The sequence below is a fragment of the Trachemys scripta genome, chromosome 5, assembly GCF_013100865.1.
Source record: "Trachemys scripta elegans isolate TJP31775 chromosome 5, CAS_Tse_1.0, whole genome shotgun sequence".
Lineage (NCBI taxonomy): Eukaryota > Metazoa > Chordata > Testudines > Emydidae > Trachemys > Trachemys scripta.
In genome coordinates this window covers 80431876-80503964 of record NC_048302.1, presented here as the reverse complement: position 1 = coordinate 80503964, position 72089 = coordinate 80431876, and positions in this window count along the sequence as shown.

Below are 72089 nucleotides of genomic sequence, written 5' to 3'. Positions count from 1 at the left end.
TTTTGGAAATTTAACATTAGTGCTTTTCTTCCTTAAAGTTAATTTAATTCAACCAATGTAAAAGTGTGTTTCAGCAGATAATGGAAAACAAAAAGCATTATGTGGTGCTCAGACTGTGTAGATGGATGCTGACTTGAAACCCTTAAAATAAAAAATGAAACATTTAAAAACTAACAAGTACAACTTTTTTCAAGTAGAATGGACCAAATCCTGGGCAACACCGAGCATGCAGAACTCCCATTAAAGCCAATGGAGAACGTCATGTACTTGTTTGGTGCACTTATGCTCTGTTTTTAAAATAAAAGTTGATTTGCTCCTCTTTCAAATATACATATAGAGGCCAACCCACAATGATGTCAATGGAAAGCCTGTCACTGGACTTCAACCAGAATTGGATCAGGCCCACTGACAGCACATTCCCATTAGATAAAGAAAGACAAAGCTGAAAAAAAAAATACCCACACAAATAGTTTAACTCACTTTGTAACATCTCTCCAGTCATAATTAAGAGACAAACTTTATCCGCACTTTCCCAACGCACATTATATGCAGGATTCCAATAGAGTGTACAGCTTTACAATGTGCAGGGAAGTGGACTGTTTGTATTGCCTCTCAGAATCTTGCCACTCTGAGCAACAGAACTGCATTGGTTCAATTATGTCCAGAGACAGCCATGGGAGAGTTGTGGACACAGTCTGACCTTATTTGAATGAGGGAATGACTTTACATAGGAAGGGATAGAGAAAAACAATTTTTCCTTTACTCATGAGGAAAATACAGTAACTCCTCACTTAAAGTCGTCCCAGTTATAGTTGTTTTGTTGTTACGTTGCTGATCAATTAGGAGAACATGCTCATTTAAAGTTGCGCAATGCTCAATTATAACGTTGTTTGGCAGCTGCCTGCTTAGTCCACTGTTTGCAGGAAGAGCAACCCGTTGGAGCTAGCTGGTGGGGGCTTTGAACCAGGGTGGACCGGCAGCCCCCATATCAGCTCCCCTAAGTTCCCTGTGCGGCAGCCACCCAGCAGGCTGTCAATTGCCGGGCAGTTCAGCTGTCCCTCTCCCCACTACCATGTGCTGCTCCTGCCTTCTGCCTCGGAGCTGCTCCCAGGAGCCTCCTTCTTGCTGTGCAAGGAGGGGCAAGAAGTGGGGTACTAATGTCAGGGTGTCCCCCTCCCCCTGCCCCTTTACCCCATCTCCACAGAGCAGGGAGGGGATACAACAGGCCTCAGGATGGAGGGAGCTTGCTGGCAGCAACTGCTGTCTCAACTTGCTGATCTACTTAAAAAGGCAGTACAGTTAGAGTATGGTCAGCATACTTAAAGGGGCAATGAATGTCTCTCTCTCTCACACACAGACACACACAGTTATGTTCCTGTCTCTCTCTGCCATGCTGTCTCCCCTCCCTCCATTTGTACTGCCTTGTAGAGTGTGAGGCTACATTAACAACGTGCTAACCCTAGAGGGCTCAGCCAAGTGCTTGTTCATCGTTTAGCAGTAAGGCATTCCCTAGGAAATATCCCATCCTCTTCCACCCTCTGACTTCACTGCCTCAACCAAGCTTCACGATCATTATTGCTGTGTACAGTAGTAAATTGTTTGTCTAAAACCTAGTGTGTGTGTGTGTGTGTGTGTGTGTGTGTGTGGTCTTTTGTCTGGTGAAAAAATTTCCCTGGAAACTAACCCCCCATATTTACATTAATTTTATGGGGAAATTGGATTCGCTTAACATTGTTTCACTCAAAGTAGCATTTTTCAGGAACATAACTACAATGTTAAGTGAGGAGTTATGGTATGGATCTATGCCAGGGGTTCTCAAAGGGGGGTCAGGACCCCTCAGGAGGCCGCGAGGTTATTACATGGGGGGTTGTGAGCTGTCAGCTTCCACCCCAAACCCCACTTTGCCTCCAGCATTTATAATGGTGTTAAATATATAAAAAAGTGTTTTTAATTTATAAGTGAGGCTGCACTCAGAGGCTTGCTATGTGAAAGGGGTCACCAGTACAAAAGTTTGAGAACCACTGCTCTATGCCATCCCAGACTTATAATGTTCACATACATTCTTTGCACCTAGCCAGTAAAACAGAGAAATCTATGTAGTACAGAACATTCTAATTAATATGGTGTCATCGCAGCTCAATCATATCCAGCTGAACCAGTTGTTTTATGAGATCTTAAGGAAGAACTTAAAACATCAACAAAATATATTTTATACCTTTAGATTTTACTTAGTTTTGCAGATTAAATCATAAACACCTCTGATTCTATTGTGAGGCTGCTCTAATCTATGTTGCAATCAAACTGATCCCAGCTGAACTCAATCTGGAAGCATGCAAAGGGGGTATAAATCGCAGCCACAGCCCAAGTGTGCCAAGCACAATTATTGTGCATTCAAGAACTAAGTTATGTAATGTGGTGGTTCAGATTAATCCCTGGTGTAACACCACTGAATGTCTGGATATATGTTAAAATGTGGAATTAACTGTGTTGTGTTCCCAACATAGTCTGAATGTGTTTGCTGATGAACTTCAAAATGCAACTTCCTGACAGAGCTGGTCTAGAGAACTTCTATTGCCCTCTGCACTTTTAATATCCATGTTATTCAGTGCATTGACTTGGCTTTGGGTATTTGAATATTGGGTGTGATACAATGTTGTCTCTGCAATATGCATTAATAAGTTATAAGGTCAAGTAGAATCATGCTACTTTACAACATAAAAATATTACAGAAGTTCTTTGGATTTTGTTCCACAAAAGAGTGAGATTTTTGGTCAAATCCTGATATCCTTATTCAGTCAAGAAAGAATCCCATTAACTTCCAAGGGAGCTTTGCTTAAGGTAATTATTGTAGAATTTTATCCTCTGTGGCTTGTATGGCTCTTAGTGATTGATTGATTTGGTGATCCCTCGATTTGAGGATGATCTCTACTACGGATTTACATATGGATCCTGAGATGACTTAGGAGTCCGATCCTGGAACCACAAATCTGCCCACAGTAGGTACAGACATTTTGTGGCAGGCCAGCTACCTGCTGGTAGAAAGTTCTTTTTCCTTCCTTCTCTCTTTTCAGCTTCTCCTCAAAGTGGGCCACTGCCTGATGGAGGATATGGTGCCATTGGGGTCCGTTGGTGGCTTGCTCCTCCCAGCTTGTGACATCCACATCAGTTTTCTTAAGATATGCTTTCAGTGTGTGTCTTTGTAGCGTTTCCTCTCACCCCCACAGGATCTCTGACCATGGGTGAGCTGAGAGTAGAGGACTTGTTTTGCGAGGCAAGAGTCTGGCATCCGCACACAATGTCCAGCCCAGTGAAGTTGGTGCATGAGGATCATTGCTTCAATGCTGGTGCTGGTTCTCACTGTTGATTTTTGAGAAAGTTGGCTACCGAGGTAGCCAAAGTGCTCGACTGTCTCCAAAGTCTGATCCTCGATGGTGATTTGTGGTGGGTCACGTGCAAAGCCTGAAGCAGGTTGACAGAGCACTTTAGTCTTCTCAATATTGAGTGAATCTACTAGGCTTCGGTAAGCTTGTACAAGAAAATCCAGTATGGACTGAAGGTCATTCTCTGTGCATGAGGATGACACAGTCATCAGGTTACTGAAGGTCAATAATGGATGCCCTGAAGACTTTAGACTTCGAGCGGAGATGATTAAAGAGCCACCTGTCCATTCTGTATTGAATGTCAACTCCATTGGGGAGGTGATCTTTAACAAGGAACAAAATGACTGCTAAATAGATGGGGAACAGGCTTGGGGCAATAACGCATCCTTGCTTAACCCCAGTTTTGATGACAAATGGTTCCATCTCAAGGCCATTACAGAGAACCATGACAGTCATCTGATCATGCAGAACTTAGGACCTTAATAAATTTTGGAGGGCAGCCAAATCTGGACAGCACCTTCCACAGGACTTCATGCCTGACAGAGTCAAGGGCCTTTGTCAAATCGATGAAGGCCATGTACAGGTCCCGATTTTGCTCCCAAGACTTTTTCCTTGATTTGGTGAGCAATGAAGATAATGTCAGTTGTCCCACGGGATTGTCTAAAACATGGCTTTTCATATTGGTCTTTATATTTTCATCAGTATTTTATTTGTAAAATCCAATTGGCTACTGTAGCTATTGTTCAGTATAGAAACCAGTAACAAGATTCTCAAACCTGATTATTGCTTTTTTACTCCGCCTGAATAGTGCAAAGAGGTTGTAATCCAGCCCAAATTTACCAGTGGAGAATTCTCTTCAGGTCCCGCATCTCTCCTTCTACCTACCTTCCAGAATAGGGAGCATGTTGGGGTGTAAACCTGATTTTTATAGGGCTGATTTATTATAGACTCGCCAATGATCTTACCAGAAGATACTTGGGTTCTTGTCCCAAAAATCAAGCTACAGAATTAGAAAGTGTGGAGAGTTCAATACGGACCCTTGGGGTGTGTGGCAAGGACATTCACACCAAGGACAAAGCCAGGTTCAGAGCCAAAAAGAAGTAGTACAGTTCTATAGGCACTTGTGGTACCATCCCTTACAAAAGCTACTTAAACTAGCATACTCACACCCTTCCTTGGGGAACTGCTAGTGAGAGACAAAGGACCAGCCTCGTCTTGGCATGCCAAATTAGATCGATGGTCCAGGTTCCTCAGTCCTGAGATGGTAGAGATCAGGGTTGAATGCTAAGTAGCTAAGCTATATTGCAAACGCTGAGCTAATAGCTAAACAAAAGAGAACTTGAAGTTAAAAGGATCGCTCCACATGGTGGTTTACCCTCTTATTGTGTTTTGGCACTATCCTGAATAGTTCCATTCCCAAATTTTATTTCCTTACCCAGATAAATCTTAGGGTGCATTTACTCTATAAGCTAGCATATTCTTATATATTAATAACATATCCTCAAATATTAATGCTGATTATCTCATTCCTCGAAACTGTTACCTTTAGCCTTAACCATTCCTTCCATGTTCTTGTTGTGTACTTTGTGATTTACTGGTATGCCCCAGAATTTTGGTAAACACATTCAGTTGCCCAAAGTCAAAAAGGGTAACCAGTAGGCCATTTATCTATGCCAAAGGTCACAAAACACTTATGCTAACTTGCTCTAGCTAATCCTACAGGATACAGGCTTGTAGGTTCCTTGCATTACAGCCAAATACAATGAAATAACATCTACTGAAATTATTCAAAACAAAAATATAATCAAGCAAATAGAGAAAAACAGATTATATAATCAAGACCGGCTCTAGGAACCAGCAAAGCAAGCTTGTGCTTGGGATGGCACAATTCCAGGGGTGGCATTCCGGGCAGTTCCGCTCTCAGAGCTTTTTTTTTTTTTTGGTTTGGACAGTTGCACTCTCGGAGCTTGGGGCAGCAAAAAACCTAGAGCTGGCCCTGTATATAAAATAGCAAGCTAGCTCCATGGACAACAGGGGGGGTGAAGGGCATGGTGGGATGGTAAGAGGGATTCAGAAGTCAACTACACCAAATCTCCACTGGTTTAGGGTCAGACCCTAAATCAGTGGCATAAATTAAAAGTCCCTGACAGCAGTTCTAAATGGCATCAAGGCCAGGGCTGGCTCTCAGAATCCCTCCTTCTCCTGCACCATGCAGAGCTCTGCTATGTGCCAGCTTCTGATTAACTTTCTTACATAGAGGTAATACCTTGTCTTGAATAATATAATTGTTTTCAACGGGATTACTCATGGAAATCAGCACTACACAACATAAGGATGGCAGATTCTAGCCTTAAGAAATTTAAAAACGCCTCTACAAGAGCAACAGTGCCTTTTGAAATGAAGCATTTCATTAATTGAAATACAGAGAATGTAGTTTCTCAATATCTCCATGTGCCTTATGTTGTGCTGGTCAAACTGAAAATGCTCCTAAAGAAAAATTTTCAATTTGTAATGGACACAATGCTTACCTTATAGACAAGCATTTCAAACTTTGTCCTCATTATAGCAAAAGTAGCTTGAGGAATATGGGTATCAAAATGTTATACTGGACTGAGAGGAAACAAACATACAGGGTGCTTAACTATACAAGACACAGGACTGATGGAAAAACAGAACTGTTGTGCTGACAGCTCCTTTGCAGACACATCACTTTCCTCCCTTGTGCTCAGTGGATATGGGTAGAGCTGAGAATCTTAAGCCAATACGTTTAGAAGAGTCTGTTGATTTCCTTCAGTTCCTTAGAAATGCTCTGTTTTATTATTTTTTTCTTTAACAGTGGCAGTTCAGCACTTCTACTTTGCATGTCAATGGGTTTGCTACACTGCAAGTTTTATATGTAGGTTTCTTTAGGGCAGATGACCCTGATAATAGATTTCCAGCTAACACACATGCTGGCTAAAATCTAATGGCACCTTGTACCACAGGATGCACTTTATGATGTAATATGAAAAATGCAGATTAAATATGCTTTGTAGCGTGAGCTGACAGTAGTGGGTGCCATCTGGTTGCCTTGTCTGTTTCCTCTCATATTTCTCACCAGGATTGCTAATTACCTTATAATAATATTTCCATATCAATCAATTCAAATGGAATGTGTATTACACTGGGTAATATTGTCATACACTTGAAGCCTAGGAGAACAGTACTGTGTTTTTGTTTCCAAACAGAAGAGCTTTTGGCTTGATGTAGGATGTGTGGCTTAATGTGGCAGGCTTTAGTTTGCTGGCTTTATCCTCTGAAAACTGCGTAAATGATAACTGATTTACAGCACTTTACTTGACATAGCAGCTATCGTATGCCAGCAGACTTCAGGCTGTTTAAGATAAAGTATATGGAGGAAGCTTGTTTAAAAAAATAAATAAGGTTTGCCTCAAGCTTGCTTAAGGAATTCCTCAGCAGCTTTAAAAAGAACAAAATGAAATGCTATATTTATTTTCAAAACATTTTAGAGATTTAAGGTATTTGGGGCAAGAATCTGATCTCACACTGGTGTAAACTTGGAGTAACTCCACTGAAGTGAATGGAGTTACACCAGGTAAAACTTGAGAGGTGAATCCAGCCATTCAACTTGTACAAAAAAAAAAAAAAAAAAAAATCTTTAATTTCCTCAAAGGAATATAAGGGAACATATGGCATGGGGCCAAAAGCAGAAGCTTGTGTTCTGAAGGCTCAAGGGATTTAAAACATTAAGAAAACATGCAGTTCAGAAATGTAGGTGCACAGGATGTTATTTATTCCTTATTTAATGTTATATGGTGCACAACACTATGCAAAACTGTAAACTGCACCTCCCTTCATTTGACTAAGGAATAAAATGGGACTAGTCATTTGCTTTCAAGTTACACAGGCGTAGAAAGGATGGTTGAGGGGCTGGGGCACTAGACAGTCCTCAGGAGACCTGGTTCAGTGTTTGGTTTGGCCACAGGCTTAATATGTGCCAAATCACTTAGTCTCTCTTTATCTCCGTTCTCCATCTGTAAAATGGGAATACAGAATGTCTCTGTTGCCGATTGTTATGTTAAAATCCATTAACAGTTGTGATATGTCATACTACAGTGGTGAAGGCTATATAAGTACCTAAATAGACAGAAGTGCTTTGCTGGATCAAGGCCCAAATGAGGAGCGTATAATGGCTTGGCAGCAGGGCGGATGTTACATACCTAAGGGGAAGCATAAAAAAGGTGCAGAGATAGGAGTGAATTCTTATTTGTCTGTTGTAAAACTCCTTTAAGAATTGAATGTTACTGGCAACACATTGTGACCTATCATGCAAGACACTAGGACCTCCTAAGAGGCATGGAGTGAATACTCTCAATTCCCATGGGAGTCAATGGAAGGTAATGTTCAGTCCCTCACAAGACATAGGGCTCCAAAGACTTGTTCAATGATATTACCATTCAGTATCAGTGCTCAGGGTCCCATTTATCAGAGCAGCATCCAGTTCTATTTGTAAAATATGTGGTTATAGAATTCCCCACTGGAAGAACTTGAGTGTTGTCTCTTTTCCTCTATGGCTGTTCCCCTAAAACCTCTTTTAAATTAAAAGCTTGATAAAATGATGCCCAAATTAGCCATTGTGTGTGACTTAAGCACAGGGGAAAAAAAACTTGATAAAAAAAACTATGTAAATATTTCAATACAGAAAAACTACAAAATTCAAACCCTTTAACATCTTCTTCCTTTCTAACCCAAAACACAATATTTTCAGTTTTTCTTGACATTCGGTTTCTTATCTACACCTCCCAGTATCAAAAGATTGAAGGTGAAATCCTCACCCTACTGAAATCAATGGCAAAACTCCCATTTACTTCAGGGGGTGGAATTTTACACTCATTTACTTTAAAGACTAAAACAAGTCCTTTAACCTCCAGCTCCTCCTTCTCAACTCCTAAAAAGGCACTCTGCTTCCTGTATGGTCAAGATCCATGTTTTGTTTGTTTCTATTTAAGACTGCGGATCAGTTACGTCTCCCCCCGACCCCGCATTTTAGTCCTTATGTATTTGTTGCCCATCCCAAATCTTTTTCTGTATTCTGTCCAAGTAAGAGCCTTACACTGCAACTTCTTTTGATTGTGTTGACACTTCATGGATGGTTTAATGAAAATGATGTACAATCTTATAGGTCCCAGAACTACAGTGGACTTTGATTGAGGAAGAAATGAATCTAGAGAAACTAGGGGCTGATTTTGCTCTAATTTACACCAATGTAAATTAGAAGTAGTAAACTGTAAAGTAAATTAAGTTATATTGGAGTAAAATTGGAGTTAAAAGAAGAATCATGTCCAATGTCTTGATTGCTATTAGATCACTGATTTTTCTTACTAGCCCAAATTACTGGTATATTATTTGTATTTCTCTGTATGGTTTGAAATATGCTAGCTTAGTTTTAGCCTACTATTGCATTGATAAGCTTAATTTAAAATTCTTAGTACATGTTTTATCACTTATACTTTTCTCATTAGTTTCATTTAATAGGTTCTCGGTTTTTTAACATGTTGGCTCATTTAAAATTTATGTTTTAAAAAAGTAAAAGTGACTACTTAGTTGACCATAAAAACAAATAATGGTACAGAATCAGTTTCATTTCCCAGGCCACAACATGTGCAGACATTTACCCTTGTCACACTGCTGCAGTGTGACATGATACTTTAGATGAACTGGCAATATGAATTGACATCGGTTTTCCCAGCTGAAAATAGAACTATACTGCTTTAAACTTTTAACAGGAAGACAACACTGTCTATTTAGGAGCCTCTAGCACTGGATTAAGAAAACCTAGGACAAACTGACTATAAGCTATTTCTCTCCAAAAGATTAGATTCTTATAAGTAGTAATATAGCTTCACTTTCCATAAATTGTATACACATTGTTTTGGACTGTGGCTAGCCCTCAACAGAAATGCAGTTGTAGGCATAAAGAGCTTTCTATATTATGTGTCACATATTATGGCCAGGAACACCTGTAGTTAAACTCACGGAGCAGGGAGGAGACAGGCTCTGTCCCCCTACCTGAGAAAGTAAGCAACAACCCACAAGGCACATAGCAGTGTGTGTGCTCTTTATACATGTGCAGAAACTCTTGGAAACATTCCGCTTCCTTGAGACAAAATGCCTTCTGGTTTTTAGCTATAAATCTCCACACTCATACCCACTTGCTCCACTTCCTAATATAGGACCGTGCCTTGCTGCACAAAAGATTCAGTTACGTGTTTTAAATGAAGTCTTATCTAATCTGTCTAATGTGATTAGATGAGCAACTGGAGAAGATATTCTTCCCATCTCTTCTAATATATTGTTGTGTAGCAGTGTTGGCACAAAAAGGCCACTCCAGGGGTGGCGGCATTTTAGTGGTGAGTGACCCTCTCCCTTCTGTGCAGTCTTAAATGTAATTACCACAGCAGTAAAAGCAACTTTGTTTTGTCTGGTTGTTTCTCTTACTGCATTCAAAACTGAATAAACAAATACATCAATTGATATGAAAATCCCCACTTGTCATAGAAAAGCAGGCAGGATATTTGTCCTGCGATATTACATTGTTATAATTGTATTAGGAAAAATTGTAGATTTAGTTCAAGGCACTGGGCTCTGAAGAAATCTCTTCAAATTCCTTTTTGGGATGCTAATAGCTCCTCAGCCTTCTCCACACAACCTCCTTTTCCCTCACCCCCATTCTTGTGGGATCTTATTCCATCCTCAAAGTTACTTGGCACTCTGGTGGCTACCTGGAGATGCAGCATGCCCAAGGAGATGGGCCTTGTGGCAGCTACTCCCCTGATCTATAGATGTTCCCAGGAAAAGACAATGGAGAGGGCAGGCAGCTGGCTATACTAGCAGGAATAGGAGCGGAAGAATAGGGGTGAGGGAGGGGCAGCGACTGGGAAGGCTTATGTGAAGGAACAACCTCCTGGATCCTCCAGTTTCTGGGCAGCAGTTACACCGTTTAATGAGGTTATGAAGATTTGGCAACTTTCTTTGCCCCTCTCTTCCTCTGTGCTCCCACCTTGTCCCATCATGGTGGATTCCACCTCTGTCTGTTCCTGTCCCTACCCACAGGCAAAAAAAAAAAAAAAAAAAGCTCTTCCCACTGGTTTTCCCCATTGGCCATTTGGAATAAATGGGAGGAGAAGACTGCTTCAGTCTGTCTACCTATCAAAAGGTATTCTTAGAGCACTCATCACCAAATGTAACCTGGCCCTCTTCCCACAGCACAGGATCTCTATATGTCCCTTCAGGCTTGCGAACTCCAAGTGCAAGGACAATAATTGTGCTCCTGAGGAAGGTACACCAATAGCCTTATATTCTGGCTCTGAAAATGGCTGATGCCAGATGCTTCTAAAGAAGACCATCAAATCTCCCTCCTTCTCAAACAATACCCTTTCTTGGTTGCACAATGCTATCCCCGTTGAGGGAAGTTTCTGCCTGAATATAGCTAGATATCAGTTTTGTGAAATCAATGATTCAGGTACTGTAAAAGAATAAAGACATATTTTGAGTCTTAGGCCCATATTCCCAGCTGGTGTAAACTATCAGAGCTCTATTAAAGTCAATGGAGCTACAGCAATATACAACAACTGAGGAGGTAGTATTTAGTGCAGAGTATAGGGACATTCATAGCAAAGTGCCAAGTTTAAATCAAGGATAAATTTATTTTTTCTAAAGGGACAGTTAAAATGGAAGGCATAATTCCAAACTAGATCATTGCGGATGGCCAGGCATGGTGGCTCCCCTATGGCAGACCCATAATGCACTCTACGAAGTACGAGCAAGGATGGGACACACAACCTAACTGAGAGGAAAAAAGAACGAGTGAGATACAGGACATTGTGTAAGTATGGAGAGATGAGTTGGCCTTTCAATGGACTGGGGAACTTTTCCCCTTAAATGAATTAACTATGGGGCTGTCACAAGCCCAGTGAAACAGAGTTCAGTGCAAATGAAGATTCAGAAGAGCTCTGTAAAGGAAGGAGCACCAAGCCTGGGAAAGTTAAGTAGATACTAAGAGAAGCTACTACTGTAAGTTTCAGTTCATTACAATAAAGGTCTATTCAGCTTCTCACGTGATTGCTTATCCTATATTTAGGACTATGCTATAGATACAAATTTCAAACAGAAAGATTGCACTTTTCTATTAAACAAACATCATAATGGTATATATTCTGATTACGGTCATCCTTTAAACTGATATGTAATAGCCCGAGTTCTAGTAATTCAATTTCTAGGAGAGTTCCCATGAAGTTTGATTACCTAAGCTGTTCTACAGATAAACTGACCAAAAATGAAATAGAAAACAGAAGAAAAAGATATGATTAGTCAAATGATGCTTGAAGTTCAGTGGATTCTCTTGAAGGGGAGAAGAGAGTGAAATCTCACCACCAGAACATTGAATTCAGCTTCTATTTTCTTACTTCACTGAGCTTTGCTTCACACGTGTCCTGCCATTTATGTAGGCAGTTTGCTCTTCATGATGAGCCAGAATACATCCATTCAGCTTATTCATAAAGACGTGTACCGATTCTTAGCAACAAACACTGATAGACACTACACTTGTCAGCTAATCATGCGTACAGCACAAAACCAGAACTCATGACTTTCAACATCTAATATACAAGCACTTTCAGGGGATTGAATGGAAACCACCTTAAGCAGGACTGACCAGTAGAAAGTAGAGTGATATGCATACTGTAAGTCACCCATCACAAATGAACCTAAAGAAAGGTGTTAAAACCAAGCAGAGAAAATTTGATATTCAAGTGGGATCCAGCAGAGTAATGGAATTGAAACATAATATGGAAATAACACATCTGTACTTTATTCTAAACTGTGTGTGGTTTGAGGAAAAGAAGCTGGTAATGGATTAACCCCAAGACAGACGGTGATTCCGAGGAGGCAAGTTGAAAGGAAAGATGGGGAGCACATTTATTAAAACAAAGCCATAGTCTTGTTTTTGTCAAAAAGCATTCAAGAAACAGAAATTGAGGTGGGAAAATGGAAGCCCTTAACACAGGAGTGCTAGAACAATTTGTACAGTGCGGGTGCTGAGAGCCATTGAACCAAATTGTAAATGATAGATGAAAAACTCTCCAAGCCTGGGGGTCTAGCAGCACCTCCACCACCCCTAGTTCTAGCACCTATGCCATAACAGCACTTTTCAGAGCATTTTATCCAAAAAGGTATGAAAATAGACAGAGAGGAGAGTGAGAAGCTAACTATTAGAGCAAATGATGGAAGACAGGACCTTTATGTTCTATTCCCAGCTCTACCATTAACGTGTTTTACCAACCCAATTAGGTTCTCAGTGTCTCTGTATACCCATCAGTAAAATAGGGACAGTTCTACCTCAGAAAAGGAGTTGATTCATATTTGTAAAGTAATTTGAACTCCTCAGCAAAAATCTTTATGGCTGAGATTTTTCAAATGAGCCCAAGGGATTTAGGCACCCAACTCCCATTGCAAAACCCAACCCACATAAATGGAAAGCATTAAGAGACGAGAACCCCATAAAAGGTTTAATAACTGTTACTTTATATGTTTAGGGTTATGGTAGATTTTATCTTAATTGATTCCTCTTCAGTATAACTACAGGATGTTTTTTTTCCTTTTAATTTATAAAGCATTCAAGACAGCGTGGTTGGTTTTTTTTGTTTGGTCTATGTGTTTAGATTAGGTTTCTTTGCTTGAGGCATGAGAGGAGAGAGATTCAGAGGTTCATTATTTTATTTTGGTATGTTGTGAAATGATCTGCATTTCTGGCAAGTTAAGAAGACTGATTTTAAATCTGGAAGACAGCATAATAGCCATTGTTCAAGACTGAAATAACAAACCAGAGAAAATCTTTACAGAGATAAAGTTATTCCAGCCTCTGAAAAGACCTACACCCACACACACTGCCTGAGTTACGTATCAAGCAGTTCTGAGATATGGTAGAAGAGCTGTTACTACCACTAATGCGGTGACTCTAGGGAACTTGAAGAACATTTTAGCAAGCACTGGTGAATGCTAACTCCAGTCACACAAGATTTTTAAAATATTTTTAATGATGGTAAATCCTAATATTTTGTATTAAACGGTGCTTTCTTTTCCAGGCTCTTGTAGTCCAGGAGGAGCTTTGCCACAGCAACTATTAGTAAGTCTCTTTCCCATGTAGTCTGTTAGAGTAAGCCACTCTCTTTCACTTGCAAATTTTTCACTGGTGTAACAGCAGCCCAGCTAAATAGCATGACATATTTGGCTAGTTCTTTGTTAGATTTTATGCACTCGAATTCTCATTCTACAGGACATTTCAGAGGCCTGCTCATTTTCCAAAGATCAGCTTGCAAAATCAGAAACAGAAATGTGGCATACACAGAGGCTGGGCTGGAAGGCTGTTTAGGGAGGATTAAAATGGTGAACATAATGCTTATGCGTAGCATATGGGTTTGCCAAGCACTGGCTTATAACTGTATTAGAGGCCAGTAAACTTGATGACTAGGGTTGTGTAAAATCTGTTTTTTAGTTCATGTGAGATTTGTGAAAATTTAACTTATCTGGATTTACACCACTTCATTTTAACTTGAAACTTCAGTGAAGAAAATTGAAAACACCATGTAAATCTCAAGAAAATTCCAGCAAAGCTAGCCTTGGGATTCTGGACCTCAAGAAGCCTTTTAAAGGTGGAGAGGAGTGGGACACAAGCCTGTAGCCCACTAACTCCCAAGCCAAGATGTGATGTCTTCTGGTAACACATATCTGATCCCCACTTAATCCCAGGCTTTTCATGAGGCTGACAGCAGATCTGCTCCCCCATTTTGTAAGAAGAAGGGCGACAGAGGTAATGCTACTACCCCTACACCTATCCCTGTGGGGTAAGTGACCTGCCCACATTCTCACTCCCAACCGGTAGGAATCCCTACTTCAAAGTCTTCTTACTTCAGTCCTAAGGCTCCGCAAACTACATTGTGTCATTAAGGACTTCTACAGAGTATCTCAGACCTCAGGCTAAATAAAATGTAAGAGACCATTGGAACTGCAACAGTGGTACTAGCTGGAGCCCATTAGAATCATCTGCTTCTGTAAGGGGGTGGGAGATAGGCAGGGGCAGGTCACCCAAGAAGATCTTTCCTGAACATGGAGGCAAAAGGTCTGCCATTGGCAGTATTGGCAAGTATCCAAATAAGCGGGTGGGGGGCGGGGAAGAGACCAACAGCCTTCCGGAATCTGGCCAAAGGATTCGGGAGAAAGGAGAGGCCCAACAATCAAACTGCTGAAAGCATCTATCAGATGCAGGGACAGCAGACAACCAGACTGCTCCCCCACTTCAGGGCTCATTATAGCAACCTGGGGTAAGGGCATGTGATCCAGTAAAACTCAGTCAGATTTAATTCAGATTTGTAAAAGTCTCAAACCTGAGACAAGCATCAGCTTTGTAATGAAACTAATTGGACAATTTTGACCCCTAGTTTTGGGTTAGGTTGTGCCAGTCAGCTTATTGATGGACTCCAATCCAAAGTCAAGCACCAGCAGCTTGCTAAAGCTATTGTATAAATGTCATTATTTATAGTCTTTCTTGCCTTCAAATAAAGCTGTGGCCTTTTCCCACAAACATATCTTGTCATCATTTCAGCATGTCTCCGGGCGATGTCACACAGGCCAACTATCATCTTTAGCCTTCACTGAATGAAGTATCTTTGGAAGACAAAAAGTGATCCAAAACCAACTAAACTACAAATCGGAGAGATCTTACCACCCCTATCCATTATATTCCATCTAAAACAATCTCCTCCCAGAGATTCCTGTAATGAAAGATAGACTTTAAGGTCAGAAGGGACCATTATGATCATCTGGTCTGACCCCCTGCATGCTGCAGGCCACAAGACCCTTCCCTGGACTCTGCCGTTGAAGTCCCCAATCCTGTGTTTTAGTGACTTCAATCGGCAGAGACCCTCCTGCTAGTGATCCCTGCCCCATGCTGCGGAGGAAGGCGAAAAACCTCCAGAGGTTCAGCCAATCTACCCTGGAGGAAAATTCCTTCCCGACCCCAAATATGGCGATCAGTAATACCCCGAGCATGTAGGCAAGAGTCTCTAGCCTGACCCTTGTTGGCCATTATGCTATTTACGTACCATTGCTTGGTTTTCCTTGGCTACTATGTTTTACCATTAAACCATTCCCTCCATAAACTTATCTAACTTAATCTTAAAACCAGACAGGTTTTTCCAGAGTAATCAATGATTCAAAGGGCTGTATTTACACTGTGTAATGGGGGGAGTGAAACAAGGCAAGGCATCTCCCCAGCTTACTAAGGACTCACTATCACATCCACAGTCTCCTTTAGACAGGTTAGTTGTTCCAAAGAAACAAAAACAAAACAGTTAATCACATCATCCTGGGCTATGGTACCCAAGGGCTTTGCGCCTTTACCTCTCAGGTTCTTACTGCCTCCCCTCCCAGAGGACGGACAGATAGACAGACACTTCTGCTTCCTAGCTCTGACTCACCAGGTCTCTGACTGGATCGCCTACCACTTCTGCAAATCCAGTTGCCCTCTTTTAAAGCATATTCTGGGTCAGCTGATGTGGCATGTCTTAAAGGACCAGTATCATCCTGTGATATGGAGTTGTACAAAAATTCCTTGTGACGGATTCCCCACCAGTATGCCACTTGGAACAGGGGTACCGCTGAGCCTGCCTAACTCACCAGCCTGGGCTCCCTTTCACACTGTGGTGCCGTGATAAGTTGCCAAGCTCTCCAAGCTTACTCGTTCACCAGCATACACCCAAATAGGGACACACCCAGCTGCAGCTTCACACAGATGCTGAGGTCAGCTCTGCATGGGAAGGCTCAGCTAAGGAACGCACTCCCCTCTGGAGAGTAAAATTATACCATCTTGTGCTGCACAGGGAACCGTACAGTATAAGATCATAAAATTCACCCCCTCCCTCAATGTGGAGAGAAATATGCAACAGCTTTCTACCCCAAGTTATAATTTCCACACACTGGTTTTAGACACAACAAAAACAACAAGTTTATTAATTACAAAAGATAGATTTTAAGTGATTATATGTGATAGCAAACAGATCAAAGCAGATTACCTAGTAAATAAACAAAACCACAAACTGAGCTTAATACACTCGATAGGTAGGATATGAATTAGCAAATTCTCATCCTGAGTGATAAACAGAATGGCAGATTCTTAAGTACAAGCTGCCTTAGCTTTCCCAGGTTTTCCTACACAGGCTAGCAATCCCTTAGCTTAGGACATCACTTGCCCCCCAGTTCAGTCTTTATTCCTCAGGTGGTTCCAGGTGTGTTGTTGTAAGGAGATGAGGTACCAGCATGATATCATTATCCCCCTTATATATTATCATCTTCCCACTTGCTGGAAAGCTCTTTTGCTGTAACCTGGGTCAAACAGTACCTGTTGTGTAGTACTGTCTCTGAGAGCCCTAAGCCTTGATAATAATTAGGCACCCTCATTGGCCATCCCAAAAGAGAACCCATCTATTGAAGGGGAATGGAGACTGCTAGTTGTTAGCACACACTACAGGGTGAGTAAGGATGCACTACCATTTTGCATACAATGTTTACTATAGATAGATAGTGGCTTTCTTTCTCCAGTAATGGCTGACATTCAGTATCTTACACAAGTAATAAAAATCTCACACACACACCCAAAAACCGCTGGTTATATTATTTTTGGTAGGAGAATTAGGTGATTATCATAGGGGTCGGCAACCTTTCAGAAGTGGTGTGCCAAGTCTTCATTTATTCACTCTGATTTAAGGTTTCATGTGCCAGTAATACATTTTAACATTTTTAGAAGGTCTCTTTCTACAAGTCTATAATATATAACTGAATTATTATTGTATGTAAAGTAAATAAGATTTTTAAAATGTTTAAGAAGCTTCATTTAAAATTAAATTAAAATGCAGAGCCCCCCTGACCAGTGGCCAGGACCCGGGCAGTGTGAGTGCCACTTAAAATCAGCTCACATGCCACCTTTGGCACACGTGCCATATGTTGCCTACCAGTGGTTTAGCATCTTCATGTTATTTCCATGCTAATCCATAGTCTAAAGTGATATCTGCAGGATCTCTGCTTCACAGAGTGCTATCCGATGCAACATCTCTCATAGCAAGTTCCCTTTAAAAATGTATTGTATTCCCTACATAGTTTAGAATACAAAACATGAAAGCACAGCTAGCCAGAGGCACTGGAAAGAGACTGTTACCACAAATATGTCAATTATAATATTCCATGAAACCTCATTTATATGAGTTTATATTTTTTCCCCGAGCACAAAAAATGCCTGATATTCTCTCTCTATTCTGAAATACATTAGCAACTGAAGCCTGAAATATTTTATAAAAAACATGAACAATAGTAACCAAATGTGTTTTCAAGTTATTTTACAACATGTTGACATTCACAGAAATATTTTTTCTTTTAATTAGCATTCTTGGATAGACAAATATTACAAAGGACTGGGCAGCACAAGTTCAACAAAGATATACTAGAACATGAAACATCTGTCAGAGCTCAGGAATTTACAGTATGGCTGAGCATATGAATGGATGACAAAAAATCAGTAATCAAAATAATCTACTTGACATTTGAGATAAATGAGTTGCAATATTTATCAGTACACAGCAAAAGAAAATGTTTTTGCTTCACGCTGCACTCTTTATAGAAATAAACTTGAGAGTTTTTTAAAGAAGGAATAAATAACCACTGCTGAACCTAATCTCAAACAATCCCAGTTTCTTTGGCATCTGTAATCTAGCATACATCTTGTTCTTGCCTACTGGACTTTGTTTTATTGACTACATTTCCCACTCCTTCCAGTAATCTACAAGCAACTCCTGTATGTCCCCCCTGATACCCTCCACTGCTGTGACAAGAGTCCTCTCCTCTACAACTCCAGCTCACTGAAACAGCCTCTCTTACTTCAAGTCACCATCTGTTTTTTAGTCTCCTCAGAAGATACAGCTTTTCTCCCTTTGCTAGTCTAGTCTGTGCAGTTTGTTATACCTCATTCATTACAGTAGTGCCAACACCTCTTTAATTAACTCGCTGTTCAGTTTTTATAATTTAATCATGTCATGTTAAGAGAAAATACAAATCAGTGGTAGAATCATACTGCAAGCAAAATTCAAGAATATGAAAAGAGTCTGCTTGATGAAACAAAAGCAAGAGCCTTTATCCCCAATGAGATCTTGTGATGGAATGAGACCATTTGAGAGGCTGGGATGGAAAACAAACAAACAAAAAAGTGTTTTAAACTTTGGGAAGGATTTTCAGGAGTATAAAAAAAAAATCCAGAAAGATAGTAAAGAGGTAGCAGCTGGTAAGACTAAAGCTATGGCAGACTTGTATCCCCTTTTTGAAACAAAGGAGGATACAAAAGAAATATATAGACTGGCAAAGATGCACAATAAAAGAGCTAAAGATATTGGTGAGATCAAAGTCATTAAAGATGAAAGTAGAAATACATTACTCAAGAAGAACCAGATTAAGGAACTATGGAGAAATTACTTTGAAAGGCTTATGAATGAAGAGAATCCAAGAGAACCATGCTGTATGACAAAATGAAACCAGGTTCTGGTGGCACCAGTCCTAGAAGAAGAAACTACAGAAGCATTGAGCAACATGAAAAATAAGAAAGCTCTTGGACCAGGCGGCATACCAGCAGAAGTATCAAAATGCCTGGGCAAGTAAACAGTTGTCAGTATAATCATGTATAACTATATCAAGAGGACTGAAGATATCTCGATAAAGAGCACATTAGATCCCATTTTTAAAGACTGTGATAACTACCACAAGATTAAATTCATGAAGAGCTGGGAGAAAGTTATTGATAAGAGACTATGAAGAGAAGTAAGGTCTGTGACATTGAGTTTAAATTTGTGACTGGCAAATTGACAATGGATACAATCTTTGCATTAAGATTTCTTGTAGAAAAATATAGAATCAATCTTGAGGCAGCTCATGACCACGTTCTGAGAGAAGTCATACACTGGTGTATGAGAATAAAGCTAAAGGCTAGTTTCAGACTCATCCTGGACACATACAAGGATGCTGTTACCACTTCAAAGGCCATGTGGAAAAATGAAATAGTTTCTAGTAAGAGTCAGAGTCGATCAAGGCTCAGCACTAAGCCCCTTTGTGTTCACATTGATGCTTAATGCATTTACAGAAAACATCACATGCCTTTTGCAGATGACGTAGTGCTCGAAGGGGAGAGTAAAAAAGGAAGTAGAAGAAGATTTAGAGAGAGATGGAGATCATACTTGAAAGAAATGGTATGAAAATCAGCAGAAATAAAACAGAAAATATGGTCTGTATATTTGATGATACCTTACAAGATGACAATGAAATTAAACTTGGGGGGAGGAGGAAAAAAATATTGGCCACTACCAAAGGTACAGATGTTCAAGTGCCTAGGTTCAATAGGACAAGGTTATGGTGAATTCAATGATAAACTTATAAGCAGAACAGGAAAGGCACTTCTCTAAATGGAGAGAAGTGAGCAGTGTGATCTGTGAGGGAAGAATGCCTATTAAATTGAAAAGTAAGATCTACAAGATAATTAGGCCTGCACTTTTGTATGGCTCTGAATGCTGGGTACTGAAAAAAGAGACAGGAGCGGAACTTGAATAGAGGGGAAATGAAAATGTTAAGATAGATAATTAGAGTTTCAAGGATAAACCATGTTCAGAATGAATGAATTAGGGGAAGCATGAAGGCGATAATTATAGAAAAACTGAGGGAATCCAGACTTAGATGGTTTGGCCCACTGCTTAATTTGTAATGAAAGAGGTGCCAGGGCTCAAGCAATTTTTTTAACCTTTCATAACTCATGCAGCAAGCCCAGAGGTGCTGAACCTATGAACTGCCAAGCCTAGAGGTACTGGGGCTCAGCCCTGGTAAGCCCTGGCACAAATTAAGCACTGGTATGGCCAAGTGAAAAAAAGAGTAGAAGAATATATAGGAAACAAGAAGTTTTGAGGGTAGGAGAAAGGTTTGAAGGCACAAAACTAGATGGATGGATGGCATACAGAAGGATTTGATTAGCTGTGGAGTTTGAGGAACTGCTTCAAGGCAGACTGGAATGGAGGAGGAGGAGGACTTTCTTATTCCCCCTTAGTCATCTCTTTGTCCAGTTGAACAGTCCCAGTCTTTTTAATCCATCCTCATACGGAAGCTGTTCCATACCCCAATCAGTTTTATTTCCCTTCTTGGTATCTTTTCCAATTCTAGCATATTGTTTTGAGATGGGGTGGGGAAGGACCAGAACGGCATGCAAGGTGTGGGCATACCATGGATTTATATAGTGGCATTATGATATTTTCTGCCTTATTATCTCTATTTTCTCTCATGGTTCCTAACATTGTTAGCATTTTTAAGTGCTGCTGCACACTGAGCCTCTGTTTTCATTAATGAGATCATTAATGATCTGGAGGATGGTGTGGACTGCACTCTCAGCAAGTTTGCAGATGACACTAAACTGGGAGGAGTGGTAGATACGCTGGAGGGCAGAGATAGGATACAGAGGAACCTAGACAAATTAGAGGATTGGGCCAAAAGAAACCTGATGAGGCTCAACAAGGACAAGTGCAGAGTCCTGCACTTAGGACGGAAGAATCCCATGCACTGTTACAGACTAGGGACCGAATGGCTAGGAAGCAGTTCTGCAGAAAAGGACCTAGAGGTTACAGTGGACAAGAAGCTGGATATGAGTCGACAGTCTGCCCTTGTTGCCAAGAAGGCTAATGGCATTTTGGGCTGTCTAAGTAGGGGCATTGCCAGCAGATCGAGGGACGTGATCATACCCCTCTATTCGACATTGGTGAGGCCTCATCTGGAATACTGTGTCCAGTTTTGGGCCCCACACTACAAGAAGGATGTGGAAAAATTGGAAAGAGTCCAGCGGAGGGCAACAAAAATGATTTGCGGGCTGGAGCATATTACTTATGAGGAGAGAACTGGGATTGTTTAGTCTGCAGAAGAGAAGAATGAGGGGGGATTTGATAGCTGCTTTCAACTACTTGAAAGGGGGTTCCAAAGAGGATGGATCTAGACTGCTCTCAGTGGTACCTGATAACAGAACAAGGAGTAATGGTCTCAAGAGGCAGTGGGGGAGGTTTAGGTTGGATATTAGGAAAAACTTTTTCACTAGGAGGGTGGTGAAGCACTGGAATGGGTTACCTAGGGAGGTGGTGGAATCTCCTTCCTTAGAGGTTTTTAAGGTCAGGCTTGACAAAGCCCTGGCTGGGATGATTTAGTTGGGAATTGGTCCTGCTTTGAGCAGGGGGTTGGACTAGATGACCTCCTGAGGTCCCTTCCAACCCTGATATTCTATGAACAATCATTGTGAGAACTCACACCCAATTTGTTTTTATACTATTGGAACATTTAATGTAGTGGCTGTTTGACTTCTTTTAAAAACTTTTAAATAAGAAATCTCCAGTTTTAGTGTCTGGCTTAAATTTGTCCTAGGCAGTGCTAGGGTTGAGTAGCAACTCTTCAGAATACTATCTACGTACCCAGATTTAGTAGAGAGGTAGATCCTCACTAGGTCTGGTCTAAGGGCTAGTTTTGTTTTGTTTTTCAAATAGTTTTAAATTAAATTATTGGGTTTAGTCATTATTCACAATGACTCCAAGATCTCTTTCAAGAGTGGTAAAGGCTAATTTAGACCCCATAATTTTGTATGTATAGTTGGGATTATGTTTTCCAATACACATTACTTTGCCTTTATCAAATTGTATTTCATCTGCCATTTTGTTGCCCAGTCACGCAATTTTGTGAGATTCCTTTGTAACTCTTCACAGTCTGCTTTGGATTTAAGTATTATTTTTATCATCTGTAAACTTTGCCACTATGAGTTTGGCCTATTATCTGGGGGAGGGAGGTTCCAATTCTCTACTGCTATAATGCCATTTGAAATCAAGTGCAGTTTGAAATCAATGCAGTTACACTAGCAGAGAATTTGACACAGAATTTCTAAATCTAGACTACTGTTGGAACTGATCAAGTGATCATCTTTCCCAGTACCTAAACTATTTTTTTTATGAATACTAGTATTATTTATTACTAGTATTACAATCACCATTAAAGGCCTCAAATTGAATTAGCATCACCTTGTGCTAGTCATATATGTGTAGGTTAAAAGACAGTGTCCATTCAGAGTGTATAATTATCTATAAGATGCAAAAAATTGGTTTTTTGTTTGTAAAAAAAAAAAAACCACAGGAGGGAGAATGGAAAGAAAGGACAAAAGATATCACTAATAAGAATGGGATCATAGGCTAAGTAGTGCACAAAATGAGTTCAGATTCAAAATCTTTGGTTTGTTTGGGTTTAGCCTTCTACCTATTTCATTTTAAAAAGTTAAAATAAATTTACTTTTTATTTTTAAAAATTGGGAGTTACTGAAATTTGAATGAGTGGGAGTACATTTTATGTCATGAATAATGATAAATAAGTTTATTATTTGGGTCTTTAAAAAGGAGCTCAAAGGGCAAAATTACCCCTACAGTTTCCACAGCAAAAACATCATTTAATTAAAAAAAAACAAAGCTGAAGAAATCTTTCCTGTCTCTGGGATTTTGAACTTCCACACCAGAGTGGCAAGAAGATGGACACCTGAAGGCAAGCAAAAATGAGGCTGTCCGAAAACAACATGGCGAAGAGCTGTGGAAGCTGAGCTGAAAAACCTGGGGCACAGCTGGGAACCATTGAAAGACTTGCCAGAAACTGACAGGAATGGAAGAGCTTCATTGCTGCCCTAAAGTCAGACATAATGGGAACATAATGATGATGATCCCTTAATAATTAAATGTATAGTTTTAATGATGTGTGTCTGTCTGAATGACTATTGCAAGCAGCACTGCAACAAGACTTCTAGAGCCTTTGGCTGACTCGAACATTTCCTTTCATGTTTCAGAGTATTAAAAAAAACAAAAGCTAACATATTGGATCACTTATCAATCAGTTCACCCATCGCACTATATACATCCAGGGCTTTATTTTTATTTATTTATTTTTTTCTGAGCCATGTAAGCATGAGTCTGACCTAATGTCTATTTATTCATTACAATGGTAAGGATAAACCACCCCATAAAAATAAAAAAAAAGATTTATCTGAAGGCATATGTTGCTATAAGTTTCATATATGGCCATAAAAAACTATTCTTTTACTGTACTTGGATATAGCTCATGTATCACAGAACACTACACAAAGACATTTTAAAACTGAACCTGGAATTAAGCTTCTAAAACTTTAAGTAGGACTATTGGGGAGGGGTGTCTTGAACTTCTGAAAGTTGTTCATATACTGGTTTCTACCAATATATTGGTGATCACAAAAGAATCACTCCTGATTCTGAGATGAATAGAATCCATCCCCTTTTTGTAGAGTCCTGTGCAGACTGCAGAGACAATAACCCCATAGGATCTACTGCAGATGTTCCATAAAGTTAGTAGTAGATGTAAAGAGGCAGACATTAACAATGCTTCCATTTAAAATAGACATCTTCAAGGTTAGCATTAGAAGCTTTTATCTAAAAATGTTACTTTTCTGTCAGTTTTAGAACAGTATGTAGGGAAATCAGAGGACTTTGCTATCTCCAGTGTCAGAATGAATACACCACACAAATTGGGATTCCACCCCTGTCATAACTATAAAGGGAAGGGTAACAGCCCTCCTGTGTACAATACTATAAAATCCCTCCTGGCCAGAGACTCCAAAATCCTTCTACCTGTAAAGGGTTAAGAAGCTCAGGTAACCTGGCTGACACCTGACCCAAAGGACCAATAAGGAGACAAGATGCTTTCAAATCTTGGTGGGGCGGGGGGAGGCTTTTGTTTGTGCTCTTTGTTTTGGGAGAGTTCACTCTGGGGACTAAGAGGGACCAGACATCAGGTTCTCCAAATCTTTCTGAACAAGTCTCTCATATTTCAAACTTGTAAGTACAGCCGGGCAAGGCGTGGTAGTTTTATCTTTGTTTTCTCAACTTGTAAATGTACCTTTTACTAGGATGTTTACCTCTGTTCACTGTAACTTTGAACCTAAGGCTACAGGGGATTCTTCTGGGCTATTTAAGTTTGATTACCCTGTAAAGTTATTTTCCATCCTGATTTTACAGAGATGATTTTTACCTTTTTCTTTCATTAAAAGCCTTCTTTTTAAGAACCTGATTGATTTTCCCTGTTTTTTAGATCCCAGGGGGTTGGATCTTGATCCACCAGGAGTTGGTGGGAGAAAAAAGGGGGATGGTTAATTTCTCCTTGTTTTAAGATCCAAGGGGTTTGGATCTGTATTCAACAGGGAATTGGTGAAGAGTCTCTCAAGGCTACCCAGGGAAGGGAATTAGCACATTGGGAGTGGTGGCAGTGGACCAGATCTAAGCTGGTAGTTAAGCTTAGAAGTTTTCATGCAGGCTCCCACATCTATACCTTAAAGTTCAGAGTGGGGAAGGAGCCTTGACAACCCCAGATGGCCACATTTTGAGGAAGGTGATGTTATTTAATAAGAACTTCAGTTAAAAGTTACTTCCTGAGCATAAATAAATGCAGTTGCTTCCAAGACTTTGGGGGGAGGGGAGGAAATCACATATACACACACACTGCATTGCTCACTCAGTTATTCTGAAGTCCAGATGAAGCTTTACACAAAGATTCTGTAATTTGTCAGATTTGGTCATTTCTGTCTTGCAAGTTATATTAATAAAGCTTCATGTTCTTCACGTATAATAGGTGGAGCGGAGAGCAGCACCTACTGTTAGGGTTGCCCAACACTTCCAGATACAAGACCCTGTTTTCAGTTGCTTATAACTTTGCCAGACTTTAACCATTCAGGCTGAAGTTTCCCATGTTGGGTTTCTGGCTCAAACTGAATTGTTTTGGAAAGCCTCAGCAAAAGTCATTCATATATAGGAGCAGAGAGGAAGGAATGTGAGGGGTGGGTGGGGAGATGGGAGGAGATGGGTTTGGCGTCAGGATCTGGCAGAGCCAGCTGGGTCTAACAACAACTAAAACACGTTCTTCTACAGCAATGGTTCTCAACTTTTCCCCAGTTCTGTATCCCTAGCAAAAGTGTGATTCATCTTGCATACTCCAAGTTTCACCACACTTAAAAACTACTTGCTTACAAAATCAGACAAAAATACAAAAGTGTCAGCCACAGTATTACTAAAACATTGCTTATGTTCTCATGTTTACCATATAATTATACATTCAAATGTATTTATTTTAAATATTGTACTTACATTTCAGTACATAGTTTATAGAGTAGTATAAATAAGTCATTGTACAAAATTTTAGTTTGTACTGACTTCGCTAGTTCTTTTTATGTAGCTGGTTGTAAAACTAGGCATCTATCTAGATGAGTTGATGTGCCCCCTGGGAAGACCTCTAAGTACCCCCAGGCATATACATACCCCTGGTTGAGAACCACTGTTCTACAGAACCTGGAAGTGAATCCAGGAGTCCCATATGTCTATATTCCACTACTGTCAGCAAAAAGCAGTGAAATCCACTAGCAATATGCATGTCTATTTCCCTTCTAAAAGAACCGGAATACTTGTGCACCTTAGAGATTAACAAATTTATTTGAGCATAAGCTTTCGTGGGCTTAGCCCACAAAAGCTTATGCTCAAATAATTTGTTAGTCTCTAAGGTGCCACAAGTACTCCGGTTCTTTTTGAGGATACAGACTAACACAGCTGCTACTCTGAAACCTGCCATTTCCCTTCTAGAACCAGGTCCATCTAAAGCAGATGTTCTCAAACTGTAGGTGGGGGCGGGGAGGAAGGGGATGGGTGCAGAATGTATTCCAGTGGGAAGGGAGAGGGGAACGTGAGAAGCTGTAAGGAAAAAAAAAGAAAAAAAAATTGGTTACTGGGCACATTTTATCCACAGCAATGAATAACTGAAGGGGAAAGCCGATTCCTCCAGATATATCAGGTCCTCAGATGGGACTGTGCATTTTGATGGATTTCTGTTAAGCTTGAATGGCGTTATACAAAGTTGTTGCGATCTGTATATTAATCTGTTTGCTATGACACAGTGTGCATATTTAATTATAAGCATGGACCACAATCACAGTTTTGCTTTAGTTGTATTTCAATGGATCGTTAGCTCATTCGTGCAACAGAAAAAAAAACTCAAGTGAAAAACAAAGAAGCCAAAACTGATTCAAGTGAAGCACAGCTGCCTCATATCGGCATATGTACTTGTGTGGTGGGGGGGAGGGGAAGGCGTAAATTACTACAGATACAAAGAAGTAGGGCACGATCAACTAAGTTTGAGAACCACTGACCTAGAGGACCAGGCCCTACTACTGCTACCAATTTCTCCCTGTGCTCATGTGGTAGAGGTCTGTGCTGTGAATCCTGCAGATGACCCAAATTTTGGGTCAATATGATTCCACAGAACCGTTTGTTTTTCAGTTTGGGGTTTTATTAAATACACACAAAAATAGAAGTTACATAAAATACGTTAAAAGAATATTAAGATTGCAAAGTCAAGCACTCTAAAGTTAGGCTACATAGTGCTCTTGAACTGAATCAGGCTTATCTAGAAAAGGAGGCTATTATTTGTAGGATTCCTGCCTCACTTGTTGCAGAAGTTGGAAGGTATGTAATGAAGGAGACAGGGGTCTACAGGAAAAGAAAGGACATTCTCATGGCTAAGGCAGTTGAATGCTGTCTAGGAGAGTAGGACTCTATCCTTGTCTCTGCCACAGAGTTCCTACAAGATGCCAAGCACATCACTTAAAAGGAAAAAATAATGCAGAGGCAGGCACTAACTGTGTTCCTCATTTTCTGAATGCCTGGCCTGAGACATCTAGGGCCAGATCATCACCTGTAACTGAGGCTGATTAGAGCTGGGCTTGGAATATATGAAGAGGTATAAAATATGCCAAGTAGTCTGAAAAATCTAGCCCTAGGTGTCTCCAACTGAATAACCGGAATTAGTGAACACTTGACAAGTCTGGCCTTAATCTCTGTGCCTGTTCCCCAGTTGTGAAATGGAAATAATAATGTCCCCCATTCTAACAAAGAACTCATTAATGTTTGTGAAGCACTTAGCCACTATGGTGAGTTCATCACAGAAAAGTCCAGGATAAAAATGAATAATTTTGTGTTCAGGGTAAGGTTTTGTTGGTAGGCTGCAAATTGAATGGGGAAAGTAGAGGGATCATTCACCAAACAGTGCACATCCTCATGGCTAGGAATGGTGCTGCCTCTCCAACTCTAGCTCTAAGCCTGTGATGGTTTTAATCCATCTCACAACTCAGCCCTCCAGGCAGGTCATTTTATAGTCTCAACCCCTTCTAGGGTAATAAAGAATCCACCAAAACAAAAGTCTAGTGACCTTATGCCAGGGCTTCAGCACCACCCTGGTCTTAAATTAATAGTCCTAGTCCTCCTCTCCCTTTTCCATGAGGAAGCTTTTAAATTCCAGTGCTTGAGGGTCAGTAGGGGAAACCAGACACTCCCTCCAGATAGGTTCCAGATAGGGACCCTGTAATAAGCAAGTAAAGTCAACTTACTCAGACTCACTACTGTTTCCCCAGGCCACTCCCTAACTATCTGCCTCCAGGCCCCTTTAACAGAGCAACTCCTTTCAGTGCTTTTTCCATGGAGTTTTTGGCAGATAGTGCCACTTTCTGCCTGTTTGTGACTATTGCAGAGTCCTATAGGGTTCCTGCATGCCTTTCCTCAGCAGCCTACTCCAGCTGAGCTCTGGTAGCCTTTTTAGCAAGTCTAGGTGCTGGTTAGCCAATTAGCTGCCAAACCAAACACCCATGCAGTCAATTACTTTCAGGTAAGCAACGATGGGATCATTTTCCTAAAAGAAGCCTGTAAGGGACAGATTGAGCCTGAAGTCCCCTTAAAATGGCCAGCCAGCCCTGGACAGAAGGATACAAAAATGAATACTCATTCAGTGAATGAGGCAGAGGTCCTGTGGAAAAAACAGTATTTGTTCATGTAATTAAAGATTGTATCATAATGCATATGCACAAGGGGGCTGAATTAAGGTTGCACAGTCAATAACCTATTCAATTGTCTTCAGTGGGTGAAAGATCAGGCCCTTGTTCCTCATAACACAATTACAAAAATTCATTATAATGAGCACAGGCTAAAGCAGCAAACAGTAAAAGAACAATATATTCATTCTTCATAGAGCTGGAGAAAATACTGCAATAGCTTTACCACAGTCTCATTTGAATGTATACATTCATTCAGACCATATTTGCACCCCTCATGTATAATGTTCAGATATTCATGGGCTCAGGGTTTTACTAGCATTAATTAATTAATGCTTATGTAACCCACAAACCTCCTGGGTGTGGTGTTCTGTCCCATCTAGTGGTGGGATGGGGGAAAAGAGAGAGTGAGAGGCCTTAACTAACAGGCAGTTGGCTTTTGGCTCATGCCGTATCAGCTCATACACTAAGTTCCAGAGGTCCCGGGTTCAATCCCGCCTTCTGTCAGCCTTACACTTGCTTGTATGCTCAAATACACATAGAAAGTGATTTTTAAATTGACATCCTATAAACCTTTACGCTAGACACTCAAGTATAAATGTAACTTGTTAACTATGTCCAAATGTATCTACATCCGAGTTCTCCTTTTTCAGTTACACCAGTGTAACCCCACTGATTTCAACTGAGGTGCACCAATTGAAATGAGAAGCGAATTTGGACCATGGTTCCTAAAATAATTCAGTCACCCACAGTATGGAAATGTATACATGTGTATCTCAAGATGGACTATTTTGCCCTCTGTTGGGCAATCAGAATGATATGAACCAGTCTATGCCTACAGTGGTTTGCTTAGGTGCATCATTTCTACTTTACCAAAGACCAGTCTTCTACTTTTGGTGGATGGAAGGGGGACGCGCTCTAAGGCCCTCACAGAACATGCATTCATGACTCCCCTGTGGAGAGGCTTTTGGACCAAACTAAGATGCAGTGCTTTCCAACAGTATAGGGTAAGAGAGTTGGTTGAAAATGGATGGAGAGGAAATCACGTCAAATTTTAATCATTTTCATTTCGCAGGTTTTGAAAAAGGAGAATTTTTTTATTTGGAATTTTCTACAAAAATGTTTGTCAAAAAAATTGATTTTGAAAAATATTGGTGTGGAAGATTGAAGGGGTAAAAAGATGGGAAAACAGGAAGAACAATGAACCAAACTAAGACTAATTTTTGTTTCCCATTTTTCATAATTTTATTTTAAGGCCAAAAAAGCAATTTGTCCACTTTAAGTCATGATTTTTTACCAACTCTAAGAGCTAGATTTTCAAGGTTTACTCAGTCTTGTTCCTTTTTTATGTGACTACACCTATGTGGTTCTCAAAACCAAATTAGCTCTACAGTTCCATTTGTCCGAGTAGAGAACAGTCCTGACGATTGTGTGATGAATAAGACTGATTACATTTTCTTTGATTTTGGGGAAAGCATTTAATGTTTAAGATATTATCTGTAGAATTTCTGGACACTAGCAAAGAAAGTGCTTGGAGTCCAAAAAGCAACTAGTGATCACTGTGGTAGTTGCTTGACAGTCTTCATTAAATAATTCAGCTCATCTGGCTATTCATACTTATCAAATATCAGAGATTATCAGAGAAAATCAATTTCCTGACAGACAGAATTATTTTTCTTTATTATAGCGAGTCTTTTCCTGGAGCAAAATTTGGTAACGTTTAACAGGGTGATGATTTGTTTGTTTTGTTTTTACAAATTATAAATGGTTGATAATTATACAGAGGAATAACAAATAAAATAAAACATTAAGACCTAAATTATGTAACATTTTAAGACACATCAGTCATTGTGATCAAGCAGTTAGATTGGAACAGGATTGGGACCCTACTGTGTGAGGCACTGCACAAAGAAGGACTCAGCTTCTGTCCAGATAATTTACAATCTAAGAGAAGCAACAAGTGACAGGTGAGAGATGGATACAATCAAATTATATATATCACACACACATACACACACAGTACAGAACTCATAAAACAAAACTATATATAATTACAACCAAGATTCCAAAGATCCATTAATGTGCAGCGTTGTGTAGGAGCACATCTCTGCAGCTTTATGATACAAAAAGATCTGGACAAACTGGAGGAATAGTCTGAAGTAAATAGGATGAAATTCAATAAGGATAAATTCAAAGTACTCCATTTGTAAATAGGATGAAATTCAATAAGGATAAATTCAAAGTACTCCATTTAGGAAAGAATAATCAATTGCACACATACAAAATGGGAAACTACTGCCTAGGAAGGGGATCGGGGGAAGGGAGTGGGTTGCAGTGGATCACAAGCTAAATATGAGCCAACAGTTAACACTGATGCAAAAAAGGGAACATCATTCAGGAATGTATCTACAGGAGTGTTGTAAGCAAGACATTAGAAAAGCAATTCTTCTACTCTACTCCGTATTGATAAGGCCTCAACTGGAGTATTGCGTCCAGTTCTGAGTGCCACATTTCAGGAAAGATATGGACAAATTGCGGAAAGTCCAGAGAAGAGCAACAAAAATGATTAAAGGTTTATAAAACAACCTGTGAGGAAAGATAGAAAAACACTGGATTTGTTTTGTCTGGAGAAGAGAAGACTGAGGGGGGACATAAAAGTTTTCAACCACCTGGAAGGCTGTTACAAGGAGGATGAAAAATTGTTCTTGTTATCCTCTGAGAATGGGACAAGAAGCAAAGGGCTTAAATTGAAGCAAAGGAGCTTTAGGTTGGACATTAGGAAAAAACGTAACTGTCAGGTAGTTCAGCACTGGAACAGAGAGGTTGTGGAATTTCAGTCATCGGAGATTTTTAAGAACAGGTTAGACAATCACCCATCAGGGATGTTCTAATTATTATGTAGTCCTGCCTTGAGTGAAGGGGACTGGACTAGAAAACCTAATGACGTCCAGTCTTATATTTCTATGATTCTATGTACTTATCCTGATGCCTAGAATAAGTTTCAATCTTTGTTATTTCCTAAAATTCTCCCTGTATTTTCATTCATGGTTGTTAGTCTTTAGTCACTTTCTCCTCTAAAAGCCTACAGAGTTGCTGGAACAGAATGGTAGCTGTGTTCTACTGCAGTGATGGTAGCATACAGTAGGTGAATGATACCAAGATATTCAGCCAGTAATGCATATTGAGACACTTCAGAAAAATATGAGGTACAAAATTAGAGTTCTGTAACTGTAATCCCTCCTGCTCAGACAAGAGTCAAATGGGCATTTTGACAACTACTCCTGGATCCTGCTTGCTGGAGACTGGGTTGCTCACTGGCTAAAATTAAAGCAGTCTCAAGGACACTCAAATTTATGCCCATTGCACAGCAATCAGTGATCAGGAACCCTTTGCCATATCTGCTTTCTCCCACCCATCCCTATCCCTAGGACAAGGAGTGGAGTGGTTTAGAAACTACATCAACTCTATACCACACACATAGGGAATAGTCAGGGAGCCAGATTCTCCAGTTTCACAGCTCCTTCAGAGCAGCACAAAGCAGCTGAATCAAGGGCCGGGATCTGTCCCATTATTACTTTTAAAACTTGCTTCTTTTCAAAGACATTCCATTTAGTCTCAGGGCATAAGTTTTAAATTCCCAAGCACCAAGTAGTTAAATATAATGTAAACAAACTGAAAAAAAATATATACAGAAAAATCAGTGAAAATCTCCACTTGAAAGACATTGTTTAAATCAAATGTTTTACTTCCGAATAAGATGTGGTAAATCTAAGATGCTAGATCTGCTACTGTAGTTTTTATGAATTTTAAAGTGTCTTTTGAAAGAGAAGAGTGCATACATTTCTGTTTTAAATTCTTAGAGTTCAATGAAATTTCAGGTGAGATAAAAAATGTCATTAGGAGTCTCCATGCACCCTGTATCACTATCTGAAAAAGTCAATGCCTTCTATGAAGCATTAGCAAAGCATTGACGTAAAGGATGACGATGATGCACCACCGTATCTGTCAGCGAAAGGGGATTTGAAATTCTTAAGATCTTTCTTGACAGATGTCACAGCTGGCATTCCAAAGCCAATGTATCTCAATAGCACTATACACTGATTAGTCTGGCACAGCAGAAGGCCTACAGTAAACTGGGAACCATAAAAAACTTGAAAGAGCAAAAGGGAATAAGCATTTTATTTCTTATGTCTGAACACCATATGATATTTATGGGCAGTGGGGAGACCAGCAAATATGGTTTCCAACCCTCCAAGATTGTCCTGGAGTCTTCAGGAATTGAAGATTAATCTTTAATTAAAGATTATGTCATGTGATGAAACCTCCAGCAATACATCCAACCAAAATTGGCTACCCTACCACCAAATGACTGATGCCTATCCAGTTATCTATCCAAGTTTTAATTACAGCACCCATCACCACAGTATGTGACTCTTTCCAGAACTATGTAAATTAAACTATAATTAATTGAATGATAGTGATACTCTCAAAGCCAACTGCAATGAGCACAAATCTGTTATTTATGGCACATTAGGGAACTAGATGGAGCCAGAATAATGTTTTTAAAAATATAAACAGTATGTGAGACATGGTATCTTCTTTATTCAGTGCGGAGTTACCAAAATGAAAATAAACAGATGTTAATCAGAAATAGGAAAGGGATACAGAGAAACACTGCAAAAGTAATTAGTTGAATTGTTTCATTTGTTATTAATTCAGCTTGATTATCACTTTTGTCTCCTATCATATCACCCCTCTCTACCTCTGCTTTGCTAATGATGTAGGTTCTGTGGTTTAAGAAAAACTAAGTATTGGGTAGAACAGCAATTTTGTTCTCTACAGGTGATCGATCTGGAAAAGTAAAGCCAACGACAGTGACTCTTTCCCCTTTTCCAATGGGACAGAACATTTCATTACGTGTTCTCTCTCTGTCCAAGGTATGGATATGGCCACCATCAAAGAATCTCAGCACCTCACAATCTTTAAGCCACTTATTTGTCTGAGTTTCTTACTACTATTTCTAGTGCTGGCCAGAATCAGGCAAAGCAGGAACTTGAATGTGGGTTTCTTACATACCAGATGAGTGCCCTAACCAGCAGGCGGTTTCCCTTTCAGAAATTCACTCTGGAACTGAGAAACCTTCCTGACAAAAGCTTTGGTTTCAATGAATCAATATTTTCTGATGGGGAAAAAAAAGTGTCAAAAAATTTCTAACCACCAAAAACTCTTTTTTCTTCCATATTGATCCTTTCACATTAAACATCATTCCTACCTCTCCCGCCACACACACAACCCACTCTGGTTGCTGGTCCCTCCTGCTGAAACCTGCCACAGCTCCTCTAGGTGCTGTGGGAAGCCTCAAGCCATCAGGGATGGGGAAGGAGTGGAATGTGGAGGCAGGGGCCAGGGTGCCACTTAAGCAGGTATGGGAAGGTTGTTGATGGCCCTGTCAGAGGCTGCATGGAGTTGGCTGTGGAGAGATTGGTTCCTGCTACTGGCAGCATCATCCAAGGGTTAACAGTGCTGAAGTGAGTCCCCAGAAGCCCAGCTTGCCCCAGGACAAAAAAAAGTAGTTCTTAGTGGACTTTGTAGCCTGTTAAGGACAAAGAAAACTGAGCGGGAACATTGTCTGGGACACAACCCAGTATACAATAAGATCCAGGAAGAGGAGGCAGCGTGTTGGACAGTCCCACCTGCAAGGAAGGAAGTAGGAGCTCTATGAAGCCTGTTTCCCTTCCTGTGCTTCAGCCTGTGGTATGAGAGACCCATACAACAGAGTGACTTATGGCCCCTTAATCGCTTGTGCAACGGCATATAGCTAACAGTCTAGCTCTATGGGACTAAGGTTGCAGTCTGCCTTGATATAGCTTCTGCTATTCACTATTTCTTTGCCTCCTTGCTTCCCAGATGTCACCATAATGCTAGCTGTATTTGGCTATTTTAGGACGAAAGAAAAGGATGTTTTATAAACAAGTACTATATTTTATTAATCTTTTAAAACAGTGCCAAGTAGTTTCCATTTTTTTCAAAGCCATATGTCTTGATAATCTTGAACCACTGATTTTGTCCCTCTTTCTATTATACATATCTTTGAATAACCATGTGTTTCCAAACCCATGCTATAGCAATGAAGTCCTTGTAGACTCACTATCTTTATTTCATTGATGAAGTCATAACAAAGTTCTATTATTTGATTCCTATATAAAAAGGCAACTATGCACATAGCTGGGGCCTTGCTATAAAGTATGAAATATACAAAAATAAAATTGAAACAGCAGATTACCCCCTGACAACAAGCAGAACTGAACCCTCTACAAAACAACAAACTCTTCCTAATCCAGAAGGCTTTCACCTTGCGTTGTTCTTTTTCCCCCAAGTGGGATGCTGTAGTACACCATGGAGCCACTAGTAGTCATCAACACAAGTAAACTGACTTCCATTTTATAATCTACTGCCTCAATTGATAAAAGAAAAACTGCAGGAGAGCTACTGCAGAGATGCAAGAGGAGACATTCATCCAGAAGGGTAGAACTTGGTGGCAATTTTAGCCCGCAACAATCCTGTTGAAGATTTTATAAGAAGACCACAAATATTGACTTTGGCCTCTGTAATCAGGTGTGGACTCACCCCTGCGGCGGCTCCTGCTGGTTGTCCAGGGAATTAGCTCATCAGCCTCCGGAGCACCCTCTGCAGGCCAGGTGTCCCGCCTGTCTTTGGCCCCCCCATGTCCCTCCCGGACCCGAGTGCCCTTATCTAAGGTGGTGCCCGCCCTGGCAGAACCCCCCCTCTCTCTCTGGGTCTCCCCACCCAGGGAAACCCCCACCCCGTATACCAATGTTGCCTTAGTTGTGACTACTGTCAGTCACTGCAGTCTATCAGCCAATCATCACTAGCAACAAGGGGTTTGGACTGGCTGCCTTTACCCACCCTCTGGCTGCCCCTGTGCAACCCCAATACCTATTTGGCTAGGACCAGGCCCTGCAGCCTGGGGAATTGCTGGCCTAGGGCTTCCCAGCCCCCAAGGCCTTTCCCCAGCCCTACCTTACTCTAGGTCCCCAGGTGAGCTCCCTACAGCCAGGCCTATCTCTCTGTCCTGGCAGAGAGAGACTGCTCTGCTTTGACTACCCTGGCTTCTTATAAGGCTGGGTGGCTCAGTTTGGGGAGTGGCCCCAGCTGCAGCCACTTCCCACATCAGCCAGGGTTTTGCTCCTTTTTACCCAGCCCCAGTCCTCTGCAGGGCTTTTCCAACCCCTTCAGGGTTGGAGTGGGTGATCACCCTGCTACAGCCTCTTTTTTTAATTCATCTTTTTCAGGAATACAGTTATGTCAGGGTTCCTTCCCCACTCTGAACTCTGGGATATGGATGTGAGGACCCGCATGAAAGACCCCCCAATCTTATATTCTACCAGCTTAGGTTAAAACTTCCCCAAGGTACAATTCCTTTCCTTGTCCTTGGATGGTATTGCTGCCACCACCAAGTTATTTACACAAAATTCAGGAAAAGGGTCACTTGGAGTCCCTATTCCCCCAAAATATTCCCCCAAACCTCTTCACCCCCTTTCCTGGGGAGGCTTGAGAATAATGTGAATACGAACTAGACTCTTTGTTTCTAGGACACTGAAAATCAATCAGGTTCTTAAAGGAAGAACTTTATTTAAAGAAAAAGTAAAAGAATTACATCTGCAAAATCAGGATGGAAGGTAACTTTACAAGGTAATAAAAAGATTTAAAACAGAGAGAATTCCCCTCTAGGCTCAGTTTCAAAGTTACAAAAATAAAACTACCTCTTAGCATAGGAGAAATTCACAAGCCAAAACAAAAGATAACCTAATGCATTTCCCTTGCCTACTTACAATTTTTGTAATTTTAGCTGGATCATTCCATGTATATTTTCAGGAGATGTTGTCCCTTTTTGGCTTCTCTCTCTGTCCAGAAAGATAACAAAGAGAGCACAAACAAAACTTCCCCCACACCCAGATTTGAAAGTATCTTCTTTCCTTATTGGTCCTTTTGGTCAGGTGCCAACCAGGTTATTTGAGCCTCTTAACCCTTTACAGGTAAAGCGATTTAGTACAGCTCCCCAGGAGGGATTTTATGTTACCTTTACAAGTTATTTCTCATAAAAATTTGAATTTAGTAAGTTAGATCTCTATAATGTAAAAATGTAGTCGTTTCCTATGTCAATGTTTTTGGCATGCCTCCAACTGAAAAGGTATTTTAAAATGAAATTCTTCAATTGTGATAATGGCTACCTTGTACAAGATTACATTTCATTAAATATCAGAGTGATTTTTTTCCTAATTTTTCAGGTTAAGTAAGAGAATTTTGACATTTGGATACTTCTTGTGCCAAAATCAAAGGGCTTTCATAAAGTGAAACATCTCACTATTTGAAAGCTCTAAGGCCATTTCTTTCTGTGATATTATTAATACGTTAGTTATAACTATTTGATCCCAATCCTAGAGAGCACATTACAATTAACTATAGGGATTCATTACCTAATATTGCTTACCAAAAATCTTACATTGTCAGCCATCACCCTCATATCCTTACTGTTATTTCTATTGTCTTCAGAGATAAAAGAAAATCAAGATTTGACACTTTTCAATTCATAATCTTAGCATTAAGGATCCAGACTTCTGGTTAATGATATGTCTGCTCTAAGAAACAAAACAATATCCTCTCTGCAACATACAGTACTGTGTCTTCTAAAATGACTGTTTACAGTGCACAACATTGGTTTTAAGGAGACTGTGAGATGTCTTTGGAACTAATCTGAAGGTATGTTAACTATCAGTCTTGTGAAAAGATCAGCTACTGAGCAGAGACTTGAGGCAGGAAATACAAAGTGAATTTCTATTGCCTGTGATATGCAGGAGGGCAGACTAGATGATCACAGTGGTCACTATTGGCCTTAAAAACATAAATCTATGAAGAGTAGCAATTTTTTCTATGCTATAGATATTTAGAAAGTAGTTTTTCATATGGTGTAGCAAACAAGATACAGGAGTCAAATTAATCCCTGCTATATTTTTGTTCATTTTGTTGGTGCTTACTCAGGACCATGGTGTGGAAAATGCTATGGGCAGCAAGGATTTTCTAGCAGTGACATGAGCTATCTGGAGATCAGACTTAAATGGGTTGAACGAGAGGGAGAGAAAAGTATGTCCTGGGCACTGATCTGTTGGGGTTGGTGGGAAGTTATGTAACAGGACTTTTGGACTAACCCATCCATTAGCAAGTATTTGTACCTTGCTGGCTTGGGTGAGTCTTCCCGATTCATTGAGGTGTTTCTCGTTAATTTCACTCTGAGTACAAGGGAGGTGGAAATATCTCTTTAGTGAGAAAGGGTTAAGGTAGAGAGTTCTCCACAGGAAAACTCTAGAAGCAGCCAGGGTTAGAGAGAAAGCTTGGGCTGATTACTTTTTATTGTTGATAGAGCCATCAAGAAACCCACATTGCAGGAACTGGTAAAAATTGACTCCATATAGGGCTCGTCTTCACTGCCACAGAAGTTAGTACATGTGACGTAATCCATTTGAGCTAGCCTTTCTGGAGTCAGAATGGAGGGACAGTGACACACTATGAAATGCTCCACCTACATGGAGGGACTGGACTACCAGCTGATGAGTTGTAATTCAAATGGCTGCATTCACACTGCATTATTATTTCAAGTGTCAGCAGCACTTATTCTTCAACCCTTCCCCTGATAGGCTAACTAGCTCAAGTTTAAAGAACCATGTTAGATGCTGGCTTGTGCCCAACCCATAAAGGGCTCACTGTCATGCACCAAGTATCTTTCTAAGCACACAGTTTTATTAACCAAACAGACACACATATCAACACAAAAACAGTTCCTCAGTCCACCCTAGACTATAGTCTCACAGGGGAATTTCTCCTTTGGCTTTCTCAGTTCTTTCTGCTTGAGGACCTACCACAGGAATATTCCTTGCTCTTTAAACTGAGCACTGCATCCCAGGGCTTTCTCCTTGGTGGCCCTTCCCCAGCAGATTCCCACTGCCTCTTTCCCCCCCAGGGACTTTGGTAGCTTTTCCCAGAGAAGGCCCCCTTCTTTACTGACAGCCTGGCTTTTTATAGCCCCACTTACTGCCTTGCTCTCAATTTGCAAACTGGAAGCCCCTTTTCTAGCACAGGGAAGCTGGACCTACTTCAGTTACATGGTCCAGCCACCCTATGACACACCATTTAACTTGAACTAGACATGGAGGACAGGCACTGGATTATGGGCAAAACTTGAGGTACAAAGCAGTGAAACCACACCCATAGCTGGCTAGATTCACTGCAATGCTCTGGAATGTCAGACAGTCAAAGGCAATTAGTCTATATCAGAGAAACTGGCTAGATTCTGTTCTGATCATGGTGGGAATGTCAGCTACTCATACTGGTTTAAGAAGGAAAGATCAGCTGAAGATCAAATACTAACATAGTCAGATTTTTTCCCCGAAGTTGGAAGATATACTGCATGAGAAGAATTTCCTAATGACTTCTAGTTTTGATGTTATTTCTCAATGTTTTATAGAGGAGAATGATTTTAAAATTTATACATGGGATGACAGTGATAAGTGATCCATGAGTAAATACAGTCAAGCTATGAACAGTATGTTGTATTAATGAGAAATGGACACTGGTGTGGATACACTATCTAATTGGATGAAACACAGATGCTTCAGAATTGTAGTGTTCATTGTTTTCAGTAATATTCATCTTTTGAAAAACAACACCACTTTCAGAGATAGGTTTACCATTCTGTACATGTTATATATACACACATACAATCATGTCGTGTTCTGAGATTACTAGAATGTCAGAATGGCAATATGAGTTATGGATAAATTAACAGTCCATGGCTTTAGCTCTTAAATTCCCTTGTTTTGAGGTTGCAACACAGCATTTGTATTTATGTAATTTTAGTTTAAATATCCCATTCCTTCTCTTGCAAATCTCACTGACTTAAAGGAAAGTATACTTTGGTCTAATATCAGTTGCTGGATTTAGTGTGCAGGGGCTGGGTGGTATTGGTGACCTATGATGATCTGGTGGTGCCTTCTGGCCTTAAAGTTTATTAATCTAAAAGTAGCAGTTAAGCCCATTAATGACCACTAGCACCACTATCATTACCACTCATTTAAGATCGTAGAAGACTGATTCATAATGAAAAATATATACATACATAGCAAGTTTCCATCTCTTTGTTGTGGCAACGTGGGATTTGTTATGCAGCTCAGCAAGAAACGCTATATCACTAGGGTGGGAGAAATTAGAACCTGAATATTTTTCCATTTCTTTTTCCTTCTTAAAAAGAGGCAAGTTGTTGATTAAACTCCCAGCGGCTAGAAGGAACTTCAAACATCACTAGAATAATAAGAGACAGTCTGTTGCAAAGATGTTTGGAAAGACATATATAATAAAAATACAGCTTTTATGAATTACTTGAACTACCAAAAGAGAGACAGGTTACAGAGATACAAAATGTGCCAGGTTTTGAGTATTGATTGATGCTTAGCTACTGTATCAGACCCATGGCCTAATACAGTCAAGTTTCATTCAGTGGTTAGCAGGACATCTCATCTGCAGCATTGATACTAATAGTTTCTTTGAAACTTGTCTCATCAGATTATCTTTGCTATAAATCACCTCAAAGATTGTATTTTGACTCTTGTGTTAAAAAATTATATTTGCTTTCTTTGAATAGTCTAGCTATTTAGTTTAATGGCAGGAACATTTGCCAAAACAGCAAGATTTATGCAAATATTTCAGAGAATTAGTGGGGAAAAAATCAAATTCAGAACTATGAGGAAGACAGTTGTTACTTTTTATGGGTTGCAACAGAGGGTCCTGTGGCACCATTGAGACTAACAGAAGTACTGGGAGCATAAGCTTTCGTGGGTCAGAACCTCACTTCTTCAGATGCAAGTAATGGAAATCTCCAGAGGCAGGTATATATCAGTGTGGAGATAACGAGGTTAGTTCAATCAGGGAGGTGAGGTGCTCTGCTAGCAGTTGAGGTGTGAACACCAAGGGAGGAGAAACTGTTTCTGTAGTTGGATAGCCATTCACAGTCTTTGTTTAATCCTGATCTGATGGTGTCAAATTTGCAGATGAACTGAAGCTCAGCAGTTTCTCTTTGGAGTCTGGTCCTGAAGTTTTTTTGCTGTAAGATGGCTACCTTAACATCTGCTATTGTGTGGCCAGGGAGGTTGAAGTGTTCTCCTACAGGTTTTTGTATATTGCCATTCCTGATATCTGACTTGTGTCCATTTATCCTCTTGCGTAGTGACTGTCCAGTTTGGCCAATGTACATAGCAGAGGGGCATTGCTGGCATATGATGGCATATATAACATTGGTGGACGTGCAGGTGAATGAGCCGGTGATGTTGTAGCTGATCTGGTTAGGTCCAGTGATGGTGTTGCTGGTGTAGATATGTGGGCAGAGTTGGCATCGAGGTTTGTTGCATGGGTTGGTTCCTGAGTTAGAGTTGTTATGGTGCGATGCGTGGTTGCTGGTGAGAATATGCTTAAGGTTGGCAGGTTGTCTGTGGGCGAGGACTGGCCTGCCTCCCAAGGTCTGTGAAAGTGAGGGATCATTGTCCAGGATGGGTTGTAGATCACTGATGATGTGTTGGAGAGGTTTAAGCTGAGGACTGTAGGTGATGGCCAGTGGAGTTCTGTTGGTTTCTCTTCTGGGCCTGTCTTGTAGCAGGAGTCTTCTGGGTACACGTCTGGCTCTGTTGATTTGTTTCTTTATTTCCTTGTGTGGGTATCGTAGTTTTGAGAATGCTTGGTGAAGATCTTGTAGGTGTTGGTCTCTGTCTGAGGGGTTGGAGCAGATGCGATTGTACCTCAGTGCTTGGCTGTAGACGATGGATCGTGTGGTGTGACCGGGGTGAAAGCTGGAGGCATGAAGGTAGGCGTAGCGGTCGGTGGGTTTTCGGTATAGGGTGCTGTTAATGTGGCCATCGCTTATTTGTACGGTGGTGTCCAGGAAGTGGACCTCCCGTGTAGATTGGTCCAGGCTGAGGTTGATGGTGGGGTGGAAGCTGTTGAATGCATGGTGGAATTCTTCCAGGGCCTCCTTCCCATGGGTCCAGATGATGAAGATGTCATCAATATAGCGTAGGTAGAGAAGGGGCATGAGTGGACGAGAGCTGAGGAAGCGTTGTTCCAGGTCAGCCATAAAAATGTTGGCATATTGTGGGGCCATGCGGGTGCCCATAGCGGTGCCACTGGTCTGGAGGTATATATTGTCACCAAATTTGAAATAATTGTGCGTGAGGATAAAGTCACAGAGCTCAGCAATAAGTTGTGCTGTGTCATCATCAGGGATACTGTTCCTGACATCTTGTATTCCATCTGTATGTGGGATGTTTGTGTAGAGAGCCTCTACATCCATGGTGGCTAGGATGGTGTTTTCTGGGAGGTCACCAATGCATTGTAGTTTTCTCAGGAAATCTGTGGTGTCACGGAGATAGCTGGGAGTGCTGGTGGCGTAGGGTCTGAGTAGGGAGTCCACATATCCAGACAGTCCTTCAGTGAGAGTGCCAATGCCCGAGATGATGGGGCGTCCAGGATTTCCAGGTTTGTGGATCTTAGGTAGTAGATAGAATAACCCCGGTCGGGGCTCTAAGGGTATGTTGATTTGTTCCTGTGTTAGTGTAGGGAGTGTCCTGAGTAGATGGTGCAGTTTCTTAGTGTATTCCTCAGTGGGATCTGAGGAAAGCGGCCTGTAGAATTTGGTATTGGAGAGTTGTCTGGCAGCCTCCTTCTGGTAGTCAGACGTGTTCATGATGACAACAGCACCTCCTTTATCAGCCTCTTTGATGATAATGTCAGGGTGGTTTCTGAGGCTGTGGATGGCATTGCGTTCTGCACGACTTAGGTTATGAGGCAAGCGATGTTGTTTTTCCACAATTTCTGCCTGTGCACGTCGGCGGAAGCATTCTATGTATAGGTCCAGACTGTCATTTCGACCCTCAGGAGGAGTCCATGTGGAGTTCTTCTTCCTGTGTTGTTGGTGGGAGGGTATCTGTGTATCAGTGCACTGTTCAGTGTTATCATGAAAGTATTCTTTGAGTCGGAGGCGGCGAAAGTAGGCTTCCAGATCACCACAGAACTGTATCATGTTCGTGGGGGTGCTGGGGCAAAAGGAGAGTCCCCGAGATAGGACAGACTCTTCTGCTGGGTTGAGTGTGTAGCTGGATAAATTGACGATATTGCTGGGTGAGTTCGGGGTACCCCTGTTGTGGCCCCATGTGGCAGGTAGGATTTTAGACAGCTTACGGTCCTTTTTCCTTTGTAGAGAGGTGAGGTGTGTAATGTAGATCTCCTGTCTTATTTTAGTAAAGTCCATTTGTGTGGAGGGTTGGTTATTTATGAAAGTCTCCAGGTTGGAGAGCTCTTTCTTGATGTTTTTCTGTTTGCTGTATAGGATGCTGATCAGGTGGTTCCTCAGTTTCTTTGATAATGTATGGCATAATCTCTCACTGTGGTCTGTGCAGTATGTAGATAGCAATGGATTTTTCACCTTCAGTCCATTTGGTATGATGTCCATCCGTTTGCATTTGGAAAGGAAGATGATATCTGTCTGTATTTGTGCAAGTTTCTTCATGAGGTTGATAGATTTCCATTCCATATGGCTAAATGCAGTGCCTTGCATGGTGTCAAGTATCAGAGGGGTAGCCGTGTAGTCTGAATCTGTAAAAAGCAACAGAGGGTCCTGTGGCACCTTTGAGACTAACAGAAGTACTGGGAGCATAAGCTTTCGTAGGTCAGAACCTCACTTCTTCAGATGCAAGTAATGGAAATCTCCAGAGGCAGGTATATATCAGTGTGGAGATAACGAGGTTAGTTCAATCAGGGAGGTGAGGTGCTCTGCTAGCAGTTGAGGTGTGAACACCAAGGGAGGAGAAACTGTTTCTGTAGTTGGATAGCCATTCACAGTCTTTGTTCAATCCTGATCTGATGGTGTCAAATTTGCAGATGAACTGAAGCTCAGCAGTTTCTCTTTGGAGTCTGGTCCTGAAGTTTTTTTGCTGTAAGATGGCTACCTTAACATCTGCTATACACGGCTACCCCTCTGATACTTTATGGGTTGCATGAGTGTAAACAACTCAAAACTACTCAAATTTCAAGCAATAAATAGATTTACCTGCTCACAAGCAAGCAACAGGGCCAAGAATTATTCACAGAAATGTGGAATGATAAACAAATTCCAAAGTTTCTGCAATCTGTTCATGGAAAATTTACATACAAAAAGCAGGATTTATTCGTCCAATTGATTGATAAGAATGAGTTTTCCAAGAGCTCTCGAGCTGTGACAGTCTTTTTTTGTTCTGTTTTTGTACAGCACCTAGCACAACAGGCTCCTGGTTTATGAGTGACCTACTTTCATACAAAGAATAAACAAAATAATAAATGTCTGTCCAAAGGCAAGACTGAGAGGACTCTGTCAACATTCCACTCAAGCTGTGTGGACACTCTGGTTTACTTATTTGGGTATTGGAGATGTGATTTGCAGCTCATGTAGACATACCTGTGCTACTTTAATCTAGTTAGCTCACTAAAAATAGTTGTGTGGATGTAGCACCACAGGCTGTAGCATGGCCTGCACATGCCTTCCTGCCCCCCTGGGTACATATTCACTTGTGCAGTCCATGCTGCAGCCTGCACCATTGTGTCCTCACCACTATTTTCAGGATGACTATGAGCTACCAATGTGATGTGACCATGAAAAAGACTAATGCAGTCCTACTATGCTTTAGGTGAAATATTGCCAGTATAGATAGGGAAGCATTATACATGGCATCGGTAAGACCTCATCTGGAATACTGTGTGCAATTTGGTCTCCCAAATTTAAGAAAGATAAATTCAAACTGGAATAGTGCAGAGGTCTACTAAGGTGATCCGAGGAATGGAAAATCTACCTTATGAGAGGAGACAAAGAGATTGGCTTGTTTAGCCTAATCAAAATGAGGCTGAGGGGAGATCTGATTGGTCTCTATAAATGTATCAGAGGAATAAATACCAGGGAGGCAGAGTTATTTAAGTTAAGTGCCAATGTGAACACAAGAACAAATAGATATAAAATGACCATCAACAAGTTTAGACTTTAAGTTAGACGAAGGTAACTATCAGAGGAATGAAGTTCTGGAATAGCCTTCCAGGGGAGCAGTGGGGACAAAAAACCTAACCGGTTTCAAGACTGAGCTTGATAAGTTTATAAAGGGGAGGGTATAATGGGACTACCTACAACGGGATGTTGCCAATCTGTGACTGCTAGCAGCAACTATCTCCAACAGCCAGTACATGGAGAAGGCTCTGAGTTACTACAGAGAATTCTTTCCCAGGTGTCTGGCTGGTGGGTCTTGCCCACATACTCAAGGTCTAACTGATCACCATATTTGGAATTAAGGAATTTTCCCCTGAGTCAGATTGGCAGAGACCCTGAGGGGGTTTCTCCTTCCTTTGCAGCACGGGTCACTTGCAGATTTAAACTAGTGTAAATGGTGGATTCTCTGTAACTTGAAGTCTTTAAATCATGATTTGAGAACTTCTGTAACTCAGCCAAATGCTAGGAGTCTACTTCAGGAGTGTGTCGGTGAGATTCTGTGACCTGTAATGTGCAGGAGGTCAAACTAGATGATCATGATGTTCCCTTCGGGCCTGAAAGTCTATGAGTAGTCTTTGAGGACTACATGACAATATAAGCAAGTAACAAACATGCATAGTACTGCAAATTTCTAAACAAAGACACACAACACCATGAGAGATACACAGACCTATGCAAAAAACAATAAAACCCACATATAAAATCACTGTCTCAGTTTCCTCACCACTCCTAGAGCCCTTTGGGATTTGGTCAGTGTATTTTCAGGGGTCAGGATTGCGTCTTTCTTCTCAGCCTTGTTGGATCCCCTGTTTCTCTCTCTACAGGGGTGAGTCCATATTATAAAGTTGTAGTTCCATGTGTCATGTGGCCACACTGAGTTGCTTCAGTTGCTTCAGCTGTTTGATTGTGAAATATGACAGTCGGGGTCCAGAGACCCCAGGGGAAAACAGAAGATTTCAACTCCAAAAATAAGCACTATTCAACTAATTGAATACTGTTATTGTATCACAAAATATAGCAAGTAAGGTCTTTTATAAAAGTTTGTAATGTACTGAACTGGATGATTATGAGATGTGTATACAGACTGGTTATGAATTTATGTGTTTGTGTATTTCCCCCTCTGACTAACCAGGAGTCACTATGGACTAAGAGACAAAAGTCTTTTAAAATACTATAATAAAGCAATGAGAGAAGAGAAGGTAATTTTATGATTTTGGAACATGCTGGCAATGGTGCATGCAGTCTTGTTATTTTTATGTTCTAATATAATTTTCTCCTATTGTGATTCCACTGTAAGACTGTAATTGAAAGTAAATGTACATGAAAATAGTATTTCTGATGCAGAAAGTAAGACTACAGCAATCAAAATACTCTATAAACATAGCAAGCTACACATTATCTGCTTATGCAACTTGTGTTATATCTGAAGAAATCAATATCCACCAAAAACTTTGCTAAACTACTCTTGTTATATTATAAAAAAAAACTAATGATTTTTCCAAGTCACAGCTTTTCAGAGACCAGAGTTACATAACCAGAATTTTTTAGTATACAGCTACTTTCAAACAGTAGGCGTCATGCTGGCAGTTATGCTAACAAGTGGAGTCATTCCAAACCCTGTTAGTATTCATTTAAAAGATTTCAATAGTATTTAAAAGGACATTTCATTTAAAATGACTATGTCTTGGTTTGATCTGGTAATTAAGTGACATGACCTTGTCTTTTTAGTCAGACTGAATTCCGGGGTTTGTTTGCTAACTCATGACCTAATATCTTTATACACACCAAAGAAAAAGGATAGGAAGTTTAAGAGGAAGTTAAAACTTCATGACAGCATGCCTCAGAAGAACTCCTCTAGTTTGTACAAACCATTCAAATTTTAGTATTTCCTCTGGAGGAGGATGGGGGGACATGGAGACACAAGGGGTGAACTCCACAAAGCAACTTAGTTGCCAAAGTTAGATGCCTATGTCCCCATATGTGGCACTACTGCCATCCACAAAACTCCCACTTGGCTGCCGCGTATCCCTGTAGGAGCCTAAATTCACTCAGCATTTAACTTTCCACTGTAACATTTTCCTAGGCACCTAGGTTTTAGACCCTGGTCTAAAACTTCACACTGCTGTTTCCCTCTAGGCATCTTGATGCCTATCTCCCATCTAAGCCCCAGAGTGATTCCCCCCCAGGGGAAGATGGGAAGATAGTAGTCCAGTGGCTAGGGCACCCATCTGCATTGTGGGAGACCCCAGGTCCAGTCCCTCTGCTCCACTCACTCTCATTATTTATCCACAGTGGAACAGATTCAACAAGAAAGATTGAGGTATCCCTGCATCAGATTATCCCATAGCTCAGAAGCTAGGGCACTCTCCTGAAATGTCAGATACCCAAATTCAAATACCTTCTCTACAACAGGGGGAAGGGTGAAATTAACCTCAGTTTTCCACAGCCCAGACAAGTGCTCAAACCACTGAGCTAAAAGTTGTGAGTGGATTCTCTTCCAGCCTGTGTGCGTAGTGTGGGGCAAGCATCTAACATAGGGCCTAAATTGCCTGACTCCAGGCAGTGGGTTCTGTTCATGGATCTCAGAGACAGACACTTTCCTGAAGCCTGGATTTATGCAATAATCTCAGAGAGGGGTGGAGCTTAGCACACACCCTTTCCATCAGCACTTTCCTTTGGCTAGCGTAGGCAGCCCACACTCAGCATGTTGGGTTTTTTAATAGATTGCATTCTAAGGCTCCTTTCTCCCCCCATTCGTTGTATGGGGAGTCTAAGTGCCTAACTCAGCTTTGTGGATCACAGTGCTTTTCCTGTGACTTTTTTAGACACCCAGAAGTTAGGCACTGTGTCAATCGGTGCTGCAAAGCCTAAGTCCCTTCGTGGATCCCACCTAAGGAGTCATGCTAAACTTTCTTAATAAAGAAAATGACCCTCACAGCTGATTCTTAGTTGATCAGTCTTGGAGGTGTTGACAATTAAAGAGACTGAACTATTCTGTTTCCTACTAATGTACAAGACAGCCAAAAAAGTTAATTTAGAAAATGTTTCCATGGAACAGGGAAGACTGTGAAGAAGGAGCACCTTAATTCCAACAAGCAGAGGACACACCATACCATAACTCATATCAGGTTGACACACTCATTGGCCCATCTCACTGTTGTCAACATCTGTATCTAAAAGGTGTCATGGAAGGTGTCATATGCAAATTATAAGACTCTGCTCATTAATATTATTGTGTGGTATATGCACAGGTGATGTATAAAGAATACTAGATGATTGCTAGAAATATGTTCTCAAAATGTGTTTGGCAAGCAGTGCCTAAGTGCAGCCTGTTCCAGACAAAAGAATACTGTGTTTGACTGTGTAACCAATGTAAATTAAGTAAGGTGAGGCCAGAAATAATGAAAATACATTTATATAGAAGGTAAACAATGCCATCAAACTGGCAAGTGGCAGAGATGTCCACTTAATGATCATGATGGGGGGACAGAGGCTGTAGCCCCAGGAAGTCATCCTCGCTCCTGAAACAGAGACAAAGGACTTTGGAAAATATAAGTACAAATAAAGAGACAATCTAAGTAATGCATACCTCTAAATCCCTCTGGACAATAGATCTAAACCCTATGTAATGATCAATGCTCCCAAAGGGTTGTTTCATTACAACTAGCTCCCATTTGTAGTGTTAGCAGCTGCAAGTATTTTTCAAAGAGCAATGGACAATTTATTCCAAGGCATGCCACATGTCTGTGCATACCATGATATCCTGATTACAGGGGAATCTGACTCAGAACACTTGCAAAGCTTAAAGCGGGTACTTCAAAAATTGACTGATGCAGACATGCACCATAAGAGTGAGATGTGTATTTTTCAGGCCGCTGAAGTCATTTACCTGGGACACAAAATTGATGTAACTGGCTTACATCAGGTAGAGGAGAAAGTATGGGCCATTACTGAGGTGGCCTCAGTGACCAAGGGTGAGGCTTCATGTAGACTATGCTGGTCTATTTATGGGGAAAGCATATTTATAATAGTTGATGTTCATTCAAAATGGATTGGGGTATACATAATGCCCTCCTCTACAGCTGAGCCTATTATCTGATAATACTATTATCTGATACTACAACTATTATCAGAAATCCATTATGCACCTGCTACTGATCAAGGACAACAGGTGTTTCCATTGTGCCGGTCCAGATGATTTCCTAAATTTGGATTTGTAATAGTAAAGTAAACATGCTAGAGAGGGCAGAATAATCCTTTTAATTGCTTGAAGATTAGGGTAATCTACTCCAACCTTTTAGTTAGGATGTTTTGTTGTTATAGTATTAATGATTTAAGTTTATTGCTAATGATTTAAAGGAGGAGAAGTGTAAGGAAATTGTAGATATTTGTTATTCTTATTGCCAGCAGGTGGCCAATGTGAGAATAACTATTTTACTGTTAGAACCCATAAGGCTCTCCAAAGCATGCTCCAGGTGGTTGAGGGCATGTGTGTGAAGAAGTTTTTCCAAGGCTGATTAGTTGTCTATATGAACCTGTACCAGAATAAAAAGATCTCCTTTTTCAGTTTTCATCTGTTTTGGGTCTCTATATACTACAATAACGATACAGATTTTGCCAGCTTCAGAATACCATTATCCAAGAAGAGAATCATAGCTAGTGATATGACATGAAAAGATGGCAGTATTTCATTTATTCATTCATAACCCAACACTTGAGCTAAAATTAAAAACTATTTTATAAATACATCCTATACAAGACTGCCTGTTTTCATAAAGCCTCTTGCACATTTTGAAAGAACTATTTCAAATTCTATGCTTCATATGAATCTGCTGTAGTATTGTGCACATGTGTTCGCCTGAGGGCCCATATAATGCACCATTGGTTACTGGAGCACATTCTAGGGAAAATATGACTAAGAATATCCTTGTCCCCACCCCTACATTTTTTCCCTTTAGCAAGTAAATTCATTTGGAAGTTTTCTTCTGCAACAGGTTCTGCAAATATAACTATGGCTAATAATTGGGAATGACTGATGCTTACATTTGCATGCTTGAGAATGTTATTGCTTCTCTGTTGTGAATACTGTATGGAATGATACATTTTATTCTAATATTTTTTCCCTAGAGATAGCGGCATGATATTGTGAATTTATAAAAGGAATGCAAATCTTTTCAGAGCTCTCAATTTCTTTGAAGTGTGTCTTTTATGAGTTTTGTTCTCTCTCCATTCCTTCTGAATGTTTCTCCTTTGGGAGTTTCAGATATTTCTTGGCTTATGTTATGAACTTGTCATTTTTTTATACAAAAGAAATTTATGAGTTAAGGGACAAGATTCTCCCAATTTTGTTGGTCACCTAGTTAAATTGGAAAGGATGCGCCTAGTCCACTTGAAGTATTTGTTGGGTGTTGGGGGGATGAGGAAAACTAATCTGGAAACCTTGGGCTATGCAAGTGACCATGGTGAAAGTAACTTGGTTGCGATATGGGAAGAACTCACTGGGTGGAATCCTGACCTCTGCCAAGTCTGGGAGTTTTGCCATTGACTTCAGTGAAGCCAGGAGTTTCACCCTGTGCCTTTACTCAGAGGCTAAAAACAATGGTGAGTAGCAGTGGAGTTACACACTCTAAGTAGCCTAGAGCAGACAGAAAAAGGTTGGTGAGGTTCATTTAAAACTATCTTGCTAATGAAGTACTTGTCTCCTCTGCTTCTCTCCCGGGTGCCTGGCCCTTCTCTCCCCCCACCCTGCAATGTTCCTTTTATATTGCCTTATTGATGGGCTCTCAGACAATTTTCTTCTTCCCTCTCCTCCAGTTTCCCCAACAGCTAATCCTCCCATTCATTCAAACTGAAGATGGGTGCTGAATCTTCTTGAAAGGGTTAAGAAAATCATTTAACATTTTTATGAGTGTGGGATGAAATATTCATTGGAAATCCCACCCTCCAGTTAAATTCATCCCCACTTAATATATCGAGAAACAGGGACTCAAAAAGGATATGTGATTAATTGAGGTTACACAACAAGTTAGTGACAGAACCTGTAGTGACTGGATGTAAAGGCATGTGCCAGCCCCGCATGCCACCCCTTCCCCTGCCCCTGTGGGACTGCAGGTATGCCCTGCCTTAATTTGCAGTTGGGGGCAGTGTTGGTTGTTAAATTGAACCTAAGGCAAGGAGAAGCCAACACACACTAACCAAACAACACGTCCGCTTTTAATAAGGTCTCAGGACAGGCATAATTACAATAGACAGTTTATCAGTACCCTAGTTCAGAGTTCCTAAAATTAATGTTCACAAAACAAAGTCGGAGTCAGGTTTGGCCAGTGTCCTGGATCCTGAGAGAAAAACCCTCAACCTCTGCAGCCCGCATAACTCTTATTCCGTCTCCCCTGATATGCTTTCTGGTCCTCCTTAAATAGCTCAATTTTGGGGTCGGGCACGGAGACTTCTTGATTATCCTCAAGTTGCAGGTTGTATGCTCCAGTCTGGCCCTTAAAGAGGTAGTACATACCTACAATTAGAAACGGGAGAAGAATCCATGGGGATCTTTATTACCTACCAACTCATTGCTGTGAACATTTTAGCTCCAATTAATGTATTGATTTCCCAATTTGTAAGACAGAGTTTTGGGGTGCATTCCATCACACACTGACATGAGCTGAAGGGCTACCATTGAATACTACAGGCACTGATTGCCACCAAAGGGACTTACCTGGCAGGCACGGTAGTGTAGTGGATTAGAAATAAGGCAGGGCATTCAGAAGACTTTGGGTCAATGACAGACCAAGGTCTGACTTGTTACCTGAACCTCAGTTTCTCCATCTCTCCAATGGGAGAAGTAATATTTCATTTCACAGGAGTATGGTGAAGCCTAACAAAATAATATTTGTAAATTGGGGATATGTGAAAAACATTATTAAAGCTAGTCTGCAGTAGAAGTGGGTATATCTACACTGCAATAAAACACTGGCAGCTGGCCCAGGGCGACTTGGGCAAGTAGGGCTCATGATGCGAGGCTATAAAATTGCAAAGACTTGTGTGCTTACAGTTAAGGACATGCAAATAATCACATTGACATAAGTGGGACTATTCATACACTCATAATTAAGAGCTTGCATAAGTCTTTCCAGAATTGTGGCCTAAACCTTTACATACAAAAGGGCTTTCCACGTTTTTGTATGCAGCAAAGTAGTTCTGATAACTCTTCTCACACCTCTAATTTTCATCACTAACTTTGGCATTAACCAAAATATTTATACATGGATTATTCAATATAGTGCCATCAGAAGTAAGTGCTTAATTACTGGACTGTAATTTACATGATAAAAAATGGATGATGCTGACTGAACAAAGACTAAAAGAGCAATTCAGTATTTCCCCAAGTAGGCTTTGAACAAAAGTGTAAACATGTGTACAATTCAGATATAATTCTGCTATTTATGGGCTAGTCAGGGTGCCACAGATAAAGGGCCTGAGGGATGAGAGCCTGGGGGCTCAAGCTTCAAAAAAAACAAAAACAAAAACAAAAAAAACACATTTTGTATTTTAATTGGGGGGGGTGGGGTTCTCATGGATGCTACTTGGCTCACATTCCCCAGTCTCACCTCTGCCACCAATGAATGACGCCACCACCAGAGAAAGCAGATATACCCCATTTTAACTAGGATAATAAATTCCTCCCATTTTTAAGAAATTAAATTGAGCTAAAATGAGAGATATGATAATATAGTGAAGCCAAGAGCATCTGATCACTAAAGCAAAGAATCAGCCTGATGGGAGCAGCATAGCAGAAAATGGTGACTTGTTAAATCACGTGTAGAAAGTGCGTACAAATATGCCAGCCATAGCACCAATCCTGCAAGCACATATTTAACTTTGCACACAGAAGTAGCAACCTTGACTTTGTCATTATCACAAATTGCAGACATGCTTAAGTGTTTGTAGGATTAGGGCCCATGTTTCCATTTCAGTTTTTTTAAACCTCTCTGTACAGATATTCATCAGTTAAAGATGTTTAGATTTCGTGTTTAAAATATGCCACTATTCATTCACATCCCTGTCAGCTGCTAGAAACTCCTTGAATCACACTGATCCTTAGCTGAAGGGTTTTCTTTCCGCCCCTCCCCCCTCCATACAAAGTCCTTTGTGGAGAGATGTGAATATCTTGCTAATGAGGTCTAACATCCACCATCACATCCATACATTTGTTTCTGCATGATTTGAACCATTACCTTATTTGCCCTCAACTCCATTTTTGTCCTCTCCTGCCATGCACTTCTCTATATTATAAGCAGATAATAGTCATGTTAATGCTGAACCTAAAACATAGGTGAAGAGTTGGGAGAAAACAAAAACTGATTTGATTAATCAAAGAAAAATAGGAAATACCAGAATTAAGGTTGTCTGTGCAAATTTAATTCAACTCCCTTGTGCTTATGCAATATGACACAGTCTTTAATTACAGGATAACATACTTTTCCCCCCGCCTCTGTCACTGCATAGGATAAATTTGCTCTGGGGATAAATCAAGGTTGTGTGTTGAAGGATGCTGTTATCTGTATTATTATTTGTATTACCATAATACCTAAGAGCCCTAGTCATAGGCCAGAACTCCCTTACGCTAGGTGCTACACAAACAGAACAAAAGGATGGTGCCTGTCCCAAGCGGTACAATCTAAGAATGAGGTGAGAGACAAAAGCTGGGGATGGGAGTACACGAAAACAATGAGACAGTACTGGTCAGTGTGATAAGCAATAGTTTCTGCACACCAAGTCAGTTTTTTGTAGGCATCATGGCAAAGCAGGGTTTTGATAAGAGATTTGGGGATGGACAATGAAGTAGCTTCATGGATATTTACTGGAAGTTCCTCCCAAGTATGTGGGGTAGCATGGGAGAAAGCATGCAGGTGCTTGTCTGAAAATGTAACAAATGTGTGATGGAGGCTGGCATCAAGGGAGGTTTCTTTCCTCCCCTCACTGCCATTCCCTGTTACCTTCTGTCCCAAAGTCCAAGACTTCTGTCTCCTTGTCCAGCCAGTCCCAGTTTCCCCTCCTAGTTCTTCAATCTCTCTCTCCTCCCCCCAACCTCCAGTCATCCTCCACCCCCACCCACACCATACCCCTACTGGCTCCTACTCCCAGTCTTGTTCCCTGGGCTCCACATCCTATCTCAGGATCCCTCTCCACCTCCTTGTCATATTTGTTCACTTTGTCCCAATTCTCCTTTCACCCCAGCCTCTTATCAGATCTGTCTCCCTTTCTCCATCCTCTACTGGTTCCCGATTCCAGTATCTTTGTCCAGCCAGTCTCCCACACACTCTTTTTCTAATCTGAGTGTCCCTCCAAAACCTGGCACCCAATCCCCTATTGGGTAGGTTTTAAAATTAGGAACATTATGTTTAAAAACATGAAATCCCAATAAAAATACATTTTAAAATTTGGATCATACCAATTTCCTCTGATTGTTTGTTTGTGATACAAGATTTGCTGATCACTAGCACTAGTGAAAATGATAATTTTCCAAGGAAAATAATTAATACTCGGAAAAGAGGTGCCTTGAGGAGTGCACTTTAACACAACACTGTTATAATGCACTAGGCCATTTCCCTACTCAGAGCAAGTAGCTATGCAGCTTTTTGCTACTCCCACAACCAGCGTAGCTGTGGAACGCTTCCTTTCCTGTCTCCCTCAAGTTCAGGGCCCTGGAAGAACCAATAAATAAATCATGCATTGAAGACGTGACTGATAATGCATAGCAACTAATTCCAGTTACAAATGTCATTAAATCCTAACCTTTATTTTTGTAATCAGTTATTCACACCAAAATGTGTTCATTCTAAAAATGTAAGTTTCACATTTTATCTCAAATTGTCTTTGCATTATTTAGTCTGGTGGTTCTTTATTATTATTAATTCTATTTATTACAGTAACGTCTAGAGGCCTCAGTCAAGATTAGGCCTTCTATTGTGGTAGGTGCTGCATATACATATAGTAAGAAACGTTCCTTGCCCTGAAGAGCTTACAGTTTAAGTCCCTGACCCCCCAAGAATTTATGTATGTGCTTAACTTTAAAAAAAAACAAAACAAGGGGACTACCCACAGGAAAAGGGACTACCGTCAAATTCAGTAAAACATTTAGACAGGGTCTTAAGTCTCACTGAATTCAAATCCTCCACTAAAATCAGGATTTAATTCAATGGTACATAATATGGTAAAAATAGTTTGCTGAATAAGGGCCCCAAGACACTAACAAGGCAAGATAGGGTAAATTACATTTTACAGACATGTTGCAATTCACTTGTGTGAATTTCAGTTCACACTTATACAATGCAGATATATTTGTTAATGTTTGAAAAAAATAAGTTTATTCCCTTTGAAAATGAGTATTTCCTTTGAAATGAATACTTATGAAGTAGCCTTTGCCTAACCAGGAGCCTGGCTAATATTTTATCACATATCCAGACATTTTTCTGACCTTATTTTCTTTTATGCTGTCCTTGAGGGTTTTTTTTTTTCTTTTTGCAGTATAAAAATCAAGTGAATATTAAGTGGTCAAACACTGTACTAATGTATTCCAGAGTTGTACTAATATATTCCCCATGGATTAATTAAGAAGAAATATAGAATTTGGCATTGTACAGGATTTCTCCACAACCTTATCTTTTATAAAGAAAAGAGTTTTCTAAAAATGTTGATCTATTAACTTTACTACCCTTTCATATATTAAAAATGTCAAATTATTTTCCCCTTATGTATCTTGAACTAGTACTGTGGAAATCAAGACAACCTAGATAAATAATTTCTTTTGAATATTAAGATTAATTTGTGAAGAGATACTTATATTATTAACTTGTAAGCAGACAAAAACAAGTTGAATTTTAGACAGATCATTATTCATAATTTTCTTTTTTACTTGATGACTGATAAAGTTGCAAGTAAAACAAGTAATTCCTGCAATCAACCATGGTAGAACCATTATTGTTATAATAATAACAATAGACCTGTGGGATAATTGAGGGGTAAGTAATTATCCAGGACATGTGCCTTCTCAGTTTCTTCAATGGAGCCTAAGATGATATCACATAAGAGACTGGAGATGGAGGGCAGAATGTCTCTTCCATGAAGAGACCATGGAGTGCCCAGTGAAAAATCAGTCCATAATCTTAGAGACACATGTGCCTTTAAGTGCATGATCATTCCACTGAAGTAAGTTTTGACAATGAATTTAGTGATGGCTGAAGTATTGATACAATTCAGTGTTGCCAACTCTTGCAGTTTTATCACAAGTCTCAGAATATTTGATCTTAAAACCCCAGCTCCTAGAGGCTTGTATTCCATAAGAATATCAGCTTTCATCAAGAAAAAAAGTTTATATTTCTTGTTAGTGTGGAGAAAAGCTTGAAAATGCGATCCAAGTACACTCTAGCAGTCCAAAAACCACAAGGTGAAAAACCATGTATTTTATTTTCTGTTACTTTAGAGACAAATCCTGATTGTCCCATAATTACTAGAGAGTGAGCAGGGAAGTAAACACAGTAGGAATTGTTCCTCTTATTAGGGCCTCTGTCAGGTATTTTTACTACACTATATATTCTCATTTTTGTTCATCATGATGGATATGTGATATCCTCCAATACTGATTTTGAAAATACAAACTTACAAAGAATTTCATAAAACTGGTTTTTACCATACTCTATATACACTAGACATAATTGTATGGTTAGCAGGCTTTACATTTTCAAACAGGGTTTTGCTCCCAATTTGCAAATTTCAATTAAATCTCACCTTCCATTAAATGTTTTAGGATGCCGGTCATTGCAAAACTAGCTGCTGAATCACCTGGGATAAGAGTGTAAACTACACCACAACCAATGTCCAGTTTAGAAGTTAAAACTCATAGATTCCAAAGCCAGAAGGGACCATTGTCCCTGTATATAACACAGGGCCATAGAACTTCCCCAAAATAATTCCTAGACCATATATTTTAGAAAAACATCCAGTCTTGATTTTAAAAATGATCAGTAATGGAGAATCCAAGACCCCTTGATAAATTATTCCAATGGGGAATTCAGACTGTATTTGCCTAGCTTCAGCTTCCAGCCACTGGATCATGTTATACCTTTCTCTGCTAAATTGAAGAGCCCATTATCAAATATTTGTTCCCCATGTAGGTACTTACAGACTGGGATCAAGTCACCTCTTAACCTTCTTTTTGTTAAACTAAATAGATGGAGTTCCTTGAGTCTATCACTGTAAGACAGGTTCATTCTTGTAGGTCTTCTTTCAACGCTCTCCAATTTTTCAACATCCTTTTCCTTTTTACACTGTAGACACCAGAACTGGACAGAGTGTTCCAGCAGCAGTATGGGTGCTGGAACAATTTGTATAGTGGGGGTGCTGAGAGCCATTGAACCAAACTGTAAACCCTGTATATAATGAAAACCACTTCAAGCCAAGGGGTGCTACAGCAACCCCCAGACTCCTAGTTCCAGCACCTATGAGAAGTGGTCACACCAGTGCCAAATACAAAGGTAAAATAACCTCTCTACTCCTACTTGAGATTTCCCTACTTATGTATCCAGTGATTGCATTAGTCCTTTTGGTTTCATCATCTCACTGACACCCCATGTTCCTACCTCGTTGGGTCCTAGAACACTGGGAGCAGCCCAAGCCCAAATGTCTACACCTCAATTAAACAGCACCTTAGCACAAACCCCACGATCCTGAGCCTGCTGACATGGGCCCGCCATGGGTATTTAATTGCAGTGTAGACATACCCATAGTGCTCTATCCTCCTCTCAGTGGACAGTGTGTAGAACAAACTCATAGTGAGGGAGTAATACTATATATGATTTTAACTCCAATGTAATATCACACAAAGCATTTACATCTCTCTCTTTGCTCTCTAGGTTAAATCTGAAAAAAATATATATATTCATAGTATTTTTACCCTACTTTACCACAACATCCTTAAGCCTTTAAAATAAAAAATACAGAGCGTCTCTGGTGAGAGTATAAATCTAAAATCAAATTCATTTATAGGAATATATATTTATATTTCTGCAAGGAGTGACTAGGCAGGAAAGATTTCTCTATATTTTTGATGCTCTCATCAACTAAAGCATAACTTTCATAGAACATTTGATAGAAATAATAGGGATCTTACATTGTTTATACACATGAGCCATGCACAAAGACATAAATAATGGAGCAGGGAAATATCCAAAAAATAAGATGCAGCAGAATGTCTTTTCATATGGTGCATTTTAATCTACACTTAGACTATCTTTTTTTTATTGGCCACACAAGCAAAAGGTTAGGATCTCAATTTCTATTTTGTGTTTCGTTTCCACATTCTGAAAATCATTTGTTATATGTGCAGCAAATTGAGAACAAACAAATTGTTAGCAATTTGAGCAGCATTAAAAATGCTAGTGCATTGCATTGCTCATGCTATTACTGGAGAAATAGAATATAGAGTAATAAAAGACTGACTTCTAATGCAAATGATGTTATAAGATGACTGAATTATGGTTCATATGCCATCTTAAATCTATCATTTCCTGTCGAGTACTTAACCATGTAACCTTAACATTACCTTAACATTCAGAAAAGTATTAAAAATGTTAAGGTTACAAAATCAAACACTTACAAGTTAGGAAATGACAGAATTGAGGTTGCTTCTGCTAATGACCCACATTAGACGATTAGTTGGAAAGATAGATAGATAGATATTCACTATGGAGCACTTGTGCTGCTATATTAATAACTTCCATAAACCTCATAGAAGCCCACTGACATTTCAGAGGTGTTATCTGGACAAATTAATGACTGAAGCTGGGTAAATTTGCATTAAGTTGTACAAGCATATGTCAAATCAGAGCATATATTCTAATCAACCACAGTACATCAGGGAAGAAAAATTATGAGTTAGATTGTGCCTGGTTCTTACACAAGTTTGTGCAGGGACAAGAGTTCAAGGGACTTTCTCTCCCCATAACCCTCCTCTCCCCCAGCCACCTTTGGTCAGGAACAATTACAGCTCCTGTGCCCAGGGGAGTGTAGAGACTGCTCACTTCTATTATTAGATATTTTATTATGAGATAGAGCTTACGGGCCTACCAAGAATGGGACCCCATTCTACTAAACACTGTTTGAACATGAAATAAGGGACAATCCCTGTTGTAAAAAGCTTAATCTAAAGAGAGAAGACAGACAAAACTTAGGGGAACAGAGATACAACATATAAGCAAAGTAATTGTTTGAAAAGTTCATAATAGTTCTGTGGTTTTGGGGATGGGGTTGTTTGTGTGTAGGGGGAGGAGGGTATGTTATTTAAATTATTTGGGTGGCACTTTGTTAGGAATCTGTTAGCTAGATGGAAGGGAAAGAGGCTGTAGAAGGGAGGGAAGGAAAGTCAGGGGAAAAAAGGAGAGGAAGATAGTGGCAGGTGGAATGTGCGACTAAAGTTCCAGCTGGGATTTTGCCCCTTGGAGTACAGACAGGTGACAGTTTGGGATGAAAAAAAAAATGTTTGCAAGAAAAATGCACGGTCAGTTTGACCAAAATGTTTCATTAATTGGTCTCAATTTTGGTGAATTGTTTCGGTTGAAATTAAAACAATTCAGAACTGACAAAACAAACCACTTCAGTATTGTAAAAAATGAAACATTTCAATTTTTGAGGATAGATTCAAAAAAGGGTTTAGGCATCATTCCTAGATGATCAAGAGTTGGTGTCCCCCCATATAACCTTTAACCAGTAGTTAGCTCGCTCACATGGGATGTGGAAAACCAGGTTCAAGTCCCCCCTTCCGGAGAGTGCTATGGTTATTCTGGTGCAAGTTTCTCTGTCTCTCCTGTTGAAGCTGTCCCTCTTCGTATAAAATAACTGAATTTCTGTTGGGCCACAGAAAGAGTGAGAATGATTCTAGAAAGAGTGGGAATGACCAGGCTCAATCAGCACTTAAGTAATGCCAGAACACTTCAGAATACCCTTCTGGCATTGTTTTTTTTTGTTTGTTTGTTTGTTTTAAGGAGCTAGAATGCCATTTTCTGGTACTTTTCCTGGTCCCTAGCCAGACAGCTCTTTGACTGCAGAGTCAACAGGTGTCAGTGTCAAACCTAGGCAGGGGGCTACTTGGCAGCAGGTCAGCATATAGGTTGCTGGGGTCACTGCAGCCAGGACTAGGCAGGGAGTGCTGGGGGAGCCCAGGGAGAATTGGGTAGTGGGGCCATCCTAACAGCTGAGGCCCCTCTGGGAAGCAGGCGCTGGGCACAGATATGCGGGAGGGAAGTACAGGACAGGCTCTGCAGGGAATCACCTCTTGCTCTCTGGGGATCCCCTACACTCTGGCAGGTCTGCTTTCAGACTCTAAGTGTTTCCGTTTCCCAGGTCCACTACCTACAATGCCTTCTTTGGCTTCCCAGGTTCATCTCCCGATGGTCCATCTACATCTTTTCTCCTTACAGTCCTTTTCTGTAACCTGCCTCCCCTTTCTGAGCTCAGAGATTCCCTAACTCTCTTGGTAGAGAGCCCTTCTCCACATTTCACCCCCTGCAATCCGCAAATGTCTAGATTTTGGACAGCCTTCCTCCACATCTCCTTCACTCATCCTAACTAATCCTGAGGCAGTTTCTTATATAGTCCTGATTGCCACATGCCCCCTCTCTTGATCCCATAACCACTCTGGCCTATATCATCCAACAACTCATCTTGGGAACTACATCTCCCAGCATGCTCACCTTTAAAAGGCTGAGACCCAGTCATACGTAGGTTAGCTGTGTCTGCTCTTAAAAAGGACAGCATTCTCTGCCACAGTTACTAATGGAATTACTATTGGATTTGCCATTGAAAAGATTTACCTATTCAAAGTTATCAGTACAAATATACATTTTGTAAAAAATAGCTTTGCAAAAAACAGACTCAAGGGAAGAGAAATGCACATCATTACTTAAACAGAAATCATGGAGCATCCTAATTGTTTGTAGATTCTCACCAGAGACTTACTAGAAGGGGCAAAGACTTACGTACAGATTATGAAGGTCTGCTTCTCAGCCTGATGTAAACATGGTTGGATAAAGGGTACAGCTCAGGGCATAGTTAATTTTCTTTCACTAAGGTCTGTAGTAAAATATAGACTGAAAACATTTTTCATTCTGTTTTTTAATAAGATATTTATTTTTAATTCAAATAAATCTTAACACAGCTTTGCTTAGATAAGAAAATTTAATCTTTTTCCCTTAATTAATTTTGTTGGTCATGCTAGCAAACATTACTTAACCAAGAAATTGATTCTCTATAGTGAAATTGGGTCACAGTTATACATATTTTTAGCATTTTTAATTTTCTGTCCCTGAATGGTATTCAAATATGGAGCTTTTCAAAGTATTCAGAATGTGTATATATAATATGTAGGCAATACAGTCAAAAGATTACTTGTGTACTACATTGAGGAAGTATTAAAAAAAAAAAAAAAAAAAAAATCTAAAAATCTCTAGAAGCAAGCTCCCTCCTCCTTGACTGTCCACAGTACAGCTGAACTTCTAGCAGTCTTCTTCTTTCATATGACGACATTTGAAAATCAACGCACTGGGATTAGAACTGAATCTTGAGATTTATAAGCCTTTCTAATGCTTCTGGGGTAACTAGGTAGATCCCCTTTTGCCACCACCATTAGTGTGAAGGAGCAATTGTCCATGATGTGTTGCATGGTATGTACCTCACCACAGTCACAATTAGGTGGTTCTTTGATCCATTTATGGAGGAGATATCCACACTTTCCATGCATTGTCCAAAAATGGTTGAGTGTAGTCCACTGCCTACAGGGAAGGCAGAATCCCAGGACTACTTTCATAGCAGTCACAAAAGTTGAGCATACCTCAGACAGAGTGTAATTCAAAAGTTAATGAGGCTTGTAGCCAATTAGTTCATTTTATCATTCATTTATCCGTGTTTATCTAGTGTTATGGTCAACTCATATGTTACTTCATATGTAATTAATATATGCTATATAGATTTAAATTGTAGAATTATAGATGTATAAGATAGACATGTATTTAGGAGTGATGCATGTATATTAGCTATATAGTAATGCATGGCTGTAATGCAAGCCCTACAGGCTGAGGCCTGTAAGATTTTAGCTTAGTCATAGTAGGCCATAGGCTTTAGAATGCTTAACATGAGTGGGTGACCTAGGGATAACCCTATGCCAGGAAGGTTACAAGATTACAGGAAAGAATGCACTAATAGGTGATGTTATGGAAAAATAGACTGCAAAACACCTGATTGTAACATCACAGAAAGTTCTGGTCTGACCGAAGGTTACCATGGACACATGGTGTGTGTAGATGCTAATGAGAATAAGGGGAACTAAGAAAACAACCTATAAAAAATGAGGCACACCAACATTCATGGGTTGTGGAAATACAGATGAGGAAAGGAGAGTTGAAACCCTAATGAATATGTATAAGGTGTGGTATAATAATAGGATAAAAGTGGTTCCCTGGTTGGGCAAAAGTGGAAAAACCCATTAAGGGAAGACCCCAGCATGAATCACCCCTCTGTCAATGACCACCTGTTAAGAGCTTCACCCAACTCTGAGGCCTTTGGGTGAGTGAGTATGGGTATAGCATTGGACAGTGCATGGACTTTCTCAGGATTTATATACACGTATATGAGTGTAACTTACAAAGAACAAGAACAGTGACCATAAACAGTTAAAAGTAAAAGATCTTGTTTGTATTATGTGTTCATAGAGCCCCACCGCCCCAATCTAGGGCTATCATCCCCAGGGTGGGATGGGGGTCCAGCTGTCAGTGTCCCCAAGGCTGGCTCCAGACCCAAGCGCAGCAAGGGAAGGACCGGCCGCCGAATTGCCGCTGAAAAATGAAGCAGCGCGGTAGAGCAGCCGCAAAAGTGCCACCAATCGTGGCTTCCCGCCCCCCCTTCTCTTTGCCGCTTGGGGTGGCAAAAAAGCTGGAGCCAGCCCTGAGTGTCCCACAATGCCCCACACAGTTAAGCTGGTGAAAGTGCTCCTGGTGAGGATGTGCACCACTGACAGAAGGAGCAGAGCGTAGGTATGAAACACCACTTGAAGTTGACATATAGCTACCGCGGTAATTAATTTAAGTCGATTTAATTTTGCAGTGTAGACATGCTTGTTATAATGAACCATAAATCCAGTGCCTTTATTGACTCCCTAATTTTTAGTGTCTAGAAAAATTGTAAATGGAAGCTCCCAGGCTCCTCTTTTGAAGGTGTTGTGCAGGTTTCCTTTGGGACAAGGACAGAGATCAGATATGGAGTGATCATTTTGTGAAAAGTGTACACCCACAGGTGTTATGGTGCTTTTGTCTTCTTATTTTTCTGTAGGAGTATATTTGGGAGAGTAATGATGGTCTTGTTTCACCAACACAGTTGTTATTGGAGCATTTAGTGCAGAGGATGAAGGTACACCACATGTGACAGGCACGCATAGTCCCTATAGATCTTGAAAAGTGTGTTGGGGGGAGGGAGAATTGATCATTATTGTAGGGACTACAAGATCTTTCCAACACCTCTCTTCTGGCCTTCAAACAACCCCCTCACCTTGCTAAGCTCATCATCAGAAGCAAGCTCCACACAGACAAGGACACACCAGCTTAAAGAAACACAAGACCATGCCACAACAGATGCAAAACCCGAAGACATATCTCCACTGTTATGAGGATCCCACAATACACCTTTCAAAATCCGTGCCTATCATAACATATGTTATACCTCATCCAGTGCAGGTCTCTTGTACTCTCCAGGTGCTTCCTTGCTTCTTAATTAGCCCAATGGGAACACCTGGATTGGAAGAGGAAGGCTGAGCAAAGCTCCATTTTATGGACCAGTTGCCCTCTTAGAGGCACTCATTAGTCATTGTTTTTCTTTCAAGAATTGACATTGACCAGACTGTGCATGCGGTTGGAATAAGAGATTATTTCCAGGTTTAAAGGATTTATTTCCCACCCCCACACAGAACTACTCAGCACAGAAGAAAATATGTGTGTCTGTGAATTTAAAATGAACTGGACCAGATGTGTCCGCTTCAAAGTTAAGGGGGGATTTAGTAAGGGATAAAATAAGTTCTATTTGCTTTTAACAATGCTACATTGTTTTTGAAAAAGCGTATTGACTGTGATATTGATCTGGCTTGTGGTTGTGCTGAGATGTCAGTTTATTAATTAAAAATGTCATTCTTTCCTCTCTCTTTATTATTTTATTGGGTTTGGTGTAATATGAATAGCTGAGAAATATAGAATGGCTCATAAGTAGAATTATTAATCCCGATAAATTGAATATTGCTCCCTGGGACTTTGAGTATTAATTATTTTATTTAAAAAAAAAAAAAACAGACTCACCTCCATACCCTCATAAAATATTCTGAATTTTTTTATGAACTATGTACTTCAATGGATGGAGGATTCAAATGTTTCTTTTGAAATGTACATACTGTATGGATATTTTATTTTTCTTTCCATTTAGAAAATATTTTTCTTACTGTATGTACTTCAAAAATTTATAAATAAGAGGCAGAAATAATACTTACAAATGAGTGTTCCACTTTCTCCTCCACAAACTGATAAATATGAAATCAGACATTTCTCAATGGAAGCAGAGGATGCTTTGAAAATTGGATGCCAAAGATGATATGGTGGAGACCTGAGGTAAACAATAGATGAAAGCTTTGTAAATATTGTTCTCCTCCCCCTAGTTTCCTTTATTTTGCTTTCCTCTCTTCCCCGTAATTGTTTGTTGGTATTCCTCATTAGATTATCTGTCTTATTTTGATTGAGGCATGGACCTTGCCATCTTACATGTTTGTAAAGCACCATGAAGGACATACTGGTAACGTGCTCAGAGGTTCCAATTCATTCAAATCAACTACACAGCATGATCCAGAACTCTCACCTGCATATTTTCCAAGGCTCCATTCTCTTCTCTTACCCAGTTCATCATGATGATACATGCACTCCAGGCTCAACTGTTGTAATGCAGAATACTTGCAAATCAAACTGCAGACAATCAAGTTCCATTTGATGCAAAAATGACAACTGGTCCATCTTGTTTCTCAACCTTTCCTTTCCATTCAATCTTGGACATCATTTCTATGTGGATGACATCCAAGCCTTACATCTGGGTGCACAGTGCTGGCAAATGGAGGACAAGAGTAACTCACTTTGATGAAGGCAACACTCACTAGAACAAGAAGAAAGGAAAAATAAAAATGGCTGCACATAGGGGCTAGTAAAATGGAAGAAGAATTAAAAAATTGCACTGTTTCTGAGGGGGACAGCTGCTCAGTTGTTAGATATGTACAATGCATTTCATATTGAGCTTTGAAGAGGCAATGAAAAGGTTCTTGTGAACATTGTGCTCTTAGAATAAAATGTTCCCTATTGAAGACATTGTTTCTACTTCTTCTGGGGTCCTTATCTGAAAACTATGGAGGAGATTGTCACAGATTTAAGAACATAAAATTGCCATATGGAGTCACATCAGTGACTCATCAAGCCCAGTATCCAGTCTTCCACAAGTGGACAGTGGCAGATGCTGCTTCAGAGGAAATGAACAGGGCAATTATTGCATGATTCATCCCCCACCATCCATCCCAGCTTCTGGCAGTCAGAGGTTTAGAGACACCCAGAGCATGGGGTTGCATCACTGACCATCTTGGCTAATAGCCATTGATACATCTATCCTCCACGAACTTATCTAATTCTTTTTTTAACCCAGTTATACTTTTGGCCTTCACAACATCATCTGACAAAGAGTTCCACAGGTTGACTGTGTTGTGTGAAGAAATACTTCCTTTTGTTTGTTTTAAACTGGCTGCCTATTAATTTAATTGAGTGACCCCCTTGTTCTTGTGTTATGTGAAGGGGTAAAGAACACTTCCTTATTCACTTTCTCCACAGCATTCATGATTTTATAGATCTCTATCAGATCCCCTCTTAGCTGTCTCTTTTCCAAACTGAACAGTCCCAGTCTTTAACGGTTTCAGAATGGTAGCCGTGTTAGTCCGTATCAGCAAAAACAATGAGGAGTACTTGTGGCACCTTAGAGACTAACAAGTTTATTTGGGCATAAGCTTTTGTGGGCTAAAACCCACTCCACCAATGCATGGAGTGGAAAATACAGTAGACAGCTATATATACACAGTACATGAAAAGATGGGAGTTGCCTTACCACGTTGGGGCGGGGGGATCAGTGCTAACGAGACAATTCAATTAAAGTGGAAGTGGGCTATTTTCAACAGTAGAATACCAAAGGAGGAAAAATCACTTTTGTAGGGTAATGAGGGCAATGTAATCAGGGTGGCCCATTTCAAACAGTTGACAAGAAGGTATGTACTCCTTGTATGGAAGTTGTTCCATACCCCTAATCATTTTTGTTGCCCTTCTCTGTACCTTTTCCAATTCTAATATAGCTTTTTTGAGATGTGGCCTCTAGAAGAGCACTCAGTATTCAAGGTATGAGTCAATCATAGATTTATGTAGTGGCATTATGATATTTTCTGTCTTATCTATCCTTTTCCTAATGCTTCCTAACATTCTGTTAGCTTTTTGTCTGCCACTGCACATGAGCAAATGTTTTCAGAGAACTATTCACAATGACTCCTAGATCTCTTTCCTGAGTGATAACAGCTAATTTAGACCCCATCATTTTGTGTATATATAGTTGGGGTTATGTTTTCCAGTGTGTATTACTTTGAGTATTACACAATTTCATCTGCCATTTTGTTGCCCAGTCGCCCAGTTTTGTGAGATCCCTTTATAAATCATTGCAGTTAGCCTTGGACTTAACTATCAGGAATAATTTTTTAATGTCTGCAAACTTTGCTACCTCACTGTCTACCCTTTTTATGTCTCTCCACTATGAACAGTAACCATTTCTTCCTACCCTTTGATTCCTATCTTTTAACCAGTAACTGATCCATGAGAGGACCTTCCCTCTTCTCTCATGACTGCTTACGAGTTAAAATTTTAATAATAGTATCTAGCTCATATGCCCCTTGTTTTCACTTTTAAATGGTTTTTACTGAAAAATTCCTCAGTTTTACAAAAGCTATTTATTCATTTTTATTGCTTTTCAATCAAATTTCACAAGCACATGAAAATACTGATTACACTGCTCTACAGCCAAAATGCTTCTTAAATAAATGTAGTCAAACTTTACTAATTCTGGGTCACTGAGAATGAAAATTATGCTTTAAATTGTTGATTGGCTCTAGTTTTCAAGATATGCTATTGGGTCAGTATATATGACCCTTGACTTGGGAATGGCGGAGGATAAGTGAGTTATAAAGGGAAGGGATCTCAATTTAAACCAGGAATGGACTAAAATACATCTTTGACTGGATCTATGAATAAATTTATGACTGGGTTTGGACAGTACTTGCTTTTTAGGCAAAACAATGAATGATGCAATCTGAAGCTGGTATTGCGTCATACATGATATGAATTGCATCATGTTATTCCTAAGTCATGAATGATGCAATCATAATGAAGCTTACATCACTCTGCTGAACAAATTGCCCTATATCAGCTCTAGAAATCATACAGTGTCGTGCTCTCTTATTTGTCAGGGTTTGATTTTGCAAAGGGACACATTTCTGTTTAGCCAAAGTGAGCTGAGATGCTTCGTACTTGTGTGAACAGTGCAGATAACTTCTGCTATGTTTGTGGTGAAGTGACTTTTGCATCACAAAAGCGCAGTATAACCACTATGGTTAAGAAAGCCTATCACCTTTATTTTGGCTGCAAAATTGGAGATCAGGACAAGAGGTGGGCCCCACACATATGCCGCAACACTTGTGCAACAAATCTTCACCAGTGCTTGAACAGGAAAAGGAAATCTATGCCTTTTGCAGTGCCAATGGTTTGTAGAGAGCCAACAGATCATAGCAGCAATTGTTACTTCTGCATGGTGCCTCCAGTTGGGTAAGGTGTGTCAAAGAAGAAAAAGTGGATTGTGCATTATCCAAACATTCCATCAGCTATACGCCCAATACCTCACAGAGAAGGACTGCCAGTTCCTGATGCACCAGAATCATTCTCACTTGAGTCAGACGAGGAAGAGGATGAAACTTCTGGTCCTGAAGCATCAATGTCACAGGACCCACATTTTCTCCCATCCTCCTCCTCTGAACCACACCTCATAACACAAGGTGAACTGAATGATCTTGTCAGGGATTTGGAACTACCCAAGAGTAAGGCAGAGCTGTTGGGCTCCAGACTACAGCAGTGGAATCTCCTGGCAGGTGATGTTAGGGTTTCCATGTTCCGTGACCGTCAAAAGGATCTTGTCCCATTCTTCTTCATGGAAGGTGATCTTGTAGCCTGCAACAATATCGATGGTGTGATGGCAGCCCTCAACATCATTCACAATCCAGATGAGTGGAGACTGTTCATTGATTCATCGAAGATGAGTCTTAAAGCTGTTTTACTGCATAATGGCAATGTTTTGCCATCAATTCCAGTTGGTCATGCAGTCCATATGAAGGAAACCTATGACAACATGAAACAACTTTTGAGGTGCATAAACTATGACCAACATCAGTGGCAGTTTTGTGGTGATTTGAAGGTTGTTGCTCTCTTGCTTGATCTGCAGACTGGATACACAAAGTACTGCTGTTTTCTCTGCGAATGGGATAGTCGTGCAAGAGATTCCCACTACATCAAGAAAGATTGGCCACTCCAACAGTCATTGGAGCCTGGGAGGAAAAGTGTTCAGCATCCACCACTTGTTGAATCAAGGACGATTTTGTTACCACCCTTACACATGAAGCTGGGTCTGATGAAGAACTTTGTCAAGGCCATTGACAAAACACAAACAGCTTTCAAGTACCTCCGTGGAAAATTTCCAAGGTTAAGTGAAGCTAAGATAAAGGAAGGTGTCTTTGTTGGTCCTCAGATTCGTGAACTTCTTCGAGATGATTCATTTGACCATGCACTGCATGGCAAGGAAAAGACGGCATGGAAAGCCTTCCAGTTAGTGGCAATACATTTTCTCTGAAACAACAAGGCAGACAACTACAGGTTGTTGGTGGAAAACCTCCTCAAGGCATACAAAAGCCTTGGTTGCAACATGTCACTAAAGATACATTTTTTGCACTCTCATCTAGATTTTTTTCCACCGAACTGCGGAGCAGTGAGCGACGAGCACGGCGAGCGATTTCACCAGGACATTGCAACAATGGAAAAACGCTATCAGGGCAAATGGAGCCCATCAATGCTTGCAGACTATTGCTGGACAGTGACAAGAGATGCTCCATTTAATGAATACAAGAGACAAGCCAAGAAGCGCCGAGTAGACACTGAATAGGACTAAACTATGTACATAATAGTTTTTTGCCTTTTGTTTCATAATAAATTTTATTTATATAACCCTTTTGCTGATTTTTAAAGTGTTCCATAAACAGGACAGGTGAAATATCATGTAAAGCAACCATAAACACATGAAAAGACCTAGGTTTACAATTTATGATTAAAACTCTACTATCTACACAATATACATAGACATAAAATGTAAAAACTTAAATATCTTAGAAACAGTAGCCAATCAGTTGTTTTAATTGTCATATTTGAATTCAGCACATCAAAATACATAATAATTAGCACACTTTATCTCTGAAGCAGACGACTTCTCAAAAATTGTAGACCAGAGTTATATGAAGAAAATCCAATACATTAGGTAGATGTGTTTACATTATTGAATTAGCCTAAGTGTAAATGCAAAGCTGTTTGTTAAAATAAGGCAATATCATGAAAGATACACGCACACACTCAGACATGTAATATTGTCAATGCACAGTAAAATAAACTACAGTAAAATAAACCACAGTATTTTAAACTGCTTTTTCTTTCAATACGCTTACTGTTCTTTTTTTTGTTTTTTTTCTGTCCTCCTGTCCCCCAATATTAACCCTGATATTTACCCAGAAAACTCTGAAGTTCACAATTTGCACCAATTTGCACCAAAATTTTTAATATTTGTTATATACACGGATATATTCCTAGGAAAGTTTAAACAAAATAAAAACTGAAAATGAAGGGCATTGTCATATATAGCACTTTTCATCTGTAGATCTCAAAGTCCTCTGTATAGGAGGCAAGTTTCATTTTTCTCCTTTTACAGATGGGGAAAGTGAGGCACAGGGAAAGGAGGGGACTTGGCCAGTCACCCAGTAGATCAACAGCAGAGCCAGAAATTGAACCCAGTCTCCTGAATCCAAGTCTGGTTTCCTATCTACTAGGCCACACTATCTCCCTAAAAAGTCTTGTTAATTTGAATTAATAAGACTCCTGTTTCGAAGACAAATAGCTTTTGGGATGCATCAATAAAAAAGTGAAAAGTTACTTAGTAACCTAAATCTGATACCAGAAATGCACATGAAAAACCCAGGGAGCCCAGAGCATATGATTGTAAACATTGTAGGTCAACCAGTTGTTTGTTTGTTTTTTGTTTTTTAAGTTTATGGAAAATAAAGCAAAGTAAAAACACATGCTGAATAAGAAACAAGACCAGCAATATAGCAGCTGGACTGGCTACAGAGTATGTTAAGTTAAGTATATAGAAACTATAATAAGCCACTTTGCAAAAAATATGCACACAATGTAGGAAAATGCATGGGTTAAAGAAAGAATTTTCCTTATGTGAATAGATGTTTCTATAAACACTAAAGAAGTTGGTAACTCAAAAGAATGCTTAATAAAAATATACACAATAGCCTATAGCTGACATAGAAAATAGACAAAGGAATACATGTTAATGTCACAACAGAAACATTCAAAGAAAGTATTGAGCTTGAAAAATCAAAGGTGCGAGTGGAATGTTTTCCTTACAGTAGGATTCCAGTTATGGGCAAATGTCAATGGGCACTGAGATACAAAGGAAAAAATGGTAATACAAGAGTTTAGTGGTCGTGGTAGCAAGGAGACTAATCTTGGGCTAAAGCATGTGAGACTGTCGGTCTACACAAGAAGGTGTAGGTCGTGGAGAGGGAGAATAATAACTAGAGCTGATCTGAAAAATTGTTTTGAATTAAAATTTTTCAGTGAAACATGGTCTTTTAAGAAACTCAGATTTTTCCCCCAAAAAATTGTTATTCAAAATTTTCCAATTTTTTGATGAAAAAATATTTTCTGGTTTTTGGAACTGAAAATTAATTTATTTGTTGTTTTCTCCTTCTTCCCCCTTTTTCAGTAGGCAAATGAAACAAAGGGGGAAAAGAAAAAACATGGGATGGGGGCATGGAGGAAAAAGGCAGAGAGATAAGAGGAAATAAACCCCCAAACTGTGGGGAAGAAAAACTAAAATCAGATTTGGGATTTTTTATATAAATAAATTTCAAGTAAATATGAAAATGTCAAAGTTTTTCATGAAACATATTTGTCAGTTTTGACTGATGATAAACCTGAGTCCAAATGAGTATTAATTGCATCTATAAAAATTGCTAAGGGACAAAGATATGGTCCTGGGAGAATGCAGAACCTATTATAAATGCCATTTTAAGTGTTCCACAAGCCTTAAGACTAAAAAAATAGTGGCAAAACATGACAGGAGACTTAATCGTTCATGGAAAAGGAAAGCCAAGAAATTAGTCTCCCTTCTTAACAATTGCAGAGAAGAAAGGAGCCGGACTCAGACCTGGCATTGATCCGAAGGAGCTGAATAAGAATATTACAAGGAATTTTTTCCACTTGTCCCAAAGGAACAAAATGTTTGCTGAGGGATCTGATGCAAAATTATTCAGCAACTTAAATGCATCAGCAGGGTATAAGGAGATTCTCTTGTAGACACAGAATGCCCCAAGATTTGCACTTTCAACAGACTGTGCGGTACATACTGCTTCTTGACATTGCCTTTCAGTGTATGTTCAGCACCAGAAATATTTTGTCACAAAATTTCTAAGGTGCTAGTCTAGCAGGAATGAAAATGTGGTCTGGTGACATAATAGTCTGGGAGAGCACTGCTACTGAATACCATTAACCTTCTGGTTGCAGAAAGTGCTAAAAATTGCAAGCAACAACCTTACTGAACAAGGCCAACTGTCAGTTTCAAACAGCTGAAGTCATCTATTTACCACTGAAATTGTTTGATGTTTTCAAGTAATACTGAACATATAGAGACCCAAAGATGAAAAGTAATGCAGCCACTACAAAGCACATTGAATGATGTAAGTTCATACCCAAATCTGCAGCTCAAACATCTCACCAAAAACTCCTTCACAAAGACATGATTGCCACAGCAAGAAAGTGAGAAACAAATCAAAGCAAGTACTGACATCAACAGAAGAGCTGCATTTCTTTGACCAACTGAGATATACCCATGTCTCCACAGATGCATCAAAAAGAAGGGCTGTAAGTTGCATAGATGTGGCACTGCATGGCTGCCTAACTTATGGTGCCACATCTGGTAAAAGCTGCAGAGCACAGCAGTGGTAGACAAAATGTAGCTAAAATTGTCTTGCACGCAATAGTACAAAGTTTCACTGCGGTCATACTTCCAAAACTGAAAACGT